The 60948-nt window shown below is 38.3% G+C and overlaps 2 protein-coding genes across 3 annotated transcripts; both read left to right on the plus strand.

Moving 5' to 3' along the window:
* Nucleotides 1–17411: 17411 nt before the first annotated feature.
* On the plus strand, nucleotides 17412–23154 carry EXOC1L (exocyst complex component 1 like; the record flags this gene model as incomplete). The annotated part of the gene is made up of 3 exons (XM_082482557.1): nucleotides 17412–17535; nucleotides 21257–21387; nucleotides 22891–23154. 3 exons carry the CDS (start codon nucleotides 17412–17414, stop codon nucleotides 23152–23154), a joined length of 519 nt encoding a protein of 172 aa, XP_082338683.1.
* A 5954-nt stretch (nucleotides 23155–29108) lies between these two features.
* EXOC1 (exocyst complex component 1) lies at nucleotides 29109–60489 on the plus strand. 2 transcript variants are annotated; one of them, XM_082482775.1, is made up of 19 exons: nucleotides 29109–29187; nucleotides 32642–32775; nucleotides 33587–33717; nucleotides 35760–35919; nucleotides 37492–37679; nucleotides 38621–38848; nucleotides 39077–39209; nucleotides 39404–39513; nucleotides 40050–40103; nucleotides 43878–44027; nucleotides 45482–45587; nucleotides 50160–50323; nucleotides 52057–52167; nucleotides 52672–52748; nucleotides 53296–53524; nucleotides 54656–54839; nucleotides 57101–57300; nucleotides 58825–59019; nucleotides 59808–60489. In XM_082482775.1, exons 2-19 carry the CDS (start codon nucleotides 32652–32654, stop codon nucleotides 59958–59960), a joined length of 2697 nt encoding a protein of 898 aa, XP_082338901.1. In that variant the 5' UTR covers nucleotides 29109–29187; nucleotides 32642–32651; the 3' UTR covers nucleotides 59961–60489. The 2 variants fall into 2 exon arrangements, with proteins under 2 accessions (XP_082338901.1, XP_082338902.1); XM_082482776.1 differs by lacking the exon at nucleotides 40050–40103.
* The last annotated feature ends 459 nt before the right edge of the window (nucleotides 60490–60948 follow it).

Consider the following 60948-nt stretch of genomic DNA (forward strand, 5'->3'; position numbering starts at 1 on the left):
TGCTCTAACAGCTGTTATTTATACACTACCACATCTTGTCATGGGAAGAACTCAAAACTTTTTCTCCGTGTACAAAGTCTACCCCAGCTTGCCATCTCTTCCTGTACAGATCTTCTTTCTGCAGGTACAGAACAGATGTTGCTGTCCCAGGGGCAGTGATGTCACCTCCGTGAGTTCTCCCATTTATCAATGCCATATAAGCTGTGCACACCAACATCATCAGACACTACTCATCGTCCTTCATCATCTTTATACAGTCCTGTGTACAAAAGCATAGATTTCACTATTTTGACACTATATATATTACTCAAGTCTTAATAAAAAGAACAGCAAATAATTGTCAAAGCACTGACTTTCCGTATTTGCCTTTAAAAATGCAACCTGAAATATTTTATGGTTTTTTAACTATTTTTTTTTTAATTTGAATGTACACACCTAGTGCTACAAAGTCTCCTTCTTCAGCTTCACAGAATATTTCAGAGACGAGAGTCTGAGCTTTGATATTTTCAGTGTCTCTGAATTTTTCAAACAGTATGAAATAGCACTGACCTGGTGCATGTCCTTGCCTTATAAGAATCGTTCCAACTTCACACCTAAAAGACACATATATAAAAGCAAAAATCTAAATGTGATGTAAATGTCCTCAGTAAAAAAATATAAAATGTTGGCAGCAAAATGTAGAAATCAGAACATTTCTTAGAAAATCAAGCAATAAGATTCTCTCACTGCCACTTTATGAAGTGTTTTACGGGTAGCAAGACTATTTTTATGTCATACTAGGGTCAGAACAACCCACAAAGTCACTGACATGCATGTCTCCTGCACAATTACTATCAAATCAACACCAAAACACCAAATTAGTGACTTGCATGCATGTTTACTTCAGCAGCTGTCCAACACATCAATCACTCTTATACATTAGACACATAAATATCAATTTTCACAAAACCGCTTTGCACGCAGCATTCTAAAAGTCTGATTTTTTTGTACTAAGGTATTGATCTGCAAGGTCTTTCCAAGACCTAAAAAAGCAAATAGCAAAGTAATTGCAAGATTCCCTTATGCTGTCTTGAGACAGGTTGCAACGTGCAGGAAAAGTTTACAAAGGAGCAAATTTTCCAGTGTAGCAGATCCCCAAATCCATGGAGGCACTGCGGTTTCCCAAAGGAGTTGAGCACCTCAGTTCCCTTTGACCTCATCAGGAGGCAGGTATACAGGCACCCTTTAAAAATGTATATCTATGTATTTATTTTCATAATGAACCCTGGAATGGTAGATATAGGCTTATTCACTAACATTAATTACATGATTATATGTGCTTATCATACAAGAAATACTAACAGCCATTTGTTAATAGCTGGCGGAGTATCAGGAATTGGTCAGGAATCCAACTGGGATCTATCGGGAGCAAACCAGAGTGGAAATACAAAGTGACTTGACTGCAGCAAGAGCAGGCGTGTGCTTCCCACCTGCTCCCCTACAATGCCTTGGATCACTAATGCTATTCAAAATGTCAAATGTTAAATAACTTACTACGTCCAAAGGTACGATGAGTCTAACCATCTCATACTGCCAGCCCAGGCTTGTACAGCCTTCATCGATCCTCACCACGGCTCAGGCATAAACGTGTTATATTATCCCACACTTCAGGAGACACAGCTCAAAAGAGATCTGAAGACTTGTTGGCATGTTCCCGGTGCTTATCAACAGACTAGATTTTGCACTGCAAAGACCTGCTTTTGCCTCGTGTCCACATCATAAGCCTCAAACAAGGTAATACCCTGGAAGTTAAACAAAGTTTCGGAGAGAAGTGGGAGATAGGAGGATAACTTACTTAAGGCTGCGCAATTTCTTCAACAGTTTGAAGAATTTAAAATGTAAATAATTGTCGTTAACACTTTAAAGAACACCCTCCTATATAGCACGCTGGTTTTGCTATGTTGCCTAGCGTTGCTTTTGCCACGGTGGACATTCACTTCTTAACTACTTTGGGCACAGTTTGATGGGACTGTGGCTTACATTGCAAAATGTCAGGAAGATACTTGTCAACGTTTTATTTTGCAACGTCAAGAGTTTGAGGTACGATTAACATTTTATGATGAGACTTTGATTTTTGTTTTATTTGAAAATGCTGCTTGTTTGAAGAATGGCACAATGTTCTTTCGTCTGACTTTTGCTAAACTACAGCTTGGCAAAGTTGGAGGTGTGTTTTACTAGATAAATACAGAAATGTTCTGTTCTTCAGATTTATTTGTATTTTTAAAAAATTTATTAATAATGGGCTTGTGGAAGCTGACAAAACACACAAGAGCCACCTCAAGGTACATTGTGGTGAAGGTGAAGTTAAACCCTTTTGGAAATTACTGGCATAAAAAGATGGCAAAGAACGCTTTTGTTGGCTGAGTCACAGCAGCGCTTGACTTCCATTGCAAAGCTGGCTAGTTCTGTCATTCCATGTTCCATTTTTGTTAGATCAGCCGTTGCATAAAGGAGTAAACCATTCTCCTTGCTTGAAAGTCTCTTGCCACATATTCCTTCACCTTCCTTGAACAGGACGCGTACTACACCCTGTATGTCCCATTTCTCTAGGTCTTCCAGTGAAATTATTGACCATCTGTGATTCAGCGCCCCGTGAGAGGGCTCCTCTCACATCTGAAGTGAAAGCGGACAAGCGAACAAGCTGTACCAGTTGTCGCCATGCCCACTACATTGCCATCGGGCCTACGAATTGCTGTCCTTCATCAAAGTGCGCGCAGGGCTATCCCATCCCACCACCTTCCAATAAAGGGAGAAGGGAAAGGGTTGTAAGCTTCATGTTAGCTAAGTAGAGGAGCAAGGGATGAAGCCAGATGTGTCTGCCTCTTGGAAGAAGAAAGTGGAGTAAGGCTCAGCCTTTCCAAGGTCTGAGGAAGAAGCTGGTGGGGCTGCTAGTATGGGAATGAAGACATTTGTCGGTACGGGTTACTGGTGACAGACACTGATGGTGAATAGTTCGGAAGAGTGTTTGTGGGTCCAAAAACCCAAGCAGTGCCCAAGAGCAGCCTACCACTAACACTCTGAGAGCTGAACTGGAAATTAGCTCATCACTGTGAGCCATGAGATTTCACTTCATTAACACATTTGACAAATTAAAAAATGTTCAGTAGAACAGAATAGTGATTATAATGTTGATTCTGTGAACTGACGAAAAAAAAAAAGGCTTGCAAAAACTTTAAACTGGCAGCATTACAGAAGTGCTATCTAGTTTATCAGTCACCTTCCTGACAGATGAGACAGCCGATGCTGCAGTCTCTTAAAGAAGGCGATATTTGTCAATATTTGCCAAATGCTATAGACAAAGCCTCATGCTTACAGAAAAGGTTTATCCTATTACTGCAACTAAACAAAAGCCTATTAACTCTAAAAATTCTGTTTATTTTGTATCCACTAAAAAATGGAATCTAAATTTCTTCGCTCATTATTGTATATAAGAGGATTAATCTATTTACATAAGGTATTAAAGTGCAGGAAAACATCTTGTCCTTCTATGTCCTTCTTGTCCTGTTTAATTGTGAGAAAAAAATTGATTCCCCTATAGACACTGTCCTTGAACTAGTTTGAAAGTTTAAAAATCCTCATGTATTCAGAAATACATCTTGAATATTCATTGCTCTGGTATCAAAGAACTGTTTTCATGCATTCTTAATTATTATCTCAGTTCACCCTTGTTCTTTCTCTTTCCCCCCTGCAGAATGTTTTCCCCAGTAAAGTAACAGCAAAGACAACCCAAATTCCTGCTTCAATATGAGAAATAGTCACAGTTCTCTCAACGTACCACCGTATTTTAGAACTGTAGTATTTATGCCCAATAATGTATACTGAAGGGCCAGCTTTCCCCAGAGCACACTCATTGCCAGTGTTCGATACCGTCATCTGCTCTTCTTTCATACCACAGCAAAGACTGCCAAGTGCAGGTCCCTCAAGATTGGGAAACCGATACCAGCTAGATTAGCGCTCTTGTACTCAAGGCAGGAACGACAGCTTCAAGTGAAATAATCTAAAATGTCAGAACCATCAATAAAGTTGCACACTCCAAGCAAATGTTCTTTCTCCTTCTAAAAGACATTTGCATAAATGCAATGGTTATGTATACGGGGCACCAGTAGTACTGGATTAATTATTTATCAGCAGAAATCTATTTTGCTTACCTGCCTGCAGTCTTGCTGACTTCTTTGCTCAGAGCAACTATTCAGTAAATACTTAAGCTTTCCAGAATCTTTGTTCTGAAACAAACGGAATATGCGAACATTGGTCTCTGCAATTATGTGGATTGTATCCCACCTTTCTCCAGGGACACTTAATGTATTTTAATTACAAGAGTTTCTACGGTAGCCATGGGGAAACATCTGAGATACGAATTTATATTTCTTTAGAAAAAGTACTTCAGTACATCTTAATCCATACAATAGATTCTTTATAAAATACAGTAATGTACAGGTTGTGAAATACTGAACAGAAAATAGTTTTATTTGAATGCTTTCTACTACACAAATAAAAACTCAGCCAACAGCTACAACCTTCTATTTTGAGCTTCAGCTTCATGCAGTAGCTAATTTGCTAACCTGCTGGCCCGCTACAGAGTCCCGGTCTGAAGCTGGTGCTGAGCTTTCTGGTCTGATTTGTTTTCTTACTACTGCTTCAAGAATATAGGAAAAGGGGGAAAGAATGTATTGTGGTCGGTCCAGGCAGATCATTGCTTCTGGTCACATCGCCTCTAAGTGAAGAAGGCTGTACAGATATGCAGGGTCAACACACGTAGGCAGACTGCAATAAAGTGGAGGACTGAATGGGTAAAATGAAGAATATTATTCTCCTATAAGTCTCCTCAAGTAGACAACATCCTGACAACATTTTGTCTGACTTTGCATACCACAACTATTGGTAGGAATTGTAATATTTAGCAGGATAAAAAGTAAGATGGGTTAAACAACCTATTAGGGAAGAAACCATAGGCTTTGCAGAGATAAGTCGTGGTTTTACATGTATTAAACAGTCCAAAGGAGCTGACAATCATATTGACGCATTGCCCAGCTGATGGGGTACGCACAGACTTCCAAGAGATCTCTACAAGCTCTCACCAAAGTCTCTGAAGGGAAGTAGAAATAGAGAGACTGACATAGCTAAGGCTGAAAAGGAGTAAAAGGAGATTTCTGCCATGGACATATGAATAGGGAAAAGAGAGGAAACAAAAGGCAGAAACAAACCGTTAGTTTTCACAATTAAAAAGGTTACGTCAGGTCCTTCAGGGATCTGAATTACAACCTAAACTGTCCAATATATGGAATTGGAAAAAAAGGGAATAAATTACGAAGGAACAAAATTTATTGAGAATACAAAACTTTTCAGGTTCGTCAAATGTAGAGCTGACAGTGAGTGACAAATCGGTGGCATTTTGATGGGCTGCTACATTCAGCTGAGAGATCCTCTCCAAAAGTATATGGTAGAACAAGAACAAACATGAGGCAAATGTAGCAAGACTGACCATAGACATAAGGAGAGGTTCAACAGGTCGGGGTCGTTCAGTTTATAAGCCAAATGACGGGAGAGGAGATGATAAAAGCCTATAAAACCACAAACCATTCTGAAATAGAAAATAGCCATTCACTATTTCTTACAACACAAGCACTAGGAGATGCCCAAAGATATTATCAGATAGCAGGTTTAAAATTAACAAAAGGGAATACTTTTTTACCTGACGTATGAACTGAACTATGGAACTCACTGCCACAGGATGCTAAGGAGGACAAAAATTAAATTAGATAATTTCATAGAAGATTGGTCTGCTGCTGACTACTAAACATAACGGACCAAACACAGCCTCAGGCTTAGAAAGCCCCTAAGACATTGATTGCCAGGAGCCAGCTGAGTTTAGGAAAGGCCACTCTACACGGGCCCAACCTGGATTCTTTCCATACTGATACTCCGTGTCAGAGTCAAGGCAGGTACTGAGGAGCAGGGGAAATCTCCATTTTGGCCTAATGTGTCTGTTTCATCTTCTTGCTATCAGAGCTACTGCTCCTGTGTATTTTTACTATGGAGAATGCATAGATATCAACCAGGTTACCTGTAAAATAATCACTGGTGTTGAATAACAGATCTCTTCCAGCATGAGACAGCCTAAGTTGAATGTTGCCCATTGCCCTGCTGGGCTCCTGCCAGTGAATCTAGAAAAAAAAAAAAAAAAAAAAGGGTATACAAAAAGTTATCACTTGAATGGAAGAAAAATACTTCAAAACGGCTTAAACATTTATGCATGTGCTTTGTTTTAAATATGAGAACAGTTAATCCAACGAGGTTATTCATATGCTCCCAGGGTAAGCAGCTGGAGATGCGCAAAGCAAAGCAATGAAAAAATAGTACACACCAAGGAAACGGGGGCACAAGTGTTTCTATGTGTACATTATTTAAAATGTACATCTATAATTTAAACCACCGTAATAATCTACAACATTCTAGCCTAGAAAACACGGCATCTGCAATCGTACAAAATGCACACGTGCAAGTGCATGCAATCACTATTTCCACATACCAGATTTTCCCATCTCCTGGTTAATATTACTGATAGACAGTTGCAAGGCTACACAAGAGAGAAGGCACCCAGAGCAGTAAGCGCTTCCACTGGGGACCACGCTCTACCAGAGCACCTGCTCCAGAAGAAACTGCAACTGGTATGATGTGGTCCAATAAGACATTAATTATGGAGAAAACTTTTCCTTTAGACAGGACATTCACAGCAGCTCCCACCAGCATGGTCTGATGTCTAAGCAGGGAATAGCCCCCACACTGAGCTACGGTGCAACTCAGCTACAAAATCAAACAGCCACCAGATAGCAGCTCTTTGGAAACCAAGTCTAATTAATTCCAGAATTAATTTACTATTTAGTTAGTTCAATAGAATGGCTTGATTCTGAAATGTTTTTATGTTTGGCAGACGATGAAATGTCCCTATCCTTTTGCAACATGCTTAAATCATATTGGGGGGGGGGGGGGGGGGGCGAAATATATTTGTTACTTTGTTCAGTATTGTTTCCAGACTCTTGGAAAAACACATTTATGGAAAAATTTCCATAAAATTGAAAAAAAATGACAGTCTTTAGGTTGGATTGACTAAACACTGAAATTGAATGAACCCTCTCATCAAAATGACAAATTTAGGGGCATTTTATACTTTATCATCAATGTAAGTGTTGGTTTTTTTCATGAAGACTGCTTCTGTCTGTTCATGTTTTTGCAAAAAACATAAAGTACTCTGATGGAATGAAAGATACTGTTTGTTCTTTTTATTCAGTTATACTTTGGTGAAAACATTTTTAAAGGTAGCAAATTTGAAGTTTTGAGTGCCAAGAGGGAAAGTAGAGGAAAAAATGCATTTATATACTTAACGCATTGTGGATATAGGTTTGCTGGGCTTATATATACTTAATGCATTGTGGATATAGGTTTGCTAGGCATCGTTATTAATCACTCACATGGTCACAGTTTTTAGACTACTGCCTCATGATCTAATCATTGCTTTTTATAAGATAAAATATTGGCCATTTATTGACAATTTTCATCTACTATTTCGCTGTATCGCTTTGCATACTTTTCAGCTTCAAAGACCCATAGCAATTGCCTCTAGTCATATAATTTAGATAACACCTAATTCAAAATGTCCATGTAGACTAGCGTTTAGTGAAGATTTTTCCATAAATCCAGCTACCTGACTTGCAGCATATACTGCTCGTTGTAGAAGTAGAGGTGTCATTGCCCTTTAGCAGTACAGCACTTAAATTTTCCACTGACAGTGTAATCAAAATAAGCCTATGCTTATTCCAGGATTTAGTGTATAAATGAATGAGTGGAAAAGCACAGAACCTTTTCACGCTCTCACTCTCCAGTAGCTGAACAGGGAGCACTTGAGTTCACCAAACATTAAAAGCCTGCAACACAAAAAGGATTTTGCAGGTGTTATTCTGTGTGATCCGCTTTAGACAACAAACCGGAGGGACATTAGCAACAATAGTAAAGATCTGGATTTGGATTAGTTAACCTAGGGCATCGAATGAGACTTGCGCACACTAGAGGAAAAAGCCCGAAAACCTGACCCAGTTGTTCAAACTAAGGCAGCCAACAAGTCTGCAACCATCTATAATAACTTGAATACATCTGAAATACAGACTAGAGAACTTAGGCAATAATTTAATGACCAAATTAGAAGTTCAAGAGGGCCTTTTCTCTAAGCATTTTCAAATTTTAATGAATACAGATGCACTTGTTTCAATGGAAGCAAAGTAATTGCAGCATAATTAACAACTTCCGTGTTTGATGATAGATGAAACTACCTGGTTTGCACTTTTCTTCAGGACATCTCTTAACAGAAAACGGGATTCAAAAGTGTGGCTGTAGCTCTTTGGTGTGTCTCCTGAAGGGCAGATCGCTCTGACGTTCTGTATTTCACCGATTGCAGCAACTTTTCCAACAGCAGTACAAAATATGTTTAGAGAATTTCCTCCTTAATAATGATTTCACAGATACATCTTCTTCCACACAGTAAATGATGCAGGTGGCACAGACCTTCCAATGGACAGAACTCGTGATTTTCTGATTACACAGCCCCAGGCCACCAATGCCTTGTTGACTGATTTGGTTCAGTGCCATCAGCAGTGTCCACTTGTGGGCAGAGATCAGCCATGCCAAACCACGTGGAGGGTCCTGGTCTACACTTCCACGGGGCAAGGATCTTTCTATGTCTTCATCCAGTTCTTTAACAAGATGATAATGGGAAGGAAAACAATTAGTGTATTATATGTCTTTCTACAGAAGGAGACAAAGGGAGGCTATAAAACTTAGTTATAGGAAAATGCTAATCGTATGTGTAAGTAATATTAACGGGCTGAAAAGCATTGTTCTGACTGTCAAGACCTTTCACTAGCATGAGAAGGCAGTGGGGAACAGACGATGCAAGTGTAATCCAGGTTATGAACTGAGGCCTGGCAGAGGCAAAAAGAGGTTGACCCACACTTTTCCCATCCTTATGCAACATTCTCTAGTGCTAACTCAAAATTCAGACCTGAAAAAAGAAGAAGCACCCTGTAGTTTTACTTTATTGAACCTACACTAATATGTAATTACTTAATTTTTTTTTCAGTTATGGGGTGAAATGTAAGAATTTAGCAAAGACCAAGAAAAAAAAAAACATAATGAATCCAAGTTTTCATCACCAAATATTAAGGAGTTCCCAAGCCAAAAAAGCACAAGTCTGCCTTGGACGCTTACTCCTTTTTTCAAATGCCCTGCATCAAATCACACTCATTTTTTGCATCCAGAGAGCCCTAAAGACGACAGGTGACTGAAGCAAATAGGGGGGTATGAGAGTTCTTTAAGTGCTGTAGCTTGGTACGCAAGATATGAGACTTTATGACCACTGTAGAAGTTGTGGCTCTGATTAGGAGCAGACCTAATGAGCCAGATGGGGTTGACCCTGCCTTGAGAAAGGTGAATGACCTACTTTCTCTTGTGAGTAGTTTCAGCTTTGAGTAGTTTCTTCCATGTCCAGGACTCAACTAAACTGGACAATGTAGAACTGCCATTTGCCTTCATCGCAACAAATAACTTTTGGCTCCATGAAGAGGAAGCTAGACACCAGTTTAAGATCAGATCACATAATCTGCAAATGCCGGGTCATTACATTTCAGTTAATTATCCTTATACTGAACCCTGTACTTTATAATTGACTAAAGTTACTCTTTCACAATGCCAGCCACCATTGAAAGCATTTGGAGATGTGTCCACCATTCCCTTACTAGCTTTTTCCCATGATAAATTAAATTCACTCTCAACATTTTTGTGCTGTAGTTCTTCTCTAAATGTATTTGACGTTAACCTTTTTGAGAAACTGACAGAATAAGAACCGATAAAGATCTATATAGACGAAAACATATTTTAAGCCACACAACTGTCAACTATGTGCTCATCCCCTAAATACTATATCCATACAAATTATGCACTTGTATAGATTCCCGACTCTTTATGAATTTTTAAAAAATGGATTAGATATCCAGCAGAAGTTTATAGTGTTTTAAGAGTGCTTTGCATCACGTTGATGTATTGATTTTAAATATAAATCCACATTAATCTGAAGTAATTGACTATCTACATTAATAATAATGTTCAATTTTCATGAGGGAAGAGAATGGTTCTTGTGCCAAGAGAAATGAAATTTATTACTAGAGACTACAGAGGTAGAGATGAAAATCATCATTAAAAAGTATGAAGAGGCTTTTGACAGAATAGCTGTTAAAGTTGCTCTGGGTAACGCTTGAAGAAAAACTGGGTTTATTCAAAAACTTTACAAGCAAATGAGGACATAAAAGGGCAGTTTGGTTGGCATCACAACCTAATTGACTTCAAATGTAATTATCAAGCTACGTCTTGATTTCTTGGTCAATGTAACTCTCTACTTGTCTGCTTTCTCCCCTGTGCTTTCATAAAACACGCCACCAAGAGTTACTGTTTTAAACAAAGCTGTCAAAAGCCCAAGCTATGCTTTCAAGAGCTTCAAACTGTCAGAAGATTAACAATCATTTGTATGCCTAGGAACTCACAGGGGTTTTTTAAACTTTTTTGCTACTTTTTTTTTACTTTACTGCTGTCTTTTGGGTCTTACCTCCACAGAGAAAACTGTGTGATATTGAATGGGTTATATTTGAATATCAAAGTGCTGAATCCATCATGCCACGTTTTTACGCTGTTAATTAAATGTGGCTCCAATTCATCAATGCCTTATTATGTGTTTCGCTGAACAGGAACCTAAACTCTTATTATATAAGTTAACTTACTTAAGGCCCTAATTTTTAGCTCATACATGTGTAAAATTCAACACTTGTTAATTCTCCATAGAAGAATTGGACAGTTCCTACTTATGTGTTACATTTCAAAATAGCCTTCTAAATTTCATCCATAAAACAGCACCTGGTTACTATTCTATGAAGAACGAGTACACGTTTCTGTTGAAAGGAAGGCTTTGGATGGGATGTTGCCATGATTCCATTTGAGGATGATAAACCACTATAAACTCAATGTAAACTTGACAAATTCGAGCTTCAGTTAAATAAAATCTCAAATAAGCTCTTTTATCTCCTTTCTTCCAAGGAAAGAGAACAGTACTACTTTTTTAAACTGAGTAGTTACATCATACCATTAGAGAAACCAATCATAACTGGGTTTTAGTGTTCTTTACCAGAACTGATGAAGTCTTGAGTCATCCCGTGTTTGAGCACCCACATATCCTGAGGTTGGTATGGGTTTCTTTTAATGGGATTCCAATAGGAATTCAGGAGAAAAGTAGTTCTACAAAAACATTTTAACCAACCGATACCTTCTCCAGGATCCATTTCTATGCTTCTATTTTAAAATTGAGTAAGTGACTCCAGCCATAGCTCACTGAACAGCACTTCTGCATGAAACACTGTTACTTCTGCTGCTTCAAACAGTTTTCAGTACAACTTAACTAGGTTTATGCTTCGCTGCACACGGATCTAGTTTTATTGGCATGACTACCAAGACCATAACTAGGAGCCAGATCATCTAGAAATGTCAGTGGGAAAAGAGACCTGAGAAAAGCAAATCATTAGTAACAAGAGGGAGAAAAACAGGTGACGTTCGTTCAGAATCAGTTTTCTGAAGTCAGCTTTGGAAACCTCTGTGTACAGCCAGCTCATTGCGGAATGCTTTTCATGATTTCTAGTTTATACTCTAAAATCTCACCTATGATGTCAAAAAAGTTGTCTGGAACCCTAAAGCTGTGAAGAATGCTTACAGACAATAAACCAAGTGTTAACAGAGAAAACCATGCCTGGCTGAAACCTCAAACAGAAACAACACCTAGAGGAAACTAAACCCTAATTTAAATAAGATGGCAAATGATGTATTTTCCTTCCTTCTTTTTATTTTGTAACATGTCAAGCAAGGAGAGATGGGCAAGATGCTTCCAGCAAACGCTGCTTTGTAAGGATGTGCTTCTTGCCGGGAATTTGAGAGAGAGATCAAATGTACATCCCCTGGAGGGCTTCAGCATGCAGAACACAGCAAAGTCCCACCTAAACATGGTGACCGTTCTGCTGTTCCGGTAGTGACTACTCTGAAGCCCACCAAAATCAAAGGAAAACTTGTTACTGACTTAATGGGTTTTGGATCAAGCCCCAAGTAATCAGTTACATGTATATACTAATGCACATTAGTAGATCCAAAGGAGTATAGGGACTCATCATAAATATTGTTTCTAAAGCTGGTGAATTGATTTTTACCAGAACAGCGCGACTGAGAAACAATAAAGATTAGAGAGATTTATCCTTTTAGGACCCGATACTACATCTTTTAATGTCAGCGTCCTCGGTTGACATTAAGGAGAGGTGTATTTGGACATGGGAAAAGGTTGCAGGGAAAAGACGAGGCACAAAAAGCAACAGCTGTAATTAATATTCGGCAGAAAGGCCAAAGACACTCCCTTGGTGGCCACTTCAAGTTGCAAAGAGGTCCTTTGTAAACCACTGTGAGTCTGGGGTAGAGGGTGCACAGCTTTCACAAATGTCTGTAATTCATCTGTCTGGACAGTTACAGGTAAATCCAAGTTAAATTTGGATTCAAATTTGTTTGTGGCGCTGGTAAGAAGGACTTTAATTTGTTCTGGTTTATGTCTACACGCCACACATTCATGGGAAGGTTCAGCTGAGGCTGGCCGGCGTGTTGGATGCCAGAGTGGGAAGTTGATCCCAGACCACGGTCAGTGTGTCCTTGCTGGCTGGGTAAGTTACTGCCCAACCGTTGCCTTTCAGTTATGAATCGTTCAGATTTGGGCTTACGGTATTTCAGCTAAGGTGGATCTGAAATTGCATCGCTCAAAAGATCCCTTCATCTTCTAGGAAACTGTTTCTTTTTGCATTTGGCAGTAATACAACCAGCAAGAAGAAATATTAAAGGGGAAGCTCATAATGGCAGGTTTTGAGTGGGATGAAATTTGAGTGGCCTGGAGAGCTTCAAATTGCAAACCACCAGGGTGTCCTGTCACAGCCTTGAATTGGGTACACCGCTTTCCCAGTGAACCCATACTTACACATGTACAGTGGTTACACGTACCTCCTCCCAGTTAAACTCTAGCTTTGCATATGAAATACGTGTTATTTTTTGCATGAGTCATCCAAAAGAGACTCTAAGTCCATACGAGGTATACGTTGCAGAAGATGAAAAGGGAAAACAGGTACGATATCGTAAGAAAAGCAACAGGGAGAACAGAAAGAGAGCAATGAAACGGAGGAGAGAAGAACATGGAAGAAGGCAAGAAGCTCCGGGCAGGCACTGCAGATGCTCAGTACCTACCGCAAGAATCATCTTTCAAAATTTTTAATATACTGACAACCAAGCAAGGAGACATAAAAATGAGCTTTATGCATGCTGTAGAGCAAGGGGATTCTCAAGCCTACCAAGTCTTACTTCTAGTCCGCCCAAGTCAGCCAAGTAGCAGAGAAATAGAGATGAAGAAAATTATTGTGGGAGTCACCTGCAAAATGGGTTGGTCATTTCTCCCCACTGAATTCTAAGAATGGAGAAAAGATTATGAAGTGTAGGGTAGATATTAAAAAAAAAAAAAAAAGTTTACGGACATTATCCAAAACACTGCAGGTAGTCCTGAAACCAGCTGCACCAAAACTGTCCTGCTGCATTCTAACAGAGAACGGGTGAACAAAATATCAAAAGAATGAAGAGCAATAGAGAATTATGATTTTTTCTGTTTCTTATTAAAACATTCAACATTACAATCACCATCGTACCTGTCTATGCGTATACTCAGAGTGGTTGTTTAATGCATTTGAGAATGCATTAAAGGATATTGCAGAAGTAATGTAATCTCTATACTACTTTTTGAAATATAATTGAATTTAAGAAGAGGTATGAAGAAAATAGTTACATCACAGGATAGGATCTTCTGAGCACTATCTGCGTACACAACAGCTCAGAAATCAATCCAGAGGAATCTTTCACCAAAGTCTATATAGCAGCCACCTTCTTCTGGACAGCTGCATCTAACAGGTAGAAATGTTTAAATTGCTATATAAGTTATCAGAAACACTTGCTCCTTTTCCAAAATATTTTGAAATATGAAAACTGTAATTTGCCTGTGCCTGTGCTTTAAGAGTAGATGTTTTGGGACATAACATGCGGATATTTATGAATGTGTTTGCCACGAGTCTCACATGTACCCAGCGTGCACAACAGATGCCCGAGTCAGTACGCAGGCAATGCTCTTGCTGTACAGCGAAATCTAAGTAGGCGTGGAGACAAGAAGGTAGGAGGTAGGGGGGAACTCGTTACTCCATTCGTTAGTACTGCTCAGATAGCAGCTACGCAGCCCTAAAGCCCCACCTAAAGCCCGCCACAGCTTTCAAAGTAAAGCTCCATTAGTGCACAAATTTCTACTGGTCGTGTACTACCGACCAGAGTGGCACAATCTTAATATGCCAGAATATCCGACCAGACAAAAAGTTTAAGAGGATTCAAACCTCGAAACGCTCTTGTGAAAACTGAGGCAGAATGACTTAGGGTTTGATCAAACTGTGAAAAATAAAAATCTAACTCGAGAAAGACCAGAGCTACACATCACTCTCCTCTCAGCTCCATCACTTCCAAGATGCCAGTGACGCTTCACACACCGCCTAAGCAGTTTCTCCAGGACCGGCTGAACCTTTCACAAGGGAAAAACTGATGGAAAAGTCTTCCAGAGCTGAAGGCATATTTCTAAGGGTGGTTTTGTCTGTACATTTGTTGCTTTACAACTGCAAGAAAATATTGAAGCATCTGAGACGGAACACGAGCCACGGACTGGCTGAGTCAGGCTCAGCTTTCTAACGAGGACTCTGGCACTGAGCACGAACACTGAAACCTCTCCAACCATGACACTATTAACACTGGTGGTGATGAACTGAAGTCTGGGGGACGGGCCTTGACAATTCTGCCAAAGGCTGGCAGAAAAAGAGGAGGGACCATGAACCGCGAGCCAATTTGTCCATCAGTCCCATACTCAAGGCAAGGCCAGGTGACCAAGGCTGTGGGCAGGCATCTGGCCACCCCTGAGCCTCAGCTGTCTGGGGGGAGGCCTCCATACTGAGGCACCTTGCTGACATACAGTTGTCTCGGTTTGGAAGTGAGCATCGTGCCCTTTTCCTAAGATAAGCTGTTGCAGTAAGGTTCACATAGTCTTTAAAGATAAGAGATGAAATTCGTCCTTACTGTGCTAATAAAATGTATCCAAAACCTGAAGCTGAGAGTGACTCTATTCTCCCAAAACTGGGATGAAAATTAATCGATAGATTTAAGAATCACAACCGTCTTTCCAAACACATGGGACCAAAAGGCAGCAGAATAAATCAAAACCTTCTAGTTTCTTTTCAATCCTTTCCCCATTCATCCAGCCAATACGCTTACTGTCTATAGCAGAGGATGATTCTCCCTAATTTCACATCATTTTACTTGATTCCATTTTCTGTCACATCAGCAAAGGACAGTGGCACTAAATTATTCTAATAATATTGTCAAAATATTTTTTTTTCCTAAATCCTCAGATTTTTTACCTCACCTTCTAAATCTTCACTTTGACACTCAGTTTTGTTCTAAGGTTAGATTCCTTTCTAAGCTACATCGAGGCTGTAAGAATGAACAAAAAAAACCCTATAAGGTGCTTAGACGTAGTAAGCTTGAGTATGAGTTAGAAGAGCACACCCAACTTCTGCTAGCAGCCAGAAACAAGTCCAAAGGGAAAACTGTAACACAGGCTACTCCGCGTACTGAAATTAGAAGACTAGATGCCCCCAGGAACTTTACCCACGCACCTGAGGAATGGCAGGAACGCCCCAAATTTCTGCAAATATACTCAGAGGAAACAGCCTCAAGTAGTGCCAGGGGTGGTTTAGATCGGACATTAGGAAAAATTTCTTCACAAAAAGGGTTGTCAAGCATTGGAACAGGCTGCCCAGGGAAGTTGTTGAGTCACCATCCCTGGAGGTATCTAAAAGATGTTTAAAAGGTATTTAAAAGTGTAGACGTGGTGCTTAGGGACATGGTTTAGTGGTGGACTTGGCAGTGTTATGTTAATGGTGGGACTCGATGATCTAAAAGGTCTTTTCCAACCTAAACGATTCTACGATGCTATGATTCTATGCCTGATGTATCAGACCCCTCACATATGTAAGCATCTGGAGGATGGTCACTTCCTCTGGTCCCCAGGCTGCACCTGCCCTCCGAGGACTCCTGGTGCATGGAGGTGAGTTGTCTTTCTGTTTATAAGGAGTGGCATAAGGTCTGGAGAAAAGGAGGGTGAGGGGAGACCTTATTGCTCTCTACAACTACCTCAAAGGAGGTTGTAGTGAGGTGGGGGTTGGTCTCTTCTGCCAAGTAACCGGAGACAGGACAAGCGAAAATGGCCTGAAGTTATGCCAGCGGAGGTTTAGGGTGAATATTAGGAAAAAATTCTTCACAGAAAGGGTTGTCAAGCATTGGCACAGGCTGCCCAGGGAAGTGGTGGAGTCGCCATCCCTGGAGGGATTTAAAAGACGGGTAGACGTGGTGCTGAGAGACACGGTTTAGTGGTGGACTTGGCAGTGTTAGGTTGATGGATGGACTTGTTGGTCTTAAAGGCCCCTCCCAACCTAGACGATTCTATGGTTCTACAATTCTACCTAATTTTCCCCTTAACTCTATTACTAGCCATAAAGCTATTAGCACAGCCACAGTACCAACAGCCATAAGGCCATCTAATTCCTTTTAGAAGAAATTACTCGCTCCTACTAACTCTTTTATCTACTGATAAAAACATTTGCACTAATGACAACCCCTTTTGGGTTTTTTGGGGTTTGGTTTTTTGGGTTTTTTTTTTGGTACTCTGCCTTTCGCTCGACTCCTTCACGTGTTTCCCCGCTCATTCTCTCCCCCACCGGCAGGGAGGCGGCTCGGGGGGGGGGGGGGGGGGGGGGGGCGGCCGCCCCGACGGCATCTCCCAGGGCCGTCCCGCCTGGGGACACCCCGCTCCCCCGCCGTTAGAGGGAGGGAGGGAGGGCGGACACGCGTGGGGCGGGGAGATGCGCGGCCCGGCCTCTCCCCGTTCCGGCGGCCGGAGCCTTAACGGCGGCCGGTCCCGGTGGCGGAGGGGGCTGGCCGGGCTGGGTTGAGGGAGGGGGAACGGGACCCGGGACCCCGCCGGGAGCGATGCCTCCCCCGCGGCCGGGGGGCAGCCTCCGCCGCCGTCCCCCGCGGGTGCGCGGAGCGGCGGCTGCGGGGCGCGGGGGGCCGGTACCCGCCACCCGGCGTCTCGTCGGTGGATGGGGGGGGAAGTTGGGGCGGCGATGTCCTCGCTGGTGAAGGAGGAGCTGGCGAAGAGGCTGTTCGGTCCCCGGCGGCTGAGGCTGCAGGAGTTCATCGAGGTGGAGGAGGGCTCGGGCGCCGAGCGATGCTACCTGTGCGCCGCAGGTACCGGGGCAGTGTCCACGGGTGCCGGGGGGGCGAGGGGGTGCCCACGGGCGCTTGGGGGTGCGGGGGTCCCCACGGGTGCGGGGGGATGCGGGGGATCCCACAGGTGCGTGAGGATGCGGGGGCGCCCACGGGTGCGTGGGGGTGCCCACGGGTGCGTAGGGATGCCCACGGGTGCGTAGGGATGCGAGGGTGCACATGGGCGCGTGGGGATGCGGGGGGGCCCACGGGTGCGTGGGGGTCCCCAGCTGCAGGGTTTGGGGCTCAAATACATTCACACTGCAGGAAACGGTTGTGATTTTTAGAGCTTTTGCACTGTCCCTTGCCTCGGTCTGATGTCCTACATATCATCCCAATTACTTTGGTAACAATAAACTCGTCCGGTGGTTTAAATAAATAGACATTTGGGTTAGTAATTAGCACGAGCTGTGAGTAAAACAGATTGCTGTGATTGATAAACTTAATTACCTGGCTGTTTGCTAAATTTGATTTCAAGTGTATCTGTTTCATAACCTTTCTAAAACAAGGTTTCAGAAAAGCTTCTTTGGATGTTTTTATTTATTTATGTATTTTATTTCACAACACTGAAAGATACTGAAAAAGAGAAGTACCCTCATCCACAAGTATTTAGGTTGAAGTGAATGCTTCTTCCAGTCTGTTTCCTCTTTGGGTTCAAAATATATATAACAGGTAGAAATAACCTATGTACTTGAGACATAGATTGGGTTAACATCCAATGTGGGATGATGTCAACCGAAACCTGTGATCATTATTTTTGTAAACATCTGAAGTCTTTAGAATATTTAATTTGTTTTACAGATTACAGGAAATACTGAGCAAGCTATGTTCCCTGCGCTCATGTAATTTTAGTAGAACAGGCTTTGTATTTTAGAACTGTAAAAATAGTTTTATGAAATGGACTCCTGAAAATCATAGAGCTTGTAAATGTATAGAAATAGCAACCTGATTCATACTTTATAAAACTATCTGGTAGAAGTATGTTTAGTTGCATGTGGTAGATCTAAACAGTTCACTGTTATGAAACATCCAAAGAGCAGAAATAACATTACGTACTTTTAAAATCTTCACTAAAAATTTCTCTTTAAGTAGAGGAGAACAAGCCATAAAGAAAGCCTCTAATCAGATTAACTGATTGGAAGTCTCTGAAGACATAAAGGAAAATTTATGTAGAGTATTAAGAGCAGGATCTCTCCCATATCCAATATTAAACTCTCTTAATATATTCAGACATAGTCAAGTAAGTGGTGAGTAGAGTGGAAATCTGATTCTGAACAATGGGTTGCATCCGGCTGCCAGCAGCTACTGTAATCTGCTGCGATTCCGTAGCAGCAAAACACATTATCTAAAATCTTTGCAATGCAACCTCAGTATATTCCTGTTGATTTCAAATTACCATAACAAAAAAAAAATATTAGCAGTCAAACTATAGGCAAAACTTGAGAAGTCTGTGCCTTTTGGAATCTATATTGCAACAAAATCTTGGTGTGGATAACTGAACAATCTTATTTTTGTGCCATGTGCCCAACATTATTTCCCTTCCTTTTCACAATAGCAAGTCCCAATTCTTGCATGAAGGCAATAGTATCCTTTCACTAAATGCTTTATAAGCCCTGGAAGAACATAAAGCTGAAATACAGATACATTCAGGGATTTTGGACTAGATGATCTCTAGAGGTCCCTTCCAACTCTGATAATTCTGTGATTCTGTGATTTTCACAAGCCCGTCGCGGTACGCCTGAGAAGAATGGTAGGGATAACATCGTATTGTCCAACAGAGACTCTGAAAAAGGTGTTGAGTTCATGGAAGACTTTAAGAAATAGTTTGTGCTCTATGAAGGCATTGCTATAGCTGTGCTCTCCTCAAGAAAAGTGTTTAGAGTTTAATACAATAAAATGGTAGGTCTGCGCTCATGTTCTATATAAAAAATTAAATTTTCTGTAACTTTGTCAACTGAGTGCAAGAATGAGCAATATGTAAAATGCAGGAAAAGTAAAGAAATATACATGTGTTTTTTTAAGTTGAAATTGTTCCTCCCAAGTTTCACCACTAGGCAGGACATACTCCTGGTTTCATTATTCCTAACACATCTGTGCTCTGTCCTTATGTCATACAGTCTCTGCTCCTGCAGGAAGGGCAGAGAAGTGGCAGTGTGTGGGACCTGGGGGCCACTAGGACATCGCCTCATATTTCTGACAGGCTTTGGGGCTTGGGCTTCTTTCCTTTTAACTCTGAGGGAGACAACATACTCCCTCACAAGCAAGCAAACAAGTAAACGAAATGGGAGAAACTGAAAGTATGAAGAGAGCTTTCTAAGATTAGCCTACTAGATTTGCTTGCAAATGAAAACCTTTGTAACTTCTCCATGGAAGATAATACAGTGGTGGTTCTTTGGTTAGAAATCATTAAGCAACTATGACTGATAGGACCAGAAAAAAAAGCAACAGTGATTTGTATTTTTCAGGCAGGGAAGCTATAGGCTGAGAGGAATTATGATAATTTTCAATATTTTCCACTGTTTTTCTTTGCGATGGAAAGAAGGCATATCTCCAACACATATCCTTTGTTTGTCTTTATTTTAACAACTGTTTTCTTATAAATGGGTGAGAAGTAAGAGATCTTTTAACAGGAATAGGATAAAAACAGTCAAGTTTCACAACGGGTTTTCAAGAATTCAGGCAGCATTTAGAAACAAGAGAATTTTGCTCATGCATCTGTAGCCTTGTGCCATGCTGTCAAAATGCTCCTCAGACACAGGTGACATCTGGCCCTTACCTTAGGCTACCGGATGGCTTGGGGAAGTGGCCTGCTCTGCAGTCATCATGCTGGACGTGCAGGAGATTGTTCGGGCTCTGGTGCTTTTCACACTCATTATTATGTGTTACAGAAATCCAATCTATGCAGCACTCAATGTAATCAATTAATAATGGTAGTTATTGCAAAGAGTGTCTTGGTGCTCTTTTTACTCTCATTTCCTGCCTAAGTTGGAAAACAGTAATTTCTACGAAGGTAGCACTGGGCAACTTGAAGCTTTAAGAGATATTTTCATGGAATCACGGAATTTTCAGAGTTGGAAGGGACCTCTAGAGATCATCTAGTCCAACTCCCCTGCCAAAGCAGGATTGCCCAGAGCAGATTACTCAGGACTTCAATTTCTTTTCCAAGTCATTTTTGTTAAGTGGCCTACTTACATATTTCATAGGGAAATAAGAGTTTTATTTTTAAAAAGTAATGGCTTCAGAAGAGAACTTCATCCACAAAATGGTAAGTATAGCACAAGTCACATAAATACAGAGCCTTGGTAGCAGTTTTCCAATTTTCTGACTCCAGCACCCCAAAAGATTCCCCTTAGAAGTAACCAGGATAAGTGGATTATCCACACAGATCCAGTGCCAGAATTAGGCTTTCATTGCACTGCTAGTGAATTCACATGAAAGGCTTTTGCACAGACAATATTCTCTTTTCACAGGATGGGTAAGGTAAGTCCTAATTCTGCTAAAAGCTGACAGGTTTTATTGGCTGAGAACATGGTGCTATTCCTACTACCTGGGCAAAATAAAACTATTAAGTCCAGTATAGCCCTATACAGCCCTGCCCATCATCATTTAGGTTATTATCTAAAATGTAGTTTGATTAATTGTTTTGTTATTGGAGCTTTCGGGAAGTACTTGCTTGCATAGCCGAACTGTTTTTTTCTTGCAGTGACTAAAAGTGAAGAAGTAGAAATATGTATGGTTAAACACTTGCGAGTGGATCGAGAGGAGAAATATGAAATAGTTGAAAAGTGGTTTTTGAAAGATCTGGAGATGATTGATGGAAAAGAAGCAGATACTGTAAGTATATTAAATACGTATATTAGAGTATACTTTTCTCATGCTGCAATTTGGGATACAACTGTTAAAATGTATTATCTAAAAAGTAAAGTTATGTAAAAAACAAAATAAATCAAGCCTCCAAGGAATTCTGGTTTTATTGCATGTGAGAGGCTCCACATTGCATTTGCGCTGTTGGTGAGGGAGAGGACAGAAAGATTTTCTTGTTCGTTGTAATCTTCTTCACCTCTCTGGCTGAGATCTGAGGGACAAGCTGGACGTTTCCTAATTTGTTCATCATAACTGGGAATAAAAGTTCTCCACCTGCAGCTCCCAGTGTAAACTGGAATTAATCCCACAGGTTTTGATGTGCATTTGAAAACAAAATTTCGTTAAATATTTTTATGGAGACTGTGACCCTGCCATTTGAACATATGAACCTGTTCTTTGTGTGACAAAGTGAATGTGTAAAACGTCTTGCAAGTGCATCATTTGGTGCACCGGCTCACGGAATTGCGCCTCTTTCACATAGCTTAATCTCACATTACTTGCATCAGTTAAATATTTGTGTATTCCTGTGTGTAAATATGAAACAGCTTTGCTCCAAGGAAAATGACAAACCGTGGTCATTTGTCATTTTGGTGCACATCACCCTCCAGTCCAAAACCAGGAACCTGGGAGATGGAGGAGGAGAGCTCAGCTTCAGGGTATCCCTGAGCCCTGTGAGCTCTTTGCAGTTTAGGCCAGAGGGGAAAAAAAAGCCCAAACTAAGAATCCTTTACATCCCCTCTCCAAGTTATCTTGCTTCTGGAGATGTTCCTGTCCCTTCCCCCTGCCAAGGCAGCCAGCGGATTTCCTCATCGCTTGCCTGTATGAATTTACTTCAGCTTTTTTTCTGAGATGTTGTGCTGAAATACCCTTTAGAGATGATTCAGCCTTCCGCAACTGGGATGATCAAAATCTGTCTCATTTTTGGTTAAAGAAAAGCCTAAATGAACCTCAAACTCATAATTATAGGGTGATTAACACTGCTATAAATATTCAAAATCCATAGACTTTAACAGAATTTAGCGGCTGCTGGGATTAATTGTGCCAAAGAGCCAGAAAGCACAGAGAATTACAATTTAGGCAGGAAGGGCAATCAATATTCTTCTTCTGACAGGCATATATTGTTATAGTTCAAGGCAAGTGCTTTTCATATAGTGTGTTTTAGGCAACATGTCAAAATGGTTCGTTTCAAAACAAGATTGTACAATCCCAATAAAGTGCAGCGTATCACTTGGCCAAACTCTGAAAGTTTTACCCAGTCAAAACTCCTAATGGCAAAGAACAGCAGCTAATTATAAACCGCTACTTTGTAAAGTTTTAAAAGACCTTTTAGTGTGAACAGCAGAAAGATGCAAAGTCCTTTAGAGTCCATCAAACTGAGAAAAAGCCCTGAAGCTAGCTGGGCAGAGAACAACACGTTGCAGTTCTCGCACCTGTAATGCATGTAGTAATTTCATTGTCTCCATTTTTTTTTAGGATAATCCATATTTCGACATGCACTTCCACAAAGTCTACAATCTGGAAGCGTATAGTTGTGCATCTAAATACACCTTTGCACGAACGCTAAGCAAACTGAATGAAATGTACCTTAAGAAGGACTTGAAGATTGTGAACTTTGATGACACCTACCTAAATGATGATTCAATCTGGTCATCCAACAACAGGGATTGCTTAGTACTTATGAGGATATGCTTCTATGCTTCCAACCTTTTATGCCTCTCCCTGTGTCCTTTGTCCTAAAGATGCATTTTCTAACATTAAGGTGACCGGTTGACTTTCATTGACCAGCATTTCAGAAATCATCTGATCAAAAAGATAGTAAGTAATATGCAGCATCTGCTATTTAACTTTACATATAAGTAAAAAAAGGAACATACTTTTTCCATATACAATTGACCCTTCATTTATATATATTAGGAGGGCCTCATGCTGGCAAATACTTACAAATATACAAGACTTTAAACACAGGGCCAGTAATTATGGTCAGTGGTGATTGCTTGTTCATGGAGGTATAAATTATCTTTCATTAATAGCCGGAAATATTTTGAAGCGTTAAGAGCATTAACAGTTAATTTATATCATGGAAGTAGAAAAAAGAAAGCCACCAAATGAGTTCTGTACAAGAATGATGCACATTTGCATTTTCAAATGTGTTGAAATATAGAACTCCATTAAAGAGATCACACCTACACCAATACAAGAATCAAATCCTCACCCTGATGAATCGGAGTTTGGTGTTCGAGTACCACAGGGCCCACTCTTCACCCGTGCAGTTATTTTTTTTTTTTCCCTCAGAACGTTTAGTACTCCCTTTGGCCTTCCCATTTATTGTGATACTGTCCTAGAAACAAAAAATCAATGTTCTTGAGCAGAATTGCTTTATTTTTCAGATCTTTCAGAACTTTTTTTTTCTTTTATATCATTAACATCTTCCTTGCACTTTATTGCTTATGTATACAAACAGGCCCAGTTAGGGAACGGAATTTATTTGTTCGCTTCTGGAGCAAGAGTTAACAAAATACTCTGGAGTTGTTGGCTACTACAATGACTTTGTAGCCAAGTGACAGACTGCAAAATTCATAGAATTATGAGAGTGATTTTCACCAGTTTCTAGCTATGTGTTAGCATACTCAGTGCACTACTTAAATACCTGTTAGTTACATTGAACATGGGGTGGAGTCTACTGAGCGGTTTGGAAGGTCTCACCCATGACAAAAAATAACGGCTGGACTTGTGACAGCATTATATTACAGTAGAAAGAGAGGATGAATTAAAGCTGTATTGAGCAAGAGCTGAAGAGGAACCATGCTGACAATAAGCAGCATGGCGATATTGCCCAGCGTCAGCCAGCTAAGCTAGCTGGCTGCTCTCCCCACAGTCAATAAAGAAACACCAACCCAAAAGGTCATTCAGAGAAGCTTTTGGTCGGAACGTCCTGCAGGAGAAGATTTCCTTTCTCTTTTGGCAGCCAAGAGAATAGAGGGACACTAGCTCCGGACTAAACCAGCTACGGACCTAAAGCTGACCTATGTAAATAGCTCCTCGGAAATCACGAGCTGGTTACTGTCCTCTCCCAGAACCTGCCATCTGTGAAACGGGACAGTCACACAAGGGTACTGTGACTCGTACTTCACTGTTGTCTTTCATATGGACTCCCACCTTTGAAAACATTTGTGTAAATGTACTTTGGATTCAAAATTGAATAACATCAAATAAGGGAGAACGTATTTGAAAAACTGTATAAAATGTACAGCTTTCTACTTTACTTTTTAAATGTTATCCTATTGCTTGTATATAGGAAAGGCCATACCTTTGATTATCCAATCTGCAGAAGTTATATATTTATTCTTGATATATGTTGTAAATTACATTCATTCTAACCCAGATCTTAACAGTTATGTATACCTTGCTGGTTGTGAAGGCAGTTTATGTGGGCAACACAAATCTTCTGGAATTTGTAAGGATTTAAGTCTTACATCTGCCACCTAAATAGTATTAGAGAGAAGGACTGTATTTATAGCAATTGTTTATGAAATGCAGTTGTTCTTTTCAGAATGTCTTTGGGATGATCTTGCGCAAGTATATGTGTTGTAACATTTGATCCATAGCTACAAGAAGTATCTGCCCAACATCCAGGTTCCACAAACCCATCTTCAACAGCAAGCGTAATTCAGACTACTGTTATCTATGATACATTGTCTTGTTTGGGCTGTGTATTAATTGTGGAGGTCACAATGTTTTCTGTAATGTTTACAAATTCTTTGCTTAATAGTCACAAGGAAACATTTTCTGGGTGGAAAAGCTCCTATCATTCATCTTGTAATTGTAAGAAAAACATAGAACCTCTAATAAGAATAACTTCAGAGCATTCTTTTGAAATAAAGTACAAGTATAGTGAATTCCTGACCAATAATTGTCTGTATCATGTTAGAAACTGATAAGCTAAAAATTACTATAATGTTCGATCATATTTAATGGACTTGCATCACTAGTTTATATCTTTCTATTCTTCTACTGTATAAACATTAAACCAGCTACATTAAAAGACAAATAAGCCCGCATTTTATGTGGAATAATATGCAATTAAAATCTGTTTGGCATTTCTTCTGTCCAATAACATAGTGTTTCAGGCATTCTTCACTAGGTGATCAGACTAAACAAAAGGAAAGGAGAAAAAGGGACATTGTCTGTGTAAATTATTTCAGTTATTATCAAAAGGAAAAATACTTAAAAAGATCTTTTCAGACCTAACCTAGGGACTCTTTACGTTTACACAGTTCTTTATAAGATGCCAAATACCAAGACGCTGTGTAATTGAGAGAGTGGCCTGATTGCACTATGGAAAGTCCTGGTCCTGAGGTGCGGGAGACTGTCACTCTGTGGTTAGTATAGCACAGCTGCACCACAGGAGACAGCGAATACGCTAAATTATAAATGGTAAAGACCTGACAGGCTAAATAGCCCATCCTTCAATTAATGCAGAATTGTTTCCTACATTACATTTCCTGACATTGGATATACAGAATGTAGTCTGAAATACAATGTCTGGCGATTCACCTGTTTCTCCTGGAAGACTTCTCCAAAACTGAATAGGAAGAAACTTACAGCAGTAAAAGATTATCACAAATGCATTTGTAGTGTTCTTATAAAAGGTTTCAATTCAATGATGGAGTGAATTAATACTTGAGGTTGTGGATATAATGCGGATTTTCTTCAGAACACAGAAATTGTTATCAGCCATACCTGTTCCAGAGACAAGAAAAAATATGGCAGCCTGAAAATGAAGAAGAGTGATAATGAGCAAACAGAACTTCACGCTCACTTGTTTAAGAGGCAGAGAGAATAGAGGCTGTCATAAAGGACAGGTGATTTTTTTTCGAGTGTATTTTTTTTAACTCTTTAACCAACATCAGAATTAAGAACACAGGGAAACGTATGAAAAAAGAATTTGAGAATATTTTGTATGTAGCATTTATCAATACCATGTTTATCTTATTCTATACTTAAAAAAATACATCAGTTTCCTGCAGCTCCATGCTATGAAAAGCATTTAACATCATCATTCAGATAAGATAGTTCTGTATCAACAAAAAAAATACACTGGTAAAGTTCTACTGGAGTTCATGGATTTAAGATAATTTTGCCCATCTAGGACCCATGAACTTATATTTAAAACAAGGACTCTTTTCCTGTGTGTTTATCTTTCATGCATAACTAATCTTTTCCTGCATCTTAAATTAAGCAAATACAAACCAATGCAGCATTTTAAAAATAATTTTGGAAGTGAAACAGAGCAGGGAGTCTGGTCTGGACTGTGCCTTCTGGGTCATTTCTCATTCTTCTTCTCCTTTGTATATTGGAACCACACATATAGTAACCCAGCTCTTCCCAGCGAAAGCCTATACTACTTCTTCCCCCATCATCTACCTATTCCCCAATACTTTCACTTTCAACATATAAATCTATTATCTTGCAGCAAAATTAGGGATTGTATTACATAATTTACAATATGTAATTTAAGAATATTTTGTCGTGAGTTAAAGGCAGCATCGGAAGATCAAAGCCCTTTTCTAAAGAGCATCTGCAGGAAGCTGAAGTAGGGGAAGAGAGAATGGCACTGTGCATTCCATACGATGATCTCACAGCAGTTTTAGCATGTGTAACCACATTTTAGCATTAACAAACTACATTTTGGGTTTTGCCCTGAAGCAGAATTCACAGCTAAAGACAGAAAAATAGAAGGGCTTTGACCACCACCACCAAAAGCTTTATGAAACCTTGTCCAATCTTTTATGGCTGCCTTGTCCAGTCTTTATAGATCTAGCCCGAGACAGTTACATTTGGTGGCTGAATTGAGAAATTACCGAACTGTAACTTCTCTTTTAACCTTGGACCTCATGAATGATATATTATAGAAGTATACACCGTGTTGTTTTATGAGTCAGAAAATAGAAGTACATTCAGCAAGACTCTATTGGTCAGTAATTTTTAATGGTTTCAGTCAAGTGGAAAAATGATACAGGAATGATGAAATCAGTTTTACATGTTAAAACTCCATGTTTTGCAAATGTATGACAATAACTTGGAAAACACGTTTTCTGTTCTTTATTGGTCATGGCTTGGCTAATAAATTTTATCAACCCTACCTTAAAGTAGGTACTGGTGTATTAATGTGAATAAATCATACAGTTCAAGTAATCTGTAATGATTTCAGCCTTCCCTTAACTCTGCATGAAAGCCTCGAAGAAATATTATATTAATTTACATGAATAATGCTAAAAATGAGTGAAGTATATTGATCGTGTGGAGAACCTCTGTCACAGCAAAGTTTGAACTGGAAGGTAGTTCCAGTTCTCACTGAATTCAGCAGTGACTACAAGTAGCTACAGCCAGTTTTGGACATCATTTCTCATGGTTACATGCCAAATCCTAAATTTTATTATCACTAGTCACAGAGTAACTGTTCCCTCTGAATTATCACTGGCGTCAAAGACTGTTGGTTATTCAGGGTGCTTCTGCTAAGGGGTAGAGCCAAAATCTGTATGGTTTTCACTGAATCACAGAATCACATAATACCAGGTTGGAAGGGACCTCAAGGATCATTGGGTCCAACCATTCTTGGCAAAAGCACGGTCTAGACAAGATGGGCCAGCACCTTGTCCATCTGAATCTTAAAAGTGTCCAATATTGGGGAATCCACCACTTCCCTGGGGGATTACTCCAATGGCTGATTGTTCTCATTGTGAAAAATTTTCCTCTTGGGTCCAGTCAGAATTTCCCTTGGAGTAACTTGTACCCATTACCCCTTGTCTTTTCCATGTGACTCCATCTTCTTTGCAGCCACCCTTTAAATACAGGAACGTGGTGATAAGATGTCCCCTAAGCCTTCTTTTCTCAAGGCGGAAGAAACCCAGTTCTCTCAGCCTTTCCTCATCTGGCAGACTTCCCAGTCCTTTGATCATCTTGGTGGCCCTTCTCTGGACCCTCTCCAGCCTGTCCACATCTTTCTTGTATAGCGGGGACCAAACCTGAACACAGTACTCCAGGTATGACCTGACAAGCGCTGAGTAGAGCGGGATAATGACTTCTTCATCTCTGCTGGTGATGCCCTTGTTGGTGCAGCCCAGCATCCTGTTGGCTTTCTTTGCCGGAGCAGCACACTGTTCACTCATACTGCGCTTGTTGCCCACCAGGACCCCCAGGTGCCTTTCCACAGAGCTGCTCCCCGGCCGGGTCGATCCCAACCTGTGCTGCATTCCTGGATTATGTTTTCCCAGACGCAAAACCTTACACTTGTCCTCGTTGAACTTGCTGTGAGCTCACTCTTCCAGCCGCCTCGGGTCTTCCTGCAGGGTGGCTTTCCTGAAGCTGTGGCCCAGTTGCGTCGCAGCAGGGCTGGAGGTGGACCGCTCATTTCAAAGTCGAAGATACTGTCCTGTTGTAATGCGTTGTGTGTGTCCTTCGACCCCGGGGGTACCTCTACGTCTTCGGTTAGACATAACACTTCCGAATGACTCTACCATGACGCCCTTCTCCCCGCCTCGCTCCCCGGGCGGCCGTTACGGCCGTTACAGGCGTGGCGCCCACCTCCTCCAGCAGGGGGCGCGGCGCGAGCTGTGCGGACTTCCTAGCCGCCCGTCTCGCTGCTGGTGTCACGTGAGCGGAAGTGACCGTCGTTGGGCAGCGGGGAGCGGCGGGGGGCTGCGGCCGGAGCCCGGCGGCTGGAGGTGGCGGCGGCCTCTTCCCCTTCCCTGTCCCGACTCGGGCTCCGCGGTGAGAGCCTAAGCGTCCCCGGCATCTCCCTCCCACCGTCCCGGGTGTGGGATCCTGCGGCTCTTCCCTCCGCGGGCCGTGCCCCTCCGGTCGCCGCGGGGCGGCTTGGCCGTGTGTGGGCCGCCAGCCTCGGGCTGCGGCTCTCTGCCGCCGGCGGGTGCGCTGGGGCGGGGGGGTGGGGGGGGTATCTCCGGGGCGGTGTCTGCAGGACTCGGGTGGGAGGCAGTAAAGCTGGTGGCAGAGGGGCCCTTGGGAGGCCGCCGCTGCTGTCAGTGGCTCTTCTGAGATTTCCTGTTCAGTCTTTTGATTGATTAATTCCCAGGGGTGTTACAGTCAGGCGACGCTCTCATGTTATGTTTTAACCTGGTAGGGTGCAGGGGTAGCATGCTGCCCTGTTCGCACGCTTGGAGAAGCCCAGCAGCGCGCACTGAGTAGCCTTACCACATAGCACTGTTGAATCCTTCCTGGGCAGGCTATGACGGTGATGTGATGGCTTTGGGAGATTTCACGTAGCCGACACTTTGTAACATTACTGGGGGGAAAAAATGCAGCAATGTCTAAGAGGGTTTGTTAGACTGATGTGCTCTCAGCTCTCTTGAAGCATTTTTCTGAGGAAGCAGCTGTATCGTCAGTTCCTTATGCTTAGTTCTGGTTCCTTTGGGACAGCAGGATTCCTCTGTGAAGAACTTAATGATGTGCTTAGTGCTGGCACATTGCGGAGGTTTTGGTGGCTGTGGCTAAGGGGGCTGAGTTTGTAACAGAAGTTGGACTACACGTCAGAGCAAGTCTTCGATCTCGGGTTTACCGTGTTCTGTTTTATGAAGAAGGTATATTCTGCACAACCTGGACAACTTGTGTTAGCACTGAAATGGGAGAGTTGGTGACTTACAGCAGTCTGAATGTGATTTATAGCAGAAAGTCAAATCTTAAATCAGGAAGGAAAGGGGATGTTTCTGAAATGCAGGTGGTTGTTGGTGTTTTGTATGTTCGTCTTGTGCACCTGTTGAAGAGTAACAGGAATGACAACCTGATGCAATTTGAGAAACAGAAGCTGAGCCCAGTGTTTGATGAAAGGGGAGGAAAATTGTTAGACAGCAGCTATGGAGTGTTACGTTGCCATAGGGGTGTGATATAAACAGCATTTCTTTGTATGTCCTGAGCTCTGTACACTTGGAAATACTTATTCCAGCTTGATATATTTGCCCTTGTTTTCCCAAAGCCCTTGGGTTACTAATCTTTAAAACTACCAGATTCCCTAAGGTGAGAGATGTGGTGGCCAGCTGAGCTGAGAGGCATAGTGGGATGTAAAAGACTAAAGAAAAGTTGGTGCCTTTTCTGTTTCAAGTGCCAAGGGAACCTCTTTGCCTTTGCTGTGTCAGAGGAAGCAACCCAAGCATCTCCAAGAGAAAAATCCAACCTCAAATTTAACTCTACATACCGCCTCAGCATCAGGCAGTGTAGCATGTGATGTGTATTAGTCGTGTTTTTAACACGCAGAATTTTAAGGAACAAGTTCAGAGTAATATTAGAGCTTCTGTGTTTAAATAAAAACACTGAAATGTGATGTCTAAGTGTTGCTCTTTTTAGTCTACCTAGAATCTCTCTGTACTGTGAGGAACTGTTCTGAATCAGGTGAATATTGCCAATTCCTTAATTTTCTGGAGCTTTTTTTTTGTTTTTGTTTTGTTTTGGTTTTTGTTTGTTTGTTTTTTCTTATTTGGTTGATCTCTGCAAGCTTGAGTATTGGCTGGTGTCATCCCATCCTTTCCCGCTGTGGATTTCTAATATCTGGTGAGGACTAGACTGCTTTGCCAGGGAACCAGGTGATTATACTGAAATCTATCTCTGAAGTCTCTTTCAGAATTTTGTGACTTCCTTAGGATATTATTCTTGTCTGGTGCATGGTTAATTTCATGTTGGTCTTATTTTACCTCTGCAAATTATTCGTCATAAATGAACATGCTAGAAGTACAAATTTTTTCCTCTGAGCATGTTGCATACTTACTTGAAGGCATTGCCAAAAAAAAAAATCTCAGTGAATGTTTTTAAACAAACCATTTGTCAGTGCATCCCAGAAATCTGAACAGCTTTCTCTTCTTACAGCCCCTTCTTCTCACCAGCAGTCTCCTGCTGCTGTTACTGCAGAGGTGAATCACTTGTGGGGGAACCCTGTGAGCAAATCCAACTGCTCCCCACCACCCCAGTCTCTCTCTGCCTCCTTCTCTGCTCCTCTACCTCCCTCAAATCACCTTAAAACCCTATTATTAATGAGGAGAAAAACTAGAAAGCAAACTTTTGGGTGTTGTTAGGAAAGTACTTTTACTGTAAATGGTGGATGCAACTCATTCATGCAACCTAATGGTCTGATTTGGTATGCAACTACATCATTGACATTAGATCTTCTGGTACATTGGCAGATATAGTTTAAAGGGCAGTACTTGATAACATTGTACAATCTCCTGTGTTTGCTGTTACAGGCTATGGGAGTGAATAAGTAATGTCTGTTTGCTCTCTTTCAGCAGAAGTCTGTACTTTTTAGCATTTGGTTAGAGTACAGGGTTCAAGGTCAGCACTTGATTCCTGGAAGAAATCCCTTGATTTATTACTAAGCGTACATGCTTACTTTCTTTCTCATTTTGAAATACCCTGTTACTCCCTTGCTAGATAAGAAAGTGTTCCATTTCTGAGCTCCAGTCCATGCATCCAAGAAAAGGTAGCAAACTAGTCAAACTTAATCTTTTCAAAATTGTGTTGTGTCCTTTTCAGATCTAGACAGCCTTGAAGTCAAACTTTCTACCAACTGCAAAGATGGATTTCTTTATTCTTCATTACTGTAACAATTGCCAGACCCTCATTTGAGGGTAAAGAGGAAGAAGAACAGCCTGTTACGTTTAATAGTAAGTGGTAGTTGGCAAGAGCAGTGAAACAGGTCTTTGCAAAACATTAAAACACAAAACAAAGAAACCCAATGCTGTATTTCTAGAGACTCGGAGATTTGTTGCCTATATCTGGGGTTTTTTTATTCACCTGTCTTCATACTGATTTTTGACGAATCCGCAGCATTCATACACATTCTAAAAGTACTCTAAAACTCCACTACTTAGTGAGGGAGTCTTTTTTCTTGATCCCTATTTCAACTTTTGTTAATGTGTCACATTCTATTTTACTACGAAGCAGCTTTTTGTTCTCCACTATATTAGGCAGAAGGATCATCCTAGTGTTGATAAATTACAGTTGTCGAACTGAAGTAAGGTAGTAAGCTTTATCTTGGACTTTTTCCTAAAGTGGGCTGGTCTTCTACCTATCTATCCTGCTTGTCTAGATTATTATTCATTAAGTTACCCGTAAAATTTAATTTCAAAATACTGTAGTTGCAGTAAGTAAATTACTGGTTCTTTCTTTTTTTGATGTGTTAAATGTGCCTGAATGTATTATGACTCTCAAAATATTTCAGCTGAGAAAAAATGACTGCAATCAAGCATGCTTTACAGAGGGATATTTTCACTCCCAATGATGAACGCTTATTGAGCATTGTGAACGTGTGCAAAGCAGGCAAAAAGAAGAGAAACTGCTTTTTGTGTGCCACAGGTATATAGTAATACCACACCGGGTTTCTTGTCTTCACTTTTTTTTTTTTAATTGCATTTCTCTTACCTTTATTAACAATATTTTTTCCTGCCCCCTATAAAACAGGTACTTTCCATTTCTAATGAAGAAAATCAGTTGTAGCTTATATTTCCATTGTTGCTACTTTAGAAGAGAAACAAACTTCTGTACTTTTATTCCCAGATCTCATTCTAATTTGAAATTAAAGAATCAAAATTATTTGTGTGGGACTGGTGGGGTTTTGAAGCATGTTTTACATAGTCCTTAAAGGGGATTTAGTAGCCATCTACGCTGATCAGCCTAAATAAAATGCAATACAGAGTACTGGTTAGAATCCAAGGCAAAGGGCTCTGGGAAGGCACAGTAATTGCAATGAATTCTAATGTTCCTTTGAGTGTATATGTTTTATATTATGACTTTTCAAAAAAGTAGGTGCTTTAGGGCGATCTGTCAATAAATTAGCTTGCCAGATTTTTTTTTTTTTGACTGAGGAATCTCAGAAATTTTTTTTATTCTGACTATAATCTCAAATTACCTCTACTTTGTCAGCTATGTGGCCATGGTCTGAGGCCTGCTGTATCAAAGAAATATCTGTAAATTGGGTTCATTACTTTACAAGCTGTATAGAGACATATATCTGGTTGATGAAAATGTTTCAAAGGGTCTTTTTTCATCAAAGAAATATTATGAAACCTCCACCCCAGATAATTCATTTCAGAAGTTGAAATACAGCAGAAACAGATGTTAAAGTAATTTGTGCATTTTGAAATTACTCTTTTAATTCATTTAACAGTGACAACGGAACGACCAGTGCAAGTAAATGTGGTAAAAGTGAAAAAATCTGACAAGGGAGATTTCTACAAAAGGCAGACTGCATGGGCACTTCGAGATCTTGCTGTTGTTGATGCCAAAGATGCTGTTAAAGTACGTGTAACTTTTTTTTATCTTTCAGTTAGTGCTCTGCTCAGAACATCCTTTTGGTTCCAAGTTAGAATTAACTTCCTTGATACTGCTTTAAAGCTTAGATTGATAACATTAATTAGGATGCTACATTTCTGTGCTGCTTATGCCTGCGTTTTCTTCCAGCTTTTCCAAGAATATAACCCTGATAAACTGCGTAAGAGTAGTCTAGATATACTTGAATAGCAATATTCTGTATATCTGCCCTGTTTATTGTAGTGATCTCTCAGTGACTGTACAGCGCTTGTGCGAAGGACCAGTACTTTTTTGTTTCAAGTCTTATGCAAATTTTTGCTCTAAGCTTAGTTTCCCCTTAGAAAATTCATTACTGTCTTACTAATGACATTGAGATACATGTAATGTTTTTTGCTAGGACACTTAATGAGCAGTATATAAGCTTGAAGGTGAGCTCTTATATTTGTTCTCCAAATCACGACATTGGCCATTTGTTGGAAAGTGTACAGTCCTGACGTCGTCTTTGCCATAGAACAGCAAGATTGACCTATTTTTGGCCATTTAAATTCACCTGTTGTCATAAACTAAAATATGCAAACAGGCAGAGGTGAAAACTCTTCATTCTGTGATGTCTGGTTTAATGTTCTATTAACTGGTGATTTGGAAGAATAGTGCAGAAAACTATAAAGTTGAAAATTCTTTGATGTTCCTCATCCCCAAGTTTAGGTTAAATATGTTTTGTTATTTTAGTTATCCACATACTTTTTGATTAGATTTTAGATTTTCCTTGGTGTTCCTAAACACCACGTTAGAGAATTGCTTCTTTCACTTTAAGGTTCCGCTTAAAATTATACCATCTTTTGGGGCTTTTTCTTGCAAAACAGTATTCGGTTAACTGTTTTCAGAAATGTGCTGTAATGTATATACCATTCTAATGAGGAATTTTGAAATTTCCTTTCAAAAACCAAATGTTGAATGTCAAACCTTCTCATTAAAAAATGTCAGAATTAAAGTTGACAATTATGTTTTGGTTTTTAAATGTGATCCTAGGCAACTCTTTACACAGGGTTTTCGTGCACTGGTGGTCAGGAGACTCAAATTTTATGTAATGATACTCTTTGTATAGAAATGTATGGTAATTATCAATATAAGCTACAGAAAAAAAACAGAACTGTATTTATTGTGCTGTACAGGAAATACCATTTCCCATTGTGTTCAGTTTCATATGCAGCCTGCTTCTACAGATAGTAGTGACAATATAAGTAATAAGTAGCAGCAAAGGTAGTTTTTACAAACTATATATAAGTAAGAATTTAATATGTATCTGAGGCAATAACACTTTTCATCAGAAGGAGGCTGGACCTTGTAAAATGCTTGGAATATGATCTTTAAAACAGACTATCACCAGTTACAGTCCCTACTGACTTCATAAGTGGCTGTAGAAAGGAAAGTACTTTAATCAAATTTTATCAAAACAATGTTCCCATCAGACAATAAATCTAGTTGAAAATACTTCCATAGTAGGTTTTTACCATTAAAATACCAAATGGTCTTTTCTATCCTGTTCAGTGCTATCAAATACTATCCTGTCTATAAAATACATAAAGTGCTTATAATTTTTTTCCCTTGCTGTTCCCCTAAGTCTTCTTGCATTGTGTTGTATATGTTGTCAGTAATTCCAGCTACCTTTTTTGGTTTCAGAAGGCTAACACAAGGCATAAGTCATTCTAAGGACAGTGTTTCAGGGCAGACAGCTCTGTCAAATGTTTCTTGAAACTTTTACAGATGTCTGTATTATGTGTTATGGTTGCCTTAGCTGGCGTGACAAAATACTATGATCTTCATAGCGTGGATCACGGTTTTTTGCTTTTGATGTTTTACCACCTTCATTAAGGTGCATCAGGGTGCCAGTGTTGGTGTATCAGCTTAAGGTTGGCATCTTTGTAGTTTCATTTTTATCCTGTCACCTCAATAATTAAATCAGTAAACAATCTCTGCTTCTCAGAGAATCATTTGACTGTTGAGCCTGTAACATATCTCATCTTTTGCAGGAGAATCCTGAATTTGACTTGCATTTTGACAAAGTGTACAAATGGGTTGCAAGCAGCACAGTGGAAAAGAACACCTTCATTTCATGTATCTGGAAACTCAATCAGAGATATCTTAGAAAGAAAATTGACTTTATTAATGTTAGTTCACAGCTTTTGGAAGGTAAATTTCTACAACTGTATGTTAAATATAAAGTTTAATAATTATTGATGTAAAACAAATATACTAAAAATAATACTAATCCTAATCCTGATGTGTTTTCCTATTCAATATTAGTTTTTTATATTTTCTATGTATTCATATAAACAAGGTGACTAGATGACAGATTTTCTGTTAGATAACTGAGAACCAAGACAGAATAGTTCATTAATGAAGTTCTAAATATTGATAAGCCTATTGTGTTTCTAAGACACTCTATTTCTTGAATGAAATAAAATCTACCTGCAATATCTGGTAGGTCTAAATGTGTAATGAATCTGCTTTTGTTCCCATTTTCATTTCCCCTGAATTAGAAAAATGCTTTAAAAAGTGATGCTTCAGTAGCATGCTAAAGGTTATAGGAGGTTTTATATCAGATTTCTAGTTTATAAACTGTGAAGCATATGTTAAATTCTGCTGGACCCTGTTACAGTTTACGTGACTGGTTGCTGAGAGGTCTTTGTATCTTGTTCGCTCGTGCTGTATTAAATATTTTTACAGTCATGTTATCTTTTAATAGCTAAATTTTTTTAGTAAAGCCTAGTGAGTTAGTGTATCTCATGTTGAGTCTGTCAGAAGTGGTTAAAGCGTTGATATTTAATACTAGACTGGCTTGTGCAGAAGAACTTGAATTAGAAATGTAAAATAGGGAAAATAGCATTTCTGTATTTTGGTATTGACTGAAATTTGGTTTTAAACAACCTCTAACTTTTCAAGTTTGTGTGATATTAAAACATGCAAACTTATTGCCACTTAAATATACACACTGTTCATGCTTTGTCTAGCTAACATTCTCTGCTTCCTTTCCTCTGCTTTTCCATACCTTTTAATTCTTCAGAACTGCCTAAAGTTGCAGAAGGTGCGTAACACCTTTTTCCTTTATTTTGCTTTGTAGCAATTTTTCTTAAATAATACACTTTTTCTTTTTTTTTTTTTTTTTAAATAGTGCTTTGGGTATCTTATCAAGTTGCTAGAGATAAGAAAGATGTTTCAATTGTCCTAAACACTTTCTGACTGGACTGTGTTAATGTTCTGTAAATCATTTGTCAGCCTTTGACTGGCTTGTGAATTAAGTAAGCTCTGCCATGAGAAATCATAGTTCATGAAAGCATTGTTATATAATTTTCACTTACCTCAGGACTGATTTTCCTGCATCAAGATAATTTTTACCTCTTCAGTGTCTGTCTGCCAAAAGAGAGAATCTAACTTCTACTGATCTTCTGCTAACAAGTCTAACATAATAGTGTAATATATTCTGATGTTGATTCCATGCAATAAAGGAAGGTGGCTATTTGTATTTTGCTTATGTTGCATAATTTGGAAGACATCACTGTTCGGAACCAGTTTGGGAAATCTTAATGAAGCCCTTGGAAGATTGAGACTTGAAAAAAAGTGTATGTAGGTAGCAGGTGCTTGTTATGAAAGTTGTTTAATGGAGTCATTTACTTAAAGGTAGTTGAACATAAGGAAGTACTCTTAAAATGCTTGTGACTTTCTGCACTTGCTAATGTGTTTTATTTCCCTTCTCTACATAAGAATCCGTTCCAAGTGGAGAGAATCAAAGTGTAGCAGGAGGTGATGAAGAAGCTGTGGATGAATACCAGGAATTAAATGCAAGAGAGGAACAGGATATTGAAATAATGATGGAAGGGTGTGAATATGCTATTTCTAATGCTGAAGCCTTTGCAGAGAAGTTGTCAAGAGAGCTACAAGTGCTAGATGGGGTAAACATTTCTTTTAATGTACAGTGTGTTCAACTGTTTTCATTGATACTGACTACATAGTGTTCTTTGAAAAGGTAGCTAATGTGTTCTGCCGCATATTTAAATATAAATGAATATCTGCTCCTAAGCAGAGCTACATCATATTATCAGATTTTAAAGATCTTCAACTTTGCTCTTTACCTTCCAGACCTTCAGGGGTGAGGTACAAGCTTTCAAACTAGGAGTTGGAAAAAAGGGAGGCATTCCGCAAATACCCTTCTTGAAGCCAGAGGTGCAGGGAGAGAGAGAATAGATGTTCATGTCCATGCATGTGAACTCTTATGCCTAAAATACTATTCTTGGTGTAATTAGGAACCTGGTTTAGTCTGATAATGTTGCAGTATTCGGCTGTCTGTAACAGTACCATATTGTTTGCTATTTTGCTTTTTAAACAACCTAACGTTCTAGAGGTCACTTAGAAAACTTAAGGAGATGCAGGGGATATAGTCTTGAGGGAACAGTCAGCAACCTCCTCAAATTGTCAAGTTGTATGTTACTCCTATATTTTGAAAATGGCTGTTATCATAGAGAGAGCTGATCTTGCAATAGAAAATGTGACCTTATCACCTAAGCTGTTGTTCTTGAACTAAAAATATTCCAGTATAGTAGGGATTATTGTTTGTTTTTTATTTTTGTGCAGATCAATACTTCAGTTCGAAGAGCTTGAGCAAAGTTTTGGCTTTATATCTTTTCTTTATGAAATGAAGTGTCATAGACTGAGGTACTGCTGTGTTCAATAACACTTTAAATGAGAAGTACTATGAGCTTATATTGTGTTGTCTCTTTCATAAAGAGTTTTGGAATGTGTTTATTTGACAGTAATAGAGACAGAAGGAGATATCAGAACGCTTTTGAGATATAAAAATGTCTCTTAAAATGTTGTGACTTAATTTTCTGTACAGGCAAATATCCAGTCAATTATGGCCTCGGAGAAACAGGTGAATATCTTGATGAAGTTGCTGGATGAAGCTCTAAAGGAAGTTGACCAAATTGAGCTAAAGCTGAGCAGTTATGAAGAAATGCTTCAGAGTGTAAAAGAGCAAATGGATCAGATTTCAGAAAGCAATCATCTAATCCATCTCAGCAACACAAATAATGTGAAACTACTGTCAGAGATAGAGTTCTTAGTGGTAAGCACTTTTATCATTTACTATGGTTGTTCACATCAGGTATAAAATTCTTTTAGGGTGCTACCCTTTTTAGCAACCATATATGAGGTTCAGTTAAAATAATTTTATTTTTCTGTTTTATTATTGCACTGACTTCAGTAAGTTTTTATAATGATGGAATTGTATTTATTCTTGGTTCAGCTTAGCAAACTAGCTTGCTTATGGACAGTACTATTCATTATTTTGTAGAATCACATGGATTTGGCTAAAGGTCATATAAAGGCCCTTCAGGAGGGAGATCTGACATCTTCTCGAGGCATTGAGGCCTGCACTAATGCAGCAGATGCCCTTCTGCAGTGTATGAATGTAGCTCTTCGTCCAGGTAATGTTTTTGTTAGACTACAGTCTAACATACAAAATTTATTATGGTACTGCTTTGCTTTTATGTGCCTTTCCAACTAGTCTCAGATTTTGTTTCTGTAGATTGAGGGAATTGTCACCTCTAGTCCTTTTGGTTCCCACGTATGATACATTACTATATATTTTGTACTCTGTGAAGTTCTTTTTTGTTTTTAGGACATGATATGCTTCATGCAGTGAAACAGCAACAGCAGCGGTTTAGTGACTTGCGCGAGCAATTTGCACGGAGACTTGCCAGTCATTTGAACAGCGTATTTGTTCAGCAGGTATTGTTTCTTACTATTTTATATGAAATTTTTGGTCATGAACTTTTCCTGAGAAGAAGAATAATCCACCTAAAACTGGACATTTTCTGTGTAATCAGTAAATGAATGGACTGCTAGAGGCACTTCCAAGCAGAGCTATTGCTAAGTGTACCAAACTATAGTTGCTTACAGAAATCTCTTACATTATAAAAAAGCATCTCTCTTTAGCGGGTTTGCTATCTGAATTAAATGCATCGTGTGATATATAAGAATTTATTTAGTTGTAAAGCATGATTAATTGAGGAGAAAAAGCATTGACTTTTTTTTTTAAGGGTGGCAGAGGCTGAGAACGTTGGAGTTCTTGCTGTCTGAACTTCAAGGGGCATTAAAAAAAAACAACCAAACAAACCATACAAAGTAAAATGTCTAAACCTTGATTTTTGAGCCTTAACTTGAAATATTCAGAAATCACTGTCGTGAGACTTGTTTCCTACAGGCTGGATGTCTTTTTTAGCATCAGGTTTTTTTAATGTCTGTATTTTTTTATCTCCAACTAGTTTACTCAGACACTTCTTCAACTCTATAACAGGTCCTACTATGTTTCAGTTCCAGTGAGTACATCGGGTTTGATACAAGCTTTTCTAACTAATTTTTATCAGCTTGACTTATCTAACTAGCAGCTGCATCTTTGGCTTTACAAAAGAAATTACCAATTGCAGAGCATCAGACTTATGCTTCTTCTCACTTCCAGGTGTTTTATCAGCCGTCATGCTTTGTTTATCTGTTTGAGGTAACATTCCTCTGATCTGATCTCCAGAAATTGCTAAGAGACAGATTGAGATGTATGGAGGGAAAAATATTTTCCAGGAAATTGCCATATCTGTACAGTTGTACACATTACAATTATGTGAAATTGTAATATTTGTAAACGAAAAAGAATTCTGGTTTTATACATATTAGTACAATCAACATTTTAGAAGTTTTCGTTTTTATGTGTCAGACTGTATGCAGAAAATAGAATAGAGTTATGCCGGGTAATTGTATAGAAAATTACATTTGAGAGTACAAGCCTGGCTTTTTATGGCAAAGATAAGTACTTCCTATATTTTCCTCAGTTTGCAGAAGAATTCCTGTTCTACAGCATGATAAAGTTTTCGCCTTAGTTTCTGTTCTTAAGACATGTTTCTCCTGCTAGTTTCAATCATTTGAAAAACTGAGCACAGACTGTGTGTCCTGGCCTCTAAATGAGCAAGTAGAAGCTATGCTGTGTAAGTCCTGTGTAAATGCATTCACAAAGTTTAAATATTGGACTTGCGTATGAAAGTGGCTGTTCAACAGAATGTCTTTTCTGATGTTCTGTTCTGAGGATTTCATTATTAAAAATAGTAAGAGATTATTATTGCTGAGTAATACTACATGTATTAGATTAAATACTTCTTAAGAGACTTTACAGTGCTGTTGAGAATGCTGTTACCAATTTGCAATTTTTTTATTTTTTTTAAATTCTGGTACTAATAGTGGCCTTACTATTGTCTTTCATATAAACTTCCCTCTGGAAAGTTTTTGCCTGCTATTAGCTGTGAGATATCAATCAGCAAATAAAAAATATGACTTCGCTGTAAGGTTAAGCAGGAAGAGTTCATTAACTGCAAGAGATGAGCCTCACAAAGCCTTTTGGCTTGTTGCAAAAGAAAAAAAAATCGTTCACTTCATTTTGAGGTACGGATTCAAGTGTTGGAGGTTTAACAGATTTTTGTGTTATCTTACTAAAATTACCTTGTTTTGTTAGTCTGATGAACAGAATATAGCAATTTCTCGGTCCCATATTTTTGAAAAGTCTAACTGGAATACTTTGTTACCTTTAACATCTGAAGAATTGCAATATTTGGTTAGAATCTTTCTTAAAAAAAAATAAAGCACTGCAGAAAAAACTAAGGCAGACAAAGATTTCTAAGTTAAAATGGTAAATGAAAATACAATGATGTCTAGGCAGCTGCTAATACAAGCAAGATGTATTCTGATTCAGAACTCGTTAGAGGGCAAACCAAAGTTGCATTGCCATTTCGGCCTAATTATATTATCTCAGAAGTATGAAATTCTTTTTTTAAAAGCACACAAACCCAATGCTGTGATTCAAACTACTGTTGCAAGATATTAAGGTGCTTCATCTCCTTTACATAAAAATGAGAATAAATCTTAAAAGTTTTAAACAGAAATGCAACTTTGGATTGCCATTCATTGCAGTGTTAAAAACCATTTGCAGTAACTGTTACTAACAGTTAATGTAGTTGTCTTTACTGTGTCCTAATAATATTCAATTAACCTAAATCTATAACTTAAGAAAAATAAAATAAATCTTTAATGAGGTTCAGCATTCAATTAAAAGGCAGCTCTGGGCTTTCTGCCTTTGAAACATTAAATAGTTTGAAGCTTCGAAACTATGAAATAAGTTGAATAACAAACTTGCAGTATCATTTGGTAACAGTTAGCATAAATGTATATGCAGTGAGAGGAAGCCTGTTAATTAGATGAAGAAGGTATACCTAGAACCTCCATAATGTTTTGGAGCAGACTTGAACAGGACATGATTTAGGACAACCAGAATGAGTAGTCCTGTGGAAAAGTTGGCTTGGAAAGAGAAATTTTCTTGGGAGGAAATTTGTCATCTAGCTTTCTGAAGAATGCAACTACTAGGCAAAAATAAAAAGTTGTTTGTAATAAAGGGACATGAATAAAATTGTTAGATGAAAGAAGCAATAAAAATTTGGGTAGCTGAGTATTTTCTAGTAGTAGTATGAACTAGCCTTTGGATTGACTTAGTTGAAGCAAGCTGTGAAAGCCACCAGGTAAATTATCTTAAACTGTAATGAACTTGAACACTAGAGCGCATGCTGTAGGAATGTTGCACACCAGGGGACGGGAGAGAGAACCATAAATGGTTTTCTATACCTAGTTTTTATAAAAGTACATCAAAGATCTGTTGAAAATATTTGCTCTATGCATGCCCAGAAGTACCCATGGTATCGAGTGTGACCTCAGTAATCAAATCAGCAGCTGTGTGGCTAATGCTGGCTGGATTCCAATTCCAAATTATATGTTGCAATAATTGCACTTTACAAAGTTAGCTTTTGGTTGGAGTCAGACAGCAAGATTGTTTTTAGAAGGGAGATTAACAGTGTGATCTTTCCCCATTGTTTGTGAGAATACATGAATGAAGCTGTCCAGCACTTGTTTCTTGGGGTCCATTTTTGTCTCAGTTTGTGTAGCTAAGAGAACAGGACTTTAAGTGGGTGTTCAAGATGGATATAAAAAAAGAATTCCAGCTTTATTCAGAAGCTGGCATGTTTGCATTGCGTTACTTAGTAAAGGCTATTCTTTTCCAAATAGTACCACAGCTCTCATCTTCCTTTTTTTAAGACAAAAATCTGTGAATGTATTGTGGAAGCTTTTAAGGCTTTTTTTAATCAAAGACTTGAACTGATTAGTACCCAGTACAATAGAGAAGGGTGAGCCGAAGTCGCTTTATTTTTGACTCTGTGATCCAAACTGGCTTCTGTTCCAACATAAAGACGTGAAAAGACAGTTTTTAAACTCTATAGCTTATATTCTGCCAACTTGTCCTATCCAAGTTGGAAGTGTCCAGGAATGCTTTCTCTGTCAGGGACTGATACTGACTGACCTGCATAAACCACCCGCATGTTATGCCACAGGAATTGGAGACCAATTAGGACATTCCTTTTGTGCTGCCATGGCACAAACTATACTTAAGATCAAGTTCTGTTGCTGTATTTATTGCAAGCCTGGTAAAAAAGACTTTACAGAACACATTGAAGCCATTTTGAAATTAAGTCCCATGCTCCCCTCCGTTAATCCAGGGCTAACTGTTGTGTGTTGTGCTCCGTGGCTGAACTGTTGTGTTACCTTGCTTGCTTCCCGAATGGACTGGGGACTTGAAATGTGTTACGGTATACAGGAACAATATCTTTACAAGAAGCAGCTATGGATTTTTTTTGTTTGTTTAGAGAAGTAATGTAATAATCTCTTAGAATTTTTTAGAAACAATTGAACACTTGTCGTTAAATCTTCACTCAGGTGTACCTTGTGTTCGCATGCAAAAAATGCCAAATTGCCTCACCATGAAGGCAAAGTGGTAAACAGCAAGAGCCTTACAGTGAACAGGCTTACTAAGATGCATTATCTGCCACAACTATAATATCTCAGTGTCCATATTATCTGTATCTCTAGAGTTTGTTTCTATGCAAGATATTTTGATGCTTTTTTGTTTTTCTGAATGAGATACTGTCTTCATTTTAAGTTTTTCAGGAAATTTCTGGTACATCCGTATAGTGCTTCCAGATTTACTTTAATACTTTCTCTTATCAAAGGGTCACGATCAGAGTTCTACTCTTGCCCAGCACTCTGTTGAATTGACATTACCCAATCACCATCCATTTCACAGAGATTTACTTCGATATGCTAAGCTGATGGAGTGGCTCAAGAACACAGATTATGGAAAATACGAAGGGCTAACAAAGGTATGTGAAGTGCTCAAATGATGCTAGAGAATCTACATATTGTACTATTTTTGAAAGTCAAAAGAATTGCCTGTGTTTATGTGCATGTCCTTTCAATTTTTCTTTTTGTTAAATTTAATTCACTGCTCCTCTTTTCTTTGTCCTCTTTGGAATAAGAAACTTCATTTTTTGGTATTTGTTGTCCTGTTTTTTTTTCTCCCTCCAAGATTCTATGTCTCTGTTCTGAAGTATCATAAGATACTAATTTAATATTTATGTAAAACAAGTTTCCCATTTTACAGTCTAGTAAGGAAAATAAGCTATTTTCATGTTGATGTGCTTATTGCCTATCTTTATTTCAACAGACATTCATTTCACTTGGGAATATAAAAAACTTCAGAGGTCTCTTGTAAAGTAGATTAAATAGAAACGTTTTGGCTTTGTATATATGTAGCTTTTAACTACCTTGTTTACGTTTAAAACTATCATGGAGTGAAAAAATTACTACAGAAGTATAGAAAGTGTTTAGATAGAAGTTAAGGGAAAGTTAGTCCTTACAGAACAAGTCTCCCTTTATTAAAGAACTGACATTCTTAAAAACTCAACTGTGGAAGATTTAAATTAGACTCTTGAAATGGCTTTGAAATAATTTACTTTTTTTCTTCAGTGTAAGGCAAATGGTCAATGACTGGTTGATGTTTCATGATCTTCTAATGAAAAATTGAGACGTGTATAGTTACGTATTATGTGAGCTAAGCAACAAAGTTTTGAAGAACATGAGAAAAAAAATTTTTAGGTGATCTTTGTCAATAAAATAAAATATTATTAGAACCTGTGTACTAAAAATCTAAACGAACCAGATAACCTTCAAACTTTTTTCAGTTGTTGTGCCTCTTGGTTTTTTAAAATTTCACACTTTTGGCAGCGTGACAAATTATTTTGGGATTGATTGAATCTTGTAGTAAGTAGGCACACAGAGTTTGTGCTTCCCAAAGTTGTTTTGTCTTTTGTTTTCCTTGGAAGAATAGCAATAAAAGAGGTCACATACTCAGGAAGATGTGTAGGAGTGGCATCTCGTTTGCTTTTTTGGGGGGCATAGTCAGAGTCTCGTAAAAGAGGCTACCGAGAATGGTGCTGAATTCTCTCCATTCTACCCTTGAATTGCATTCTATGATGCTCTACCACTAGTAATCCAGTTTATATGTACCACATTGCATATCTTTCCTTATGGAGGAGAAGTAGCAGTTTCTGATTGGTGCTCAATGAACTCACTAGGAAAATGAACATAACCTGCTTAAGTATCATGAATATATTTTTGTGCATGCTACATATATATATACACACACATATATAGGCCAAAACAGTTTGCTATTTAGTAGAATTTGTATACTTCCTGGTTTTTAAGATCTATTTAACTGTAATAGAACAAACTCAATTTGTAAACCTGTTAACTAACTTTACAATTTTCTTTTAAGAATTATATGGATTATTTATCACGACTATATGAAAGGGAAATAAAAGATTTCTTTGAAGTTGCCAAGATCAAGATGACGGGCACAACCAGAGAAGGAAAAAAGTTTGGTAAGCTTCCAGGAGGCACACATCTTGCTTTGAATCATATTATTTGCTTATAAAATACTCATTACAACACCTAGGGCCAATTTTATAACGGTGTAAAATTGTTTCCTTTTGGCAAGGTGGAAGAAGTTGGATGAAAAGTACAGTTGGTAAACCTTCTAACTTCCATAAGGCCAAAAGTAGCACAACTGAAATCTTGTGAAATTGGTCAGGCTAGAAGGGTAAAATAAGGTATTTCTCAGATTTTCAAATCTACACTTAGTTTTTAACGAACTACTAACCGTATTTTATTTATTACCTGAACTATCCCACTTTATTACTGGAACAAATTTGAAAAGTCAACTCTGGTAATTAAAGAAAGCTTGGGCAACATGCCTGTACTTCTGCTTTTGGGTGGATTTTGAGGAAGCTAGTTTTAATGCTAATGCTAATTCTGCCTAAGGAAACTTGTGTGTTTCATTGTGTTTTCAGTGGGATTTACCTACGTAGTCTGAAACTAGAAGTCGTACTTTGTTAACTTGTAGGTCTTTCCGTTTAATGTAGTATGTATTCCTGCTAGGATTAAATAGTCTAGTGCGAGTATGGAAGTGAAGCTTTTAAAAAATAACCTGAACCAGCAACAGTGATACAGGTGTATTTATGTATTGGCTATTCAGTATTTTAAAGTGCCCTATTTCAAAATTTGTTCAAAATATTTATATTTGCCACAGTTCACCAGTTTCCAAATTCTAAATTCAGAAACAATGTGCAGCCTTAGTAAGTTCTGTCAGGCCTATTTTGAGTCCTGAACTTAGGCTTTGAAGTTTGATGGTAGAAAACAGAAAAAGTAATGAAAGGAACAGAGCAGGAGAGTGGTGAGCCTTGATTGAGGGAGGCGAGAGCTGGAAAGATAAATCTTGGCAAGCTGTTGGACATAGAGAGCAAGTGGTGCCATAATGTGTCGTTGTCAGAGCAGTTAAATTCATAAATCTTGGAAAGCTATCTTATTGCAAGAACAAAACACTTTGTCCTAGTATAAATTGATTTCTAAAACATTCTAAGCACTTTATCCTGGGGCTTCTTTTGTGATTTGCATTTGTGAGGAGACAGTTTTTGCAGCAATTGCCTAACTTCATCAAAAGTTATGGAGCAATCAGGCATTTTGAAGAAAGAGGTCCTTCAATTCACCAGCATAAGAGCTGCACCTTGAGAGCGCTTCTGTCGTGTACTTGTGCAAACCTTACACATGTTTGAACTTCACACAGAACAGTCAAGGAGGAGAGTAGCAAAGGATTTTTTTTTTTTTTTTTACCAATTCTCTTGGTTTGATTTCTGTTGTAATACTACATTTTCACGATCATACAAAGAGTATGTTTATGTCTGAGTCTTGCTGGTGACTGACAGATACGCAAAATTTGATCCAACTGCCCAGTCCTCTGAAAATTTGTAGGAACCAGTCACAAAGCCAAAACTGGAAGCTGTATCCACTGGGGACTCTCCTAGAATTATTAATGTTATGAATGGTAATTAAGCCATTAAGTAATAGTTATCATTGGCCACGTATTTGAGGCCACAAGCAAATTTGACAGAGAATTACATCAAAAAATCTTCAGTCCTCACCACTTATCTTCTAAAGAAGGAATGCAAAATACTTCTGTTTAAAAAGCTGTTCCTTATATAAATATGGTTTCATTTCACTATTTAAATACCAAGTTATGTATTTATTTTGTAACAGCTTATAACAGTGTGTAATTTCAAAGGCTTCTATGTTGAAGGTAGTGGTTATAGAATTACTCGTTGCACATTAATTCCAAATACATCACTTCTTAATAGTAAGCTTATTTAAGGAATAGTGTAGGTGCATAATGCTCCAGTTGTACTCGGACACTAAAGATGACCTGTTTCCAAGCTGTGTTGGTGTGTGTTCTTGCCTTTTTTTGTGCTTTGGGAATAGCACTGCTATTTGAATGCCTCAAACGCAGAGGGGATGCTGGGAGAATTTTGGCATTCTGTGCTAGCGCAAGGTTCTTTGTCTGCATTTTTATGGAAAAAAAAAAATCTGGGTTGTGAGCCTTCACACGTCTTAAGTAGTCTCTTTTTTTTTTTTTTTTTTTTTTATTAAGCCAAGACTTTGATACTTAAATACCATAAAATCAATGTGGGAGAGATTGCTACTGCTGTCATATGTTTATATGATGTGGCTTCTCAAAAGCCGCTATGGCTCCCCTGATTGTCCAAGGCCTGATCTTTGCCTGTAGTTCTTCACATTCTGTAATACAGTCCCGTGCATTTGGAAATTGAGGATGACGAAGAAGTGGGACCAATGCATGACAGATGCATGTGCCAAATATATCAGGCCCAAACCTTTTTATTTAAAAACTGCCAAAACCCCCAAGATCTAAAAACAAGGCTGGAATTAAATATGAGTTTGACATTATAATTGTCAGTAGTGTTGCCTACTTGAGAACATCTGGTATTTAAGACATGTTTGTGGCATTTAGAAGTATTTACTCATTCTATTACAGTAGATTCTGCTTGCCTGCTCCATTTTGGGGGGCTTGTAGCATCCATCCTCATCAAGATCTTCTTAATACCACATACTGCTTTTAGTGTATGTATGCAAATGCCTTTTACTAGTTAGGGATTCTCCATTTACTACAGATGCTTGTTTACTTTAAATTTCATATTGAAGTCCACTTGAGGAAACTGTTTTATTTTGAAAAAAAAAAAAACAACAGGAAAAACAAACAAAAAAACCCCACCTTGTAATTTTTTTTTTTTTTACTATATATTTCTTGTTTTCATCCTCTCCGAATTTGCAGTCATCAATTTTTGGTGCAGCATGAATACAAAAGATGTATTCTCTATGTAAACATCCTGATTTGCAAACAGCAGAAAAGGTTCGCCGGTCTTACCAGAAATGAATGATTTTGCAGTATTGGTGTGTGTTTTCTAAATTGAAGAGGTGGAAAATATCTCTGACTCAGTACAAAATTACATAAATACATTTAAATTTATTCATGTCTATTATCGATGTGATGATTGATCTTGGAAACTGAGTCTTTTGCAACTCTGACAAATAAAACCCTAATTAAATGGACTTCTCAATTTGGGAGAACTTAAATGCACGTTACCAAAAATGTTCTTTAAACATGCTGTATAAGAAGCAGCAAAGTTTAATACCTAGAAACTTACTCTGTTTTCCATGTAGCTTAAATACTGAATTTCCAGAATAGTACCTCTCCAACTAAATGTGTTTGCAATGTAGTTACTTGCTGCTTATAGTTCTCCGCATGTTTCTTTCCAGTTAGAGCTTAACTTGCATCTTGTGCATGGTTTGTGCAAACTGCATTTTAACTTGTCTTTGTCTTTGATGCTTGCAACCTAATCCATCCCAGCTACACTGCCTCGAAAAGAAAGTGCTGTCAAACAGGAAACTGAGAGTGAGTATAACTAGTTGCATTAGTTGGTATTGTCAATGCATGTGTGTCAATGTAAAGATGTAGTGCTGCATCATGGAAAATCTGCCTAACACTGAAGCACTCCGTTCAGAGTCAAATAAGCATTAGCAGAATCATTGGTTTTGCATCGCAAAACTTAAGCACGACTAAAATGGCCCAACATAGAAGTTGAGAAGGTTTGCAGGTAAAGGCAACGTATTTTTGTTGTCCCATGCTACTAGTTGATATAAAAAATATGTTTGTGCCTGAGAGCTTGTTGTAGTTTTCCAACTCTTCCAGTAGGTTGAGGTAACAACTTTTATTAGATCTACAGGCTTTGTCTTGTTTGTGTACTGAGACTAGATATCAACATAGCAGTTAGATGAAACTTGCAGGCTTGCTTTTAAGTTTCTTCGTGGTTGAGATATGAGAAGTTTACGTGGGGGTCAAATATTGATGATTTCCTGGTCTTTTTTGTTACTAGTTTTCTACATCCTGTTCCAACATCTCTGAAAATTTGGAAAAAAATAAAAAGATACGCTCCTCACCTAGGGGAAGCCCCCACAATATCAGGAAGAAATGTCTGAATGTTAATTATGACCAAAAGGAGGAGGGAGCATTAGCAGTAGAGTTACTGTGGGATTGTAGATCCAGCAAAATAGCTGGAGCAGACTATGTAGACAAAAGGATGTTAACAGCAGAAAGGTCAAGTTCAAGATGAAAACATGCCTGTGTGTATATAAAACTTAATTTTTTTCCCCTCTCATGGATTAATTCTTCTGCTTATGGCAGCCTTTGCCCAAAGTACATTCACAAAGATCATAACCGGTCTTTGTTTCCAAGCTTTCAAGGAGAATATCTATCCCTATAGATATTGCTGTATTTCACAGTTTTGTTCTTTTTATACCTTTTTCCATACTTTACAATTAGGGCTTATATAGCTACATTGAAACTTGAACTGTTTCAGTTACCTTGTAACAAGAAAAGAATGTGTTTACAGCAAAAGCATTTGCAGCTTAGACAAAAATTGAGTTGTTTGGTTTTAATGTAGGACTACTAGCAGCTCTTGATCTCATACATTCTCTAATGAACCTGTTGTTCTTGACTATTTTATTCTGCCTTTGCCTCCCTCCTTCATAGTGTCTTTATTTCACAGGTCTTCATGGAAGTTCTGGAAAACTGACTGGGTCTACTTCTAGCTTAAATAAACTCTCCGTTCAGAGTTCGGGAAACCGTAGGTCTCAGTCATCCTCGCTGTTGGATATGGGAAACATGTCTGCCTCTGACCTTGACGTGGCTGATAGAACAAAATTTGATAAGGTAAAGCCAAAATGTTGCATAGGATTCCTGCTTAGTTTTGTATTAGAAGCGTCTTGCATATCCTTCTTGTATAGTTTAAAAATCTGTACTGTTTAAACCTCAAAACATGCCAATTTCAAATTCCGTATGCACCATACATCTAATAAAGACAATTGCTAAGAAATATGTAGATCAGACTATTTTTCTGTGATTATAAGATTCCATTTAATTCCTTTATATGCTTACTGTGATCTGTAAAGAATATCAGGTGTAAAAACCATCTATTAAGTTCAAGCCAAATATGCATTTTTTTAATAAATAGGAATTGAACTGATGGATTCTTCAACTGATTTTTTTCTCAATACAAATGTTCATGTGTTCTGTCACATTTTGCTAGTATGTAAGCAAAAGTGAAAGATAAGAAAGTATAATCTTCTTTTAGCCAGGACTTGTGCATGGCCCTAAAATTTTATTTATACTGGTTTCACATCAAAGTTATCATCAGTTTTCAGCTTTAACCAGGCACGAAGTTGTTATGGGAGCGTCCTCAGCATCTGTTTAAAAACTTGCTGTCCTCAGCATGTTTGGGTTTTTTTCTTGAACCTTTAAAAGTTACAGTACTCCTCACTTGTGGAATTAACTCCTCTATACTGTGGAGGGAAAAGGAGCTGTTTTCAGAGTAAGAGATAAAATAATTTTCTTGTTATCTATTGAATTATTTGATGGAAATTAGTATTTTTCTTCCGACTTCTTCAAATCCTTGCTCAATCGTTTTCTGGGAGGAAATATTAAATGCCTGAAACAGTTAATTACACACCTGCTTCAGCAACTTGTCTAGAATTGGCATGATAGCTTTATACAACAATTTCATACAAATACAAGTATTGTGCTAATTTTTTCAACTTCTTCTGAGTTATCTTGCATCCAGTGGGGACATGTGAGTGTGACTAATCGATGCGGAGTTGTAAGCTATTGAGCTGCCCTAGTAGGTTTTTTCAATATTTTTTTTTTTCCTAGGGGAATTTTCAGTAGTGTGGATTTACTTTGTAGCTGGATTGGTTTAATTTATGTAAATTATTGCATGTCTTAATCCTTAAATACTTGTGGAGAATAATCTGTGTTGTGTAAAGATGACAGATTAGAAGTATGTCTAACACCTGACTTACACTTTCAGTAGTTCGTATTAATAAAATATTTAAATGAATTGTTGCCAAAATATTGTTTCATTTTAGAGTAAATCTAAAACTCATGATGCATAGTTCTATTTCCATACAAAACCTGTTGTTGGTTTCTGTAGTAGCTGTGTAGAAATGTTTTCTAGAGAGCAGTTATCTTCTACATACAGTTTAGATGTGTTTTTCTTCCCTGAGGCTTTTAATTTTGTCATCATCTCAGCAACCCAGGCAGAGAAGAGGGTGGCAGAACCCATGACTTGCTGTTAAAATGTTAATGTTTTCATTAAAGCACAGAAGTCCTTCCTCAGGCTGTGACTAGAAAACTTCTAGTTGTGGAAAAACATAGATTGTTCTTTTCTTCCCAGTGTTACATGGATGAGAAGGGACTATGTTGAAGATGCAGGTATCACTTTTAGAGATACAAGGGCAAGCTGGTTCCATTTCTATTTCGTAGAAATAACCCTTCTAGAGCTTACTGAAGATAGAAAGTATAAAATCCTATGCAACAAAGAATTAAAATCAGTATTACTAACTGTTCACAGTATTCTGTGTGTTGAAAAAATATTTGTGTTTCTTTAGATTTTCGAGCAAGTATTAAGTGAACTGGAACCTCTGTGTCTGGCAGAACAGGACTTCATTAGTAAATTTTTCAAACTACAGCAACATCAGAGCATCTCGGGAACGACAACGGTATGACTCTTCATTCTGTCACTGAAGTAAAAAATATTGAACAGGCCTTGTAAGAGACCTGATTAAAACATAACTTCTGAATTTATCTGGCAGTTACGTGATCCAGGTGTTCAGTAATTTGTTTTACTCCGTTAGCTGGCAGAATCCTTATTTTTAGCTGACCAATACAAAAACTATTAAAGAAGGGCTAACATGTTTATTTTGCCATGGTTTTGTTTCCTCATAAGATCCCAATAAACTCTTCATCGTGCTATGTAGGAAGGCAATGGGGAGTAATTGTGGATGGTGTTGTATTATGGGGAACGTGACCAGAAAAATACCGGAATCTTGCAAACCATTGTGTTTGCTACTTTGAAAAAGAAGAAAAGAAAAAAAAAGAAAAAAAAAAAAATCACCAAAACCCAAGCTGATAATTACGTTGGTTTTGTCGGATATACTTATCACTTAAATACACAATCGGAGACAAGCTTTCAGCTTCCTGTATCTACGCATTTCTTCTTACAGAATGAAGCGGAGGAAATGGATGGAGGAACTTTATCTCGTTCATACACTTCTGGTGTTCCGCAAACAATATCATCTGAGTATGTGCTGCTGTTGTTTGTTTATTATTGATTCTTAAGCCTACATGTGGATTTATTTGGCATATAATTTTTTCTCTATAATCAGAACTTGTTCCCTTTTAGTGAAAATGAATAGTGAATTCTTGATTTGTACCTAGACACTGAGTGTGTCAGTAAAGATACAATTTTTTGTCTATAGGATGGATGTTTCTGTCTATAGCAGTATAAAAAATGATTAATTCTTTAATAGTTTGCAAAGTGAAACTAGGCACTGTAATACGTAAAACACGCTTTGGAAAATATGCTTAGCAAAGTTCTGAATTTGAGTGTGTGGCAGCTTCCACGCAGAAAATAATTTTTGGAATATTTTATACCTGTGACTATTGATTTTTACTGTGTGGCATTGGCATTTCTTCCCTTAGCAGCATTCTGAAAATTATGAGACTTGTTGAAAGCAAATGAGACTACTATATCAAATAAATTTATCCTAAAAATGTTATCAAAGAAGATGTCAAATATCTTAGTAAACTGCCAAGAGTAATATTTTTATCTTATGCCTTTTTAATAGGAAGGACATGATCCGACAAATGATGACAAAAATATTTCGGTGTATTGAACCTGAGCTGAATAATCTTATAGCGCTGGGGGACAAGATTGATAGCTTTAATTCCCTTTATATGTTAGTTAAGATGAGTCATCATGTATGGACAGCACAAAATGTGGACCCAGCTTCCTTTCTCAGCACAACACTTGGAAATGTTTTGGTGACTGTCAAAAGGAACTTTGATAAATGCATTGTAAGTTCTTTAGTTATTCTGTTTAAGCTAACTATAAGATAGGAAGCCCACTCCTACCCGGTTTGATTTTGCATTTCTTTATAGTTAAATTTTTGCTTTTTATTTGAAGTAAAAATGAGTAACTTTATTGCTCTTCTACTGGCCAGACCTTTAAAAAAGATAAACTAATTGGTGGTTGTGTTTCTTTTTCCTCTCCTTTCCAGTTTTCTGCAATAATTAGCTATTTGTAAAAAATACGACTGCTCATTCACTGCTGTGAGCTAGTTGACATTTTTAGTTATTTAAACTTGTACTCTTACTGAGATTACTGAAGTCAGTCAAATGAACTATAGCGCTCTGCCTTTTTTACTTACCAAACCAAAATCTCGTGGACTACGCAGGTTTTGCTTTTCCCCTTTGAACATAACATGCCAAATAGACATCTCTTCCATGTGTTCAGTTATTTCTATCTCATATCTACAATAACCTGGTTCAGATAAAATGGCAAATCTTTTGGCAGCAGCAAAGACAACTTCTAATGTCAGAAACTTCCTTTTGCTAATACAATATGACCATTATATGAAATATGGCAAGTTTAGTGAAAACATAGTTGCTGGTATAACTTTTTTTATTGTCATAAATGTAATTTGACTCTAGGCCAACATAGTAAGACTGACTGTTCTTGATCAGTATAATACTCAAAGTATTTTGAAGCTGATTTTTTTTGGATTATACTCAAATAAAATTTCAGTAGAAGATTACAGAAACTTCCTTTAGCAAAAGGAATTCTTAGCTTGGCTGTATTGAAGTTCCTTGTTTATAGAATGAAAACTGTTAATTGCTTCTGGTGCATAACTTTAGGTGTTTTTTTTTTTTTTTCTTAATACTAAGTATGTAAGCAAAGGAGAATAAAATCTGGAAGATTTTACTTGCCCATCTTCCTTTTTTATTTCCAATTATTTTATTTCTTAACAAATTTTTGAGGGTAAAAAGGGAGGAAGACTAAGTAGGTATACTAATTGAAAGATAAAATTATTTCTGTGTTTGACTAAATGTCAGTTTTTGGTATGTCTGCGTTTTTCTTCTACTAGTTGTTACGTGGTCTGGAGTCATATATTAGAGGCTAATGTCTGTTCTTGTTTTAAATTTAAGAGTAATCAAATGAAGCAGATGGATGAAGTAAAAATCTCAAAGAAGAGTAAAGTTGGGATCCTTTCATTTGTTGCTGAATTTGAAGAGTTTGCAGCCCTCGCTGAATCAATTTTCAAAAATGCAGAACGACGAGGAGATCTAGATAAAGCCTACATAAAACTTATTAGAGCTGTTTTTGTCAGTGGTAGGTCTTCTGAGGTGGTCAGAGTTACAAAAATGATTGTTTCCTCCTATTTATATATAATTTTGCTTCAATTAACAGATAATTTTTTAAAATTTTTTTAAGTTGCAAGCCACGTCACCGATATTGTGCTGAAATTTTGGTTATGTCTGTTATCGGTAGGAGAGCAACTGTAAACCTTTTGTAATATACTTTTTAAGAGCAAACTGTAGATACTTCCCTTTGTACTTATCTATAAGATAACTTTAATTTCTGGAGGGAGAGAGGAGATGGCAGCAACACGACACGCTCGATCTGAAGTGGTTTCTTGTCTTTTCTCCCCCAGTGTAGCTTAAATGAGATGAATCTGGATGAGATCCCTGGCATTTGGCCCTAATACTGTTCATCTTCACAGCCCTGTCAAAGATAAATCACTCTAGATCTGGCTGTGAATTTGACCCTTTCTTGGCAGATTAGGTCCTTTGTGTCCTAGCCTGATGCAGCAGAGTATCTCTCCAGTCCTCCCTATTTTCCCAGCTGTAGTCTGGGAAAATAGCAGCAACAGCCTTGTTCTACTGGTTTTATTTAACATTAAAAAGAAAAAAAACAAACAAACAAAACAAAACCACAAAACCCACAAAAGGGAGGGTGGTGAGGGAATGCAAGCCAGTGAACTTGGAAAAATTGTCCTTCCCTCTTTAAATGGGGGGGACACAGATGGATGGACCTCTCTGTGCTGATTTATCTGGATATTTTCAAACAACTCCATGTACAGTAATTGCCAACCACTTATACTTACCTCTTTTTTTAGGGAAGATTGGGTAAGAGGAGACAGTAGAGGCTATAAATCTAGTCTGAGGAAATTATTGCATAGTGGTACTGAACATCTTAGGAAATTTTGAAGAGACATTACTTCATAGTATAGTAGACTAGAGTCCATAGTCAGCAGGAGCATCCCAGCTGATGGGAAGTAAATTTTGAAAATGTTTTTTATTTGATTGCACCCAACTTTTCTGTCCTTAGAAATTTACTGTTCAAGTGATAAAACTGAGCAAACGCCAATAGACAGGCACAACTACACAATGATAAATGACTAGTGTAGGAAGAATTTTGAAAAGTGTTTTAAAACAGGTTCAAAATTATGCCATAGAAGAAGAAACAGAATCTGTTTCAGAAAATTACAGAGCAAACTTAAAGAACAAAGAATTATGATATAAGGGATGGAAGTAAAGAACGAAGATGAAACAAAGTTAAAATCATGTACAAAATCAGTGCAAGCAGTATGTTTAATGCAGTAGGATATTTAATTTACAAGTAATGTTTGAAACAGGCCGAAAAGATGTAGTACTTCAGGTAGAGTTTGCGGGACGGAGTGGTGTAGAAAATTATATGGGAAGACCAAAATTGGCAGTAGCAGACTTTTCCTAGTTGGCAGTTCAGTGTTCTGACTGAAATGAATTTGTGATCTTTATAGATACTCTACTGCCCAGGATCACTTTCTTGGTGGGCATCCTGATAGTCTCAGCAAAATGATTAATGGATGAATGGACATAGAGACTTAATTGCGCTCTTAGTTGAAGCCATCCTCTTTCAGCCTGCTTTTAGGCACAATATGGGAGTGATAGGTAGAATTTCTTTTGCCTGCCCTGTTTTGGTTTTTGGGTTGGTTTTTTTTTTTTGGGGGTGGGGTGGGGTGTGAAAGTAAAAGAACTATGTGCTGGATTATTCATTTTTTATTATTAAATTTGGGGATTGACAGTAACTTTGACCATAAAACTAATAAGCAAAAATTGAGAAACTGAAAATTATGTTTTAAGAAACACTGCAACCTTATTGAAGATTTTTGTTCTAGCAAAGAGAGGCAATCAATTTTCTTTGATTTTTCTTAAATAGTTTAAGAAATAGACTTTTCTGAAGTAGTTCTGTCATGTGAAATTTATTAGATAATGAAAGCATGCTTGCAAGCCTCCACATAATGTGGGTTGTTGTTTCTCAGTTATGTAAATGACCATATGCAGTCCCTATTTTGTATCTTTTTATAAGTGACTTTTTTGGCATATAAATTTCATGGTCTTAGAACCCATACATATCTGTTACTTCTTTTGAAGACTCTCAGATATTGATTTATTTAGTGGCAATAATGACAATCACTCATACAAACGGTTATCATTTACATAAAATCCAAAATTCCTTTTCTGGCAGTATTACGGTTATTGGTTATGGTTTTTTTCTGAATTTGGTTGTCCTTTTGGTATTTTAAGTATTTTGTTTCCTTTTTCTTTCAGTTGAGAAAGTAGCTAATGAAAGCCAGAAAACACCCAGAGATGTGGTCATGATGGAGAACTTCCATCATATTTTTGCAACACTTTCTCGCCTGAAAATTTCTTGTCTTGAGGCTGAGAAAAAAGAAGCCAAGCAGAAATACACTGATCATCTTCAGTCTTATGTAATTTACTCGCTGGGACAACCTCTTGAGAAATTAAATGTAAGTATATTTGAGTTTATATACATTTAAATGGTACAGAGTGGTCTTTCTCAAGTGTTTAGTTTACACTATCTGATGTTTTTATCACTGCATCTATCATAATCTCTGTTTTATTATTTTAGACTCCAGCATGTCTGGGAAGAGTACTCTACCCATGAGGGTAACAGTCTTGGATGAAAATAACCAAAATTTTCATGGCAATTAATAGTACTGTCTAAATAAATATCAGCTGTGTCTTAAGCAAGTGGTTTTGAGGAAGGAAGAAATGAGGGGAAAAGTAATATGGAGCTTTGGAATAGTTTTCCCCACCTCAACTGCAGAGAAAATTACTGTAGTTTCTGAACTGTTCAAGAATAAGAAGTTTTAGCGAAGTTCTGTATGTCCAAAGTTGAACTAAGTATTAAACCGAATGCTGACTTAGGTTCAGACTCGGTTCTGCCCACTGAATGTGTCTCACTGTTCATTGCTTTTTCTATGAGCAGGATTTCAGCCGTTCATTTTCTGAAAAGTCTAAGATATATTCTCTTTTTGGAAGTTAAAATGCTTTATTGCTGCTTCCCAGTCTGGACAGCACCTAAGCTGCCACATAACTAACTGGTTGCTTGCCCCTCGCCTCCAAGCAGGACAGGGAGATAATAGGAAGAGCAAAAGTGGGAAAACTTAGGGGTGAAGATAAAGACAGTTTAATCAGTGAAGGGGAGAGAGAGAGGGGAAAAATAAATAAATAAAGTGATGCAAAGGCAGTCCCTTACTACGTCCCACAAGGAGAGTGATGCCCAGTCAGTTTCTGAGCAACCGCCACCTTGAGGACAAACACCACCTCCGCCCCCTCCTCTAACCCTGATTTTTATAGCTGACCATGATGTTACATGCTATGAAATACCCTTTGGCCAGGTTTCATCTGTTGGGCAATAACATAAACACTGGTGTGTTACCAGCCCTGTTTTAGCCACAAAACCAAAACACAGGACCATACGGGCTGCTATGAAGAAAGTTAACTCCATTCTGGCCAGGCCCAGTGCACTACTTCAAATGATGATGTGGCTCTGCATGCATGTTTGTAGGCATACTGCCCTCCATTTTTATTATGTTGAGCCAACCGGTGCGGGGCAGTGAGGTCAATTATGAACAAATATTGCTGTTGTGTAATTATAGTTTAAGCAGAGAAATTCCTATTCAGATGCTTACTCAGGTTATCTGAAAGATACAGTATTTTCCCAAGCTATGGCCTCTTTAATTGAGGATTTTGAGGCTGATTCAGTCTTAGTTAGAGGGTTGCAAAGAAAAGATTGATTGATCCGAAATGCAATTGATTTCAGTTTTATCCTAGTACTCATGGAGTGCTATATTGTTGGGCTGCGCTTTAACGTTTATGGTTGAGCACTGCTTCATGTCCAATTAAAAAAACAAAAACAGGGAGAACACACAACAGTCGTCAAGCAGAATCAAGACAACTGCACATATGCTTGTCAAATTAATTCGTTTAGATTTCTGATAACTGTTAATGCTGTTACTGTTTGTTAGCATTTTTTTGAAGGTGTTGAAGCTCGTGTGGCACAGGGTATACGAGAAGAGGAAGTAAGCTATCAACTGGCTTTTAATAAACAAGAGCTTCGCAAAGTTATCAAGGAATATCCCGGTAAGGAAGTGAAGAAGGGACTGGATAATCTCTACAAGAAGGTAGATAAACATCTCTGTGAAGAAGAAAACTTGCTTCAGGTAAAATAAATCATGGCTTAAAAACCTTGTAATGTTTACACAAAGGCTTTTATTACTGCTTTTGCATATGCATTCTGTGAGAAGTGCCTACCTTCAGCAAAACTCTGGAAAAACATGAATTTTGAGTGGGAGTTTTTATAATCCCGCTCTGATTCTACTTGTTGTAATATTGATTTGAACCATGGTGGCAGAGTTCAGAAAGAAACTTCCTTTATGATTCCCTAGCTGGCCCATTAATGGGTGATCTCTGTTCTGTAAAATATACTGGAAGTGGAGAGAACTAGATATAAATGAACTGGTAACTTGATATGAAATTTAGATGGTATGTTATACCAGAATATACTTTCAATTACATCTTTTCTGATAGTTTTCTAATTTTTTTCTTATACTCTCTAAACTTTCTCACTGGAATAAATGATAAGCAGATTTAAGAGTTAAACATGTATTAACAGCTTTTTAAAGTCTGAAAAGTGAATTAGTAGCACTGTTCGGGGTGTTTTCTTTAAAGACAAACGCAATACCTCTTTTAGGGCAACTTCATCTTTACTAGTTTCTGCTTTGCAGATTTGGCAGGAGTCATGTAAACATTAAAGATCTTAAACTTAATGAGTAAAAAACTTCTATCATACTTTTAATGTAGCAACTCAGTTTACTGAACTTTGTAGTTAGCAAGCTTTAGTTTTTAAATGACACCTGATCTGAGAATCAGTTAATGAGCCAATGTTTTGTAGTTCACATATAGTGTATTGTGCCAGTTGACAGTTCCTAAAGTTTGCTTTCTTTGGCAGGTTGTGTGGCATTCCATGCAAGATGAGTTTATCCGACAATATAAGCACTTTGAAGGGCTGATAGCTCGCTGCTATCCTGGATCAGGAATTACTATGGAATTCACTATACAGGATATTTTAGACTACTGCTCCAGTATTGCACAGTCTCATTAAGCTCTGGAAAGGGGAAGAGAAGCTAGCAAAGTTTGTGCCTGTGTATAAGGGAATCAAACACTATAAATGCTGTTTGTTTTTAAAAGGTGGATTTCCATGTATATTTGTAGTTAACTACCATGTATGTATGTCAAGTTACACTCCTGCTTCAAACATCTTTCAGGGCAAAATGAAATCTTTGGGGATTTGTTGCTCTTCTACTGGGTTGAAGTACTGTTTGATAGCATTAATTCTGTGAAACACTTTGGGTATAGTTTTTCCCTTCCCCTAATGTTCAGATTTGTTTTATTTATAATCCCTTCTCTTGCTAAAAGCAGTAAGCACTACCTTCATAGTATGCAAAAAGGATACTACTGTTTTCACTAATACTTTGCATCTTGGAAATTATGTAAGCATTAAAGACTATCAGATCTTTTTCCTTCCTCGTTCTGGAAAGTATGGATGTGGAACTTGATGTACTGGGAATACTGAATTTGTGTTCTGAGACCTGACCGTGGTCATAATTCTTAATTAAACTGTGTTCATCATATTCTTTATTTCTATGGAGTGTTATTTCAAAAAGATGAGAATGCAGAGTTATTTCTCAATGCATCTTTTTTTTTTCTTCCCTTTAGTAAGTATGATGTAGCATCAGTATACTCCCATCTCACGTTAATGCCTTCCTCCTTCTGGAGCTTCAGCTGCCTGTGATTCAGGACCTAGTTTTTCTGTACAGCTTGATGAAATTGCTAAGTCATTGGATAGAGCTGGGGTGTACATAAAATAGAAATGGGCACAATAAAGGTAAGAGTTTGGGTTTTGAGATGGAGATGCGAGAATGAAAAACAAAAAACAGTAATATAAACATTACAAAACTCAGAAGGAAAAAACTAACCTGCTAGATAACAATTTGGCAACGTTGAGGCACCTGGATTTGGCTGAGCATACAATCTTGTAGCTCATTAAATTGATTGGATATTCGGAAGAATTTCTTTACTGAAAGGGTCAT

Source organism: Vanellus vanellus, assembly GCF_965231255.1.
Source record: "Vanellus vanellus genome assembly, chromosome: 4".
Lineage (NCBI taxonomy): Eukaryota > Metazoa > Chordata > Aves > Charadriiformes > Charadriidae > Vanellus > Vanellus vanellus.

Coding starts and splice junctions, on each gene's coding strand:
- EXOC1 (XM_082482775.1), top strand. CDS start 32,652: ATGACTGCAATCAAGCATGCTTTACAGAGGGATATTTTCACTCCCAAT. Junction 37,680..38,620: donor AGCTACAAGTGCTAGATGGG/GTAAACATTTCT, acceptor TTTTCTGTACAG/GCAAATATCCAGTCAATTAT. Junction 53,525..54,655: donor GGAACTTTGATAAATGCATT/GTAAGTTCTTTA, acceptor TTTAAATTTAAG/AGTAATCAAATGAAGCAGAT.